At 32.5% G+C, this 72,089-nt stretch overlaps 5 non-coding genes across 5 annotated transcripts; 1 reads left to right on the plus strand and 4 right to left on the minus strand.

The window, feature by feature from the left end:
* The first annotated feature begins 39,874 nt into the window (after nt 1-39,874).
* On the plus strand, nt 39,875-39,947 carry TRNAA-AGC (transfer RNA alanine (anticodon AGC)). Its single transcript has one exon. It is a non-coding gene; the product is annotated as a tRNA-Ala (tRNA).
* A 263-nt stretch (nt 39,948-40,210) lies between these two features.
* Nucleotides 40,211-40,282, minus strand: TRNAW-CCA (transfer RNA tryptophan (anticodon CCA)). The gene has a single exon. It is a non-coding gene; the product is annotated as a tRNA-Trp (tRNA).
* A 134-nt stretch (nt 40,283-40,416) lies between these two features.
* On the minus strand, nt 40,417-40,488 carry TRNAT-CGU (transfer RNA threonine (anticodon CGU)). The gene has a single exon. It is a non-coding gene; the product is annotated as a tRNA-Thr (tRNA).
* Nucleotides 40,489-40,584: 96 nt separating this feature from the next.
* Nucleotides 40,585-40,658, minus strand: TRNAN-GUU (transfer RNA asparagine (anticodon GUU)). The gene has a single exon. It is a non-coding gene; the product is annotated as a tRNA-Asn (tRNA).
* Nucleotides 40,659-40,757: 99 nt separating this feature from the next.
* On the minus strand, nt 40,758-40,831 carry TRNAE-UUC (transfer RNA glutamic acid (anticodon UUC)). Its single transcript has one exon. It is a non-coding gene; the product is annotated as a tRNA-Glu (tRNA).
* Nucleotides 40,832-72,089: the final 31,258 nt, after the last annotated feature.

The following is a 72,089-nucleotide window of genomic DNA, read 5'->3' on the forward strand; positions in this document are numbered from 1 at the left end:
TTATAAAAAATGATCCATCTTCTGTCTTCATAAGATCTTCGTCTCTTGATGTCCTTTCATTAGACTTTCTTCTATCTACAAGTTCAGTATTTCTAGACATTCTACTATTTCTTCTATCATTATCATACTTAGGTTTCCTACAATCAATTGCATTATGACCCATACCATGACAATTATGACAGTAAAAATCCTTAACATGATTAAATGACTTATTTGTACAATCTCTTTTTATATGACCTATTTCATTACATAAAAAACACTTACCTCTAAATTCATACCTGGTTTCCTTAGGAGTATCCACATGCTTTGGTTCATCCAAGATTTTAACTTCCTTGTCTTGTTTAACTTCTTTAGGTTTCTCAGAAGATTGATTGGATTCAATCTTATCATCAGATTTGTCTTTTTCTTTTGGATCTAATATCATCTTAGCTTACTTCACATACATGTTAATTAGATAACCAAGACTAGTCTTATCATAAGTAGGTCTCTGTATTGACATTGAATCATCAAGCTTTTCTAGAATAAAGCTTCTCAAGTTGTTGTTTACACTGTGTTAATTCACCTTTCACAATAGTATTGTACTTATGGAGTTCTTCACGATCTTCTTTCAATGTTTCAAACTCAGATGTTTTCTTTGCCAAACTTGCTCTTAGATCTGCATTTTTAGTCGTCAAATCATATTCAAATTTTCTAGGATCACTTCTCAAAGTCAACTTCAAATTTATAATCTTCAATTCATGCTTCAATATCATTTACTCTATCTTCAACTTTGAATAGTCATCATCACTAGTTCCAAATTTAGTAGATTCAGGCTTGGATTTGAGATGTTCAATCTTTTCCTTCAACTAACTAATGTATACTTTGGAGTCTTCATATCTGTCCTTCAACTTATCTCTTTCTTCAGTAAGGAGATCAATTTGTTCAAGAGCTTCTTCAAGGTTCTTCATCAACTGTTCCATATCCATAGGGATCTTACTTAAGTTGTTAAGCCTCTTCAAAGTAATTGTGCTCTGATACCAATTGTTAGAAGTAGGGATTACTGGGGTAGTTTGAATTAGTAATCTACAAACTTTAGCTATCAAATGGATATTATTACTTACTTTAAACCATGCATAACAAAGCAATAAAGTAATGTTGAATAGTAACAATAACAATACACAAAGATAACTCATAACACCATATTTTGTTAACTAGGGAAAACCTAGTCAAGGGGAAACCCTAGTGGGGATGATACCCACTAAATGATATACTAATATATAAGTTCCTTGTTAGAGGATGGACCCTATTAGGAGTCAATGAGAAAATTTAGTATAAGGAGTCCCTATTAGGAGACTTTGAATCTCTGTTAGGAGATTCCAACCTTGTTAAGAGTTGTGGTATAATGTATGCAAGAAGAGCCGACTGCCCAAACATGAAATTTCAACTACAAGAAGAGATCACTGGTCAAACAAGTAATTTATTGTTATCTTCTTCCTTTATTGATCTCTAACATTTAGCTCAATCTTGGATCATAAAATAGCTCATATAAAACTTCACATACATCGCTTTTACAAAAGTTCACATATACTCACAATTTGCAATTCACTTATACTTCAATTGAAGATGGCACTCCTTATCACAAAATGTATTTTGCATAAATATTATGCCTTTACAAAAAATTTTGTTGGGTCAGCTAAGACCATAAACTATTTTCCAAGTTAGACTAAACATCTAGGATATTGGCCCTAAATGGACAAGTAATTATTTTGTAAACAAAACAATTCTTTCCTTTAATTCTGTTGTCTTGTTTCACTTCAAATATGATTATCTCTATTCCATACAGTCCATACTGACTTTTGAGGTTATACATGTCATCACCAACATGTATACTATCTCCATGTAACTTTGCTAGTCATAGTATGACATTAGCAACAAGTCATAAACAAAACAATACACCATTGTAAACCAAATTCTATAATTAGACAATTTTCTGATTACCAAACATTGAGTATCTTTATTTTTGAGGTTTCCTGTGAACATGTACATCATGTGTTGCAATAAATGACAATAATTACATATCGCTATTAGCCAATTGTCAACAAAAACAATGGTCAAGTCAAACAATTATCACAATGTTATATACAGTTAAGATGAACTCAAGGTCAAGGTTGTAAAACAACAAAAAGCTTGCATTCACAGCTTCATAGGGTCAAATGTAGAGTTAATCTTTTAGGTTGTAAAGCTGTGAAAGGAATACATGCAGTCAAATCTTAATTAGCTGCAACATTGCACAAGGTTAATGCTAATCTCTGGTCTAAGCAGTGAAGTAACGAAAGCTAAAGATTGTGTCATCACAAGCAATTAAACTTGACTTGAAGTCAAGGTACCAAAACTATGAAACAAAGAAAGGGTTAAGGTTAAATCCTATGCTCACATCGTCACATGGTATCAAGGGCAATTAAATTCTACGGTTGCAAAGATGCGAGATGAAGTAGCTGTCAGTTAGAGAAATCATTTTTCACACCATTGCACTAGTAAGCCAAGAGAAAAGATGCTAAACTTTGAAGCTACGAAATGAAATAACAATTAGTGAATCACAACATCGTATTGGGTAAAGGTATTGTATGAATGATAGTTGCGAAGAAGTGACTAAGGAAAAATAAAGAGGATTATTATGTTTTAATAATGATTATTGATTCAAAATTGATGGCAAGAATTCAAACTTGATGTGATTTTTGAAATACAAATTACATGGATTTGGTGCCAAGGTGACTATTACAGATCAGAGAAGAATATGAACCTTTTTATGGGTTTCTAACCATTTTTTCTTTCTTTCTTTGATGTATTTAATTGTAACCAATGATTGTTGGATTTCTAAGTGATTCAAGTACTCTGATTAATGTAATTGATGAATATGTAACTGACCAAAACCCTAAGAGGGGGCCTATATATGCAATTTTCCAAGTTAATGGAAATGGTCGAAAATTTTTGGTGAAAAATACTCTTTGTTGCAGAGACAAGAATAGAAGTGTTTGATACCATTGATTTACTATTCCATGCATATGTTAGTCTGTGTATTTCTTTCAAGTTAGATTAGAAATGTAAAGACAAATAGAGTTTTGTTTCTCTTTTCAACTTAATGAACTGACAAGTATTCAAAGATTTACTAAAGTTAAAAGAAATACTTCTATTGTGATGTGAAAATTATAGTCTTGCATCTTAGCTTCATATCATTTCATCCTACATTTTATTCATATTACAAGTTTTCACAATTGCATTATCAATTATGTAGATTTATAAGATGTGTGAATTTCTAGAATTGATCTCATCCCAAGACCAATCCATTGCCTGAGTTAGTTCTGCCTAGACCTAACTTGGTTTACCTCTTTTGTTCTTTGGTAAAGAACATACCATAGTAGAATTAGAAATAAATAAATTCTTTGAAAATCATAGGCAAAGGAGTTGTACGTATAATTTAGAGGGAAATTAGTTATCAAATAATATTTTCCCAACTGTTGTATTCAATTTTTCTTTATACATTTGGGAACTTTGAGAGTTATTATAAGAAAGAACAATCTATTTACCAACATATTTCTTCTAGGCTTTAATACAACTATCTTCACCACTTGTGTTATAATTAAACAATCATATTATCTTGTCAATGTCCAACTGATCAAGCGTTCAATATTAGATCTTCATTACTATCCTTAGTTTCATTTTGATTTCACCTTAGTGTCCAAGAATCTCCCTTTTTAATTTTATTTTGATTCTCATCCATGTAGTTCTAATATGCAATACATAGATTCCCTCTATCATATCATATCATGAAATCAATTAGTTCCCTCTTGTATTGTTGGCAACACCTTGCATTGATTTGCAACTTCACTTTGCTTCTCTCTTTATAATATCTCCATCTTTATGTCTTAACACATTCTCCCTTTTGGATAGTAACATCATAGATCTCCCTCTTTGCAACATTTGTTTGCTTCTTCATATCATATGGGGGCTGATTAATATCTCCCTCTTTGACAACAATACCAAAGACACTTCATCTTTTTCATACATCTTCACCATGCAAATATCTTCTTTTTCAGTACTTCTAAATCTTATTCACCATCTATCATCCATTCTTGTCATTGGAAGATGAAATATTTTATGGGAAAGTATACTTCACAAATTCTTCTTCTTCCATATCAACAAAAAAATTGATCTCTTTCTCCTTATATAGGTCTTTGCTAAGTAGCTTGGAAGAAAGGACTCTTGTTCATACTGGTGAAAGAATCTTCAACCCTCGAGGGATGGAAAAGGAGTGTTAAATTTATTTCTCCTTCTTCCTTATACAAGTCATGAGATAGAAGATAACTACTCACCACTTCTTTGTTGAAGAAAACATCTTCTATTTCCTTTCTTTCATTCTTCTTCTCCAATGGAGAAACACACTTACCTTTTTCTTGAAAACACCAACCTTATTTCTTACATCTAATTCTTCACTTTCCTACTCTATTTCTTACAGAGGATCATTTAGGATTTTCTCATCATCATTACTTTGTTCTAGGATCTCAGAGGAACTCTTTTTATTGTTTACCATTTTCTCTCCTTGAGCACTTTCCTCTTCTATTCTCTCCTTAGAGGGACAATCTTTATCTTTTACCTGAATCTCTTCATGAACATTATCTTTACGAGTATTATCTTTTTCATTTCCCCCCTTGTTTAGGGTATTCTTTGCATTCATCATTTTAGGTCCCTTGAATTTCCATACTTTTTAATCCTCTAGTTTTCTCTTTAAAACACCTTTTCCACTCTTTCTCATGTTTCTTTGGGCATCTTTTTGTCCAATGCCCCAAATTTTATAAATAAATAAAGAAAATGGAAGCTCTTCATAAAAAAATTTTGTTTCTTATTTTTGTATTTTGGACACTATATCAATCTTCTCTAGAAGGATTGAAAGCTAATGGACTTTCACACAGATCTTAGCGAAGACCAGCCTTAATTTGGAAGCACTCATTGGATACATGGAAAGAAGATCCCCAAAAGAGGATGCTAACCCTTTAAAAATATCTTCTTCCCAAAATTATAGTGGGAGGCTTGTGAAACAAATGTTAGCTAAAACAAAGTATCATAAATATCCATATTTGGTTCCTATTGTTTAAAAGCCAATGAGTTCCTTCCAAATCTTCCTTGTTGGTGAAGCCAAATGAAAGGAAATCACACAGGATGGCAACAATATCCACTTTTCCCTTGATCCTCCATTTTCCTTTCACCATAGTTTAGGCCAATTCAGTGTTTGGCCTAGGATCCAAAAACTTTCCCACAAGCATTAGTTCCATTTAGGAAATCAAGTACTCCACAAGGGCATCTGGGACATGAATATCAAACTTCTAATTTTTAGATTCCTTTCTGTAGGTAACGGAAGGAAATAATACTTACTAATGGAGTTGACCACAAAAAATGATGACCATTTTTGGGCTTCACGAGGAGCTTCCTATATAATATTTGCCTCACATGCAACTTCAATATGAGGAACCACAAGCAGCACGAGGGAATGAGGGTCACCCTATGCCCCATATGCTTCATTGTCTTCACTTATAACACATCTCAAATCTCTTGACCTACCAGAATCCTTACTACCATGCGCAGACATGTCCAATCTAATTATGTGTCACATTTTATGCCTCAGATTGTATAAATACTTACATAAGACCATTTAAAATAATTATCAATATAATAGGAGAAGTTCATATTTCTCTATATAGTTTAATTTAAAAAATTATATTATATACATAATATCTCTCCACATTTTCTATAGAAATTTCTCTAAATATAATATTATACTTAGAGGCCTAATTATAAATAAATAGAAATGTGTTTAACACATGTAAATATGATTTAAAGAATTATTATATATTTTTATATATTTTTGATATTAACTTTAAAATTTATATTATTAAACATGTGAACAAGGAAATAGAACAAGTCAACAAAACTGCTAGAGGTGAGCGTATATTGGGCCAACACATAGACAAACTTTCGAAGGTTATTGGGAATGCAGAAGAAGTCAAAAACCTCATGCATAAGAAACCACTGCTTGAGGCCAACAAAAGGTGATGGATATAGAGATTTGTGGTATGCAGGGGAAGTTGTCAAAAATAGATACTAAACTGGGAAATTTTGAAAAATTGTTCAAATAGATAGCGAACAATGTGGATAAATGAGAATGTCAAAGGGCAAGAGTCCCCTCTAGTGGCACAAACTTAGGGACCAAGCAAATGCACCTAAGCTCATTCTAAGAAGAATGAGGATGTCAGTAAGAAGGACAAGGTGAAGGCCGGTGCTAATAATATGCATATTCTGGCGGATCGGATTGTTGACCTAATAAAGACTTATTAGCTAGTTGGTTGCTATTCTTTTACTATTCTTTTGCTGTCTTTTCCAGCTCTGTCTTGGGTGACCTCATGGTTGTTCCTTTTGGAGGTCTGTTTCATGTTGTCTTTTCCTGCTTTTCTTTGATGTTTACATCTCTTGTTTATCTCTAGACTTTTGTTATTTTGTAAAGGTTTTGGGTCCTTTAAAACCTATTTTTACTTAATCAAAACATGTGAAGGATAGACAAAAGAAATACATAAAAATTTGATTTTCTTTATAGAAAAAGTAAAATGCAAAGTCTTAGCTTTCAAATCTCAAAGTCTTAGCTTCTAAATCTGAACTCTAAAAAAATAAACCACCAAGAAAAATATAAATGAGAAGAAAATGATATTATTTTTATATTTAGAATTTCTAAATTAATGTAATGACTATACATTTATCTTTTTATTTTACTTAGTTTGACATGAAAAAAATGGTTTGTATAATTGAATGATATATGTAAAAAAATTCAAAAAATTTAGAATTTGAAATGTTGCAAAGATATTGGGATGCACCGTGTCTTCCCAAAGCATGTATCTTTCTTTGGGCAGCTCTACAAAAAAGAATTCTTACAGCTGTTATGTTTACCAAGATGACTTTTTGGGGGCCTTCAAGATGTTCTTTATATGAAAACAAATTTGAGACGGTTGAACACTTGTTGTTCTAATGCCCCTTTTCTAATAACTGTTGGTGATGGTTATGTCAAAAACTTAACTGGTTATCATCTTTTCCTAAAATTTTAAGGATTTTTCTAAAGATCTGGCCCAAACATGGGAACTCTAGAGTGTATAGTAATATTTTCAAACCTAAAAGGAAAGTTTTTTTTTCTTTTGAAATAGGATAGATAGTAAAAGCAATAGGAAAAAGGTTTGATCCAATACTAGAGAAAGTAGAGAGAGAGCAATAGTACATCTTAACCCATTCACGAGTAATGAGATCTCTATCCAACTTATCTTGAATGATATTCATCCTTTCCCTTCTATTAGACGAAGTAAATTTTTGTGCCTTTAAGATCCATATCTATAATGTTTTCTTTAGACATAAAATCTAAGAGATTAAGACGACCATCTTGATAATTTGGACACACTCCAAATTTGTCCACAAGGTTAATATAATTAAATCTCCTATAAATATCCAACTTACATCCTTGAACAATGATCCATTTCCTAATATTCTATCCCAAAAATATCTCTCAAAGATTTATTTTTTGGGGCATACGTGTTAGAAATAATCTAAGTGAAGCCATCCTTCAAGTGTGACATGTTAAATTAATATTATTTACATAATAAGAAATAAGTATTCAAGAAATGATGTTTTGATTCCCACAAATAACAGTGCCTCCAAAAGATCCTTTAGCACTACCTCCTAGAACTCCTTAATTTTTATAGAGTTTAATTTTCTGCAAATGGTCTTTAGGCATTTTACACTCTTAAAGCACCACCATATCTGGCTTATGATGTCTAACAATGTTTCTCAAAAAATCCTTCTTTTGAGGGTTATCTAACCCTCAGATTCTAGGAGAGAATATCTATCTTTTACCTAGAGGAAACCTAGGCTGAAATCTCGACATTGATATCACTTTCATTCTAAAGTTTTTTTACAAACTCAAATCAACAAAATCCTTATTTTTTTGTTGAGATGCTAGCAAAAAAATTATTTTGTTTATGTTGTTCTCTCATGGTATACAAAGTGTATTCTGTGATGTTCCAATTTAGGAATAAGTTTTAGTAAATAATAAGGAATTAAATAGTCAAAGTTCTAACAATTTTACACACACACACACACACACACACACACACACACACACACACACACACACACACACACACACACACATAATTAAGCTGATAGGCTTTTTATTGTGGGACACAATGGATAGAAAAATGTTTGACATTGGAAAAGTGTCTAATGCCTAAGAAATTGGCTTAACAAACCACCACTCTTCCACTTTCAATGCCAACATGATGAGTGGTGGGTTAATTCATTTCATGAAATGCCATTAAATGCATATTTGTGTAGAAGCAACTGAATCAGCCTTATCCATTCACCATTTTTGGCCAACCACCTATACAGACTCTATAGAAATGCATGATTTCTAAGACACTATAATCATTCAATTTTATAGGAATGGATAGGACCGAAGCATGTGAAAAAGATCTCTAGTCTGGGCACATAACAATGTAAGTATCAAGAACTCTAACATGTTCTATGAAAACTATTCTACTTTTTCTTTTGCTTGGAAGATTCAAATTTTGTTTGAGAATAATTAACCATACATAAATTCTCACATATGTTTCTAATCCAAAATTATTTCTTTACATGATTCTTTGAATGACAAACCAGGAGCTATTGTTCTCTATGAGGTCACAGGTTCAATTCTTCAAAAGTTTAATCTAGAGTTGATTCTCCCCAGCAGAATTCTATTATTGTCCTTGTTAATGGATGGGCTACCATCAGAGTTGTACTTTTTATTCACATAGGTCATCCCTCACCGTGTGCATCAATATAAAAACATTCACCAAAATTCTAGTAGGCTGCCAGTGGAACATCTTTTATGTTTGTAGTTCTACGTTTATGAAGATTGAGATGTCAAAAGATAGGTCAAGAATGAGGAAGACAAAAAGAATACAGAGGATAGAAAATAAATACTTATGACAACTACAAAAAGAAATATTACAATTCAAACATGACTTTTGTATTGTCCTAGGCTTATTAATGAGTTGTTAAATTGTTGTAATAACTATTTCCACTATTAGTTCATGTTTCAAAATATTTCCTTGGCTGCTTAGATTGGTTGCCCACATAATTATTTCTTTGGTACTTAAGTTTTCTTATGCTTTACAAGTTCCAACTGATTTTGTGAAAGAGTATGAACAAAATTAATTCATTTTTTTAAAAATTACAATCTATGGAAAGATTCTTGGTACAATTAAAGAACTCTTTATGGAATATGCTATATTAGTTTAGGTTGTATCAAGGGCACTTTTCAAGAAGTGTCCCACAAAAAGAACAAAGGAATTTAAAATATATATATATTACACTTCAAGTTTTTAGTTTACACTTGAATCAAAATGGTTGTAGATTTCAATTTTCAATTCTGTTAGATTTTTAGGTCACCATATTCTCAAATTAGTAAGCATTAACAAATATTGGAGTGTTAAGGACTTTTCATGTTGTTAAGGCAAGAAAATTGAGCTCGTTTTATATGGCGGGCTGCGGATCTATCAATTAAATTGCAAGTCAATAATACTGTAATTCTTTTGTCATAATTAGATTTTGATAGAATCATGGGTTGGGTAAACAAATACACTTTTTAAACAAATAAGCTCCTAGGGCACTTTTTTAAACTGAAGGAAAAGAAAGAAACATGGACCTCCAAGAAAACAAAATTTGGTTGTCATATTAATAAATTATAAAACTTGAAACAAGAACAAAAATTGATGGATGATCTTTAATATCTAACGCAAAGCAAGCCTATTGCATTTAGTAATAGTAGTGCGAATTTCTGTAGAGGATACCCATGCCATATGTAAATTGTAGTGGTCATAATCATGAGAAAATGTATAGTTTAGTTACATCATCAAATATGTTGTGTGAATCCAATAAACTTTGGTTCTTGTCATACATAATGACGAGTTTACATGAAGAAATTTTGTATGGAAAAATGTATGTTATGCTTTTGTCATTTCTTGGATTCTTTGACAACTCTTAAAGGCCCTAATTTATCAAGTAATTTGGGGCATCTTCTATGAAATTTGTTAAAGTCATTACTCTACACTTGGAGATAATTATGACACTATGTCAGCATGCAAGGGGTGATGGTTAAATCTGATTAAAGGTGATCACAGAGCTTTTCCTTTCCCTCATGTATCTAGGAGGGATATATAGATTTGATATACATATATAACATTGAAATTTATGATTGAATGGAATATTTCATCACCAAATCTTATTAAACAATCATTAAACTATATAAAAATATTGGCTTAACTCTTGCACTCTTAAAAGGTGCAAGTGCTAGTAATAATAAAAATAAAAATATTGAATTATTATTATGATAATACAAATATTAATTATAAATAAGATAAATAATAAAAAATATATGTGATATATATACTATTTGACATATCTATAATAATATATCATTATTTATTAATATAATAATTTGATAATATAATAATCTTATGGTATGTTTAATAATGATATAGCTATAATTTATTGTAATATAAGACTACATAATATAATTATTTAAATTAATAATATATTATGCAATAATATTATAATAGTGTTATTAATATTACTAATAATTTATATAATTAATATAATTAATATAATATATAATCATTAAAAATAATATATAATTAATAAAATACATAATTACCTTATTAATATAATTAATATTAATATGAAAGGACACAATTCTATGGATACACTCACATACATACATACATAAATACTGTTGGGCGTTCGTTTTGCACGAGGTCAACAACAAGAATCCATAGTGTAATTCCTCTCTTGAAAAGCAAATCTTTTTAAGGATCCACTCCAAGGTTCAGTGTTTGTCTTGTGACGTACTAAAATCCGCTCAATAGAAGATAAATGTGAGTGTTCATGAGGAGGCCTTTGCTAGTTCAAAAAACTATTTTTATCTCGAAATTGAAGTAAATCTGTTCGCTGTCTCAAAATATCACACCAAAAGAACAATATTTTTGTATTTTCTATTTTTCAATGAATGCAACTCTAACAATGCATCTACTATGAGGTCCTATTCTAACAGGGGGTTAGCAAAGCAAATAACGAAACAGTAAGCAAATAACATGAAATCAAATGACTTGAAATTGAAATTCCTAAATAGACATAAGCTACAGAACACAACATGCTACGAGTCAAACCTTTGAAGAAATCGGTAGGAAACCAATGAAAACAGGAGCAGCACTTCCTAGAATCCACTGATGCAATCGTCGATGAGAATCTTTAACAAATCGAATGATGTTTCACTCTTCATCAAATCGCAAGGCCACGGAAAGTGTGCTCATGCGAGACAAAAAGCTATGTAGACACAATCGGGTGATCTCTTCTCAAGCTTGTTACGTTAACGAAATTCATATATCTATAGCAAACACTAGAACTAAAAGACCACGCAACTAGAAACAACACAATAAACTTTTGGCTCAATCACAATCTCATGAATAAAATTCACAAAACAACGACACATCTAGGCAAGAATAACTATACTCTGAATGCTAGCACCAAAAGCATAACTTTATTGCATAATAACGATGGCCCTTCTTACATTTTACAATGGGGTATTTATAAGAAATCATCTCCTCAATTTGTGTTGAGAGTGAGAGATATCTTAATGAAATAAAATGCTTTTAAAATATTAAAACAAATTAAATATATACAAACTAATAATCTAATTGGTGCTTAGAGGGACTCCATCCATATTTTATTCTTTAATTGGATGTATGAGCCCTTTACATGTCAAAAACAATGAAAGCATGAAAGAGAAAGTAGGAGGAAGCCATCAGTCGAAGTAGAAGTGCATGGAGACACCAAAAATAGAAGTTGGCCCTTCACTAGGCATGTGTCGGAGTTAACTTGCCATTAGAATGCACTCTCAATGCATGGAAAGTGCTATTTTTTGAACTGGCAGTTAACTGTTGATGCACCTACATGAAAATGTGGAGTTGTGGACCTTGGAAGCTCAATTTGCCAAAAAATCAAAGTTCTCAATTTTGAAAACAGTTGCTGGTTTTTTCTCAAATGAGGTTTTAGATCACTTTTTGTATATGCTTCATGCCCCTTTCTGATGATTTACACCCTCTTTATAGCTAATTACTTTCATAAACTTGCACTCCCTTCGCTTCTTCAATCAAAAATCTCAAGGCACCTGCATTGAATCTTGTCCCTAGTAGCTACATAAGATGAGGAACCTGATTTGCTTTATGTGTCCAACCTCTATATCTTTGACCTTTGTCTTCTCTCCACTTGTCCAATCCTTCCTGGCGAGAAACCAAGTGATCTAGATTATCCAAGACGATCAAATGTTTGCAACCTTTTCATATTTTTGCACAAATTTTTAAAGCATTTTTAAATGACCTTTTTGGAGGTCTTTTGCTCAAAATTTCAAGTCGGAACCTTCATCGGTCCCTAAAATTGGGCAATCGAAAGCTCACTATTTTAGGGATTGAAATTAGATTTTCAGTTCTTCTTTCCAACGGTGTAAGCGGTTCTAAATTTTGAGGCCCGAGTCAAAAGTTATGATCTCGAGAAGTTCAGGATGCCATTTTTACCTACAAAAGAAGCAAACATTAGTCCATAGAGTTAACAATGCATAGTAAAGACACACTAGCTACTCAAACAAAATTGGAGGTGAATCCTAAAATCTGGCTAAGTCTGAAATCCTGAAGCCCTAAAATTTGGCTAAGTCTGGATTCCTGAAGCCCTAAAATTTGGCTAAGTCTGGATTTCTAAAGCCCTGAAATTTCCTAGAATCTTTACCTTATCTTGTGGAGGTCTGAAACCTATCTCAAAAGATTAGTCGCATTTATTAAAATATATCTTAAGTATAAGTTGATGTATATTTAATTCCTTATTGACGTATATTTAATTCCTTCAACTTATACTTATACGTATATTTAATTCCTTATTGATGTATATTTAATTCCTTCAACTTATACTTAAATGATATATTTTAAACCCCTCTTATGGCTACTCGGACAAAATTGGAGGTGGAAGGGCGGCTTGGAAAGCACACACGGTGCCTTGGAAGCGTGGCGGCACGAACATGCACAAGCCTTTGGTGGCACGCGCGGCCTTTGGGGGCTCGCACGCTCCCCTTGGCGGCACGTGCATGTGCTTGGGGTGCGTGGCCCTTTGTGGCATGCATTTGATTTGATTTGATTTTTTTTTTTCTTTCAAATTTTTTAATTTTTTGTGTTTTTCAATTTTTTGATTTCTTTTGTGATTTTTTCGAATATTTGACTCTAAAATTCTAAGGTCTAATAAAACTCTTCTTCTCCTGGCTCCCGTACTATGAGTCCAGGAGTCGAAAAAAGTAGGGGGTCCCCATTCCTAGTGAGAAATGGGGCATGTGTTGTGGACACCACAACACATACATACATACATACATATAGATCCATATAAATATAATATCAACACATTGGAAAGGATATCATATATAAATATTATAAAATCATATGAATAAAAAGGTAAATAAATGAATGTCCAAAAAGGGGACATTACATATTCATCATTCTATTTATCCTCACTAAAATTCAAAAAGAAAAACAACTTTATGTTGTACATCTTTATATTGTTTTCTTGCAAATTCCTTTATCTAAAAAAATCATTTAGAACTCCCTACTAAAAAATCTCTTCATGTTAAAAGCTTGAGTAATATACTACATATAATTTCTCATATTTTTTTGTCATTATTGGAAATAAAGAACATAATGGCATGTCATTCAATAATGAGGAAAGAAGATTTTAAGGCAGAATTATGTTTAAATTTTGTATGCTGATGTGCATATTAAATATTTGAGTTAATTCCACGAACATTGTATTTGTTTAAACTGATTAGAACTTAGCTTATATATAAATATGAAAGAAGAGAGTCCTACATTTAATCTAATGTAAATTCTAGGGTATATTGTTATTGTATTGTATGTGGTCACATCAAGATTGTATGATTATTTATGATACATTGTTTGACTTGTATCTTTATAATCTCATTAAGTTATGTAAGATTCATTAATTAATAGAGATGAATACATGTTCACCTATACTAGAACTATCTATGATATTTAGTCACTTACACATTAAGACCTATGAACAATAAATGTACAGAGAAACTTAGAACAAATGAAAACAATCAAATTCTAAACATAAAAATATGCATTTATTTGCCATGATCATACTGTCCAAATATACCAAACCCATGTCTGATTTACGTTCAAGTGATGAAATATAAATTATACAACTATTCATATTGTAATAATATAAACCATATCAAATCACATATACCATAAAATGTAGAGCATCGTGAGATCATTAGAAGTACAACATATAGAACATATTATGTATACATATATACATGCACACACTTAGAAAGGGCTACTAAATAATCCTTCTCTTACTCTAATTCACTCATTTTTAGTAGTCAAGGTTGTATGTGTCCTTGATTTAAACCTAGATATGAACTTTTTTTTTTTGTGAAACTACACCCCAGGGTCACCTAATCCCATCATGTATGTTGATCACCTCCATCTAGATGGCGCATTTATGGCTTATTTCTCATGTAAGTGCTAAGTCATATTGGTAGCCACTATTTCACTTAAATGTGTGGGCATCACCCAGTGAGCCTCCCACTGGTCCAAACTATATCTTAGTTACCTAAATTGTTTCTTTCTTCACTCATTTGTATGGTTGAAAGCATGGTGATGGCTTGGTCCTAGTCGTGCCAAAGTCTAGCAGGTCTACTACCACTTCACTACAACTTTCATATGACTAACAATATCAAACAAACGATGTATTGTACTACGTTGCACGTCCTTGCACGTCCATGATCTCACACCATCTTTCTCAGTAACGTAATTAGTTAGGACAAGTTATATGAGATGCTCAATTGATGTAAAAGAATCCCTAATACATATGCATTGGTCTCCAAGCATGCCATTTCTACATAGGCACCCCCGATGGATGACATTCCTTGCATGAATTCATCAACAATGGATTCTTGGAAACAATATATCTTTGCTAGTATAAGATGAAATCTCGCGATCGGCCCCTAAAAGCTGAAGGGAGAAACACAAAAGAAAACATGAAATGCGACTAGGTCTGGTGTTGGCAGGATCTCTGAGCGGTGTCTGGACGCCGCATGCTGCTGAGGTGGCCACGATAGCAGGCATGCAAGATTCCACGTGCATATCTCTCCCATGCAAAAGGAAAGGAAACAGGCTGCGTCCTCCCCTCACTACTTACTACTTATACCCCTCTGCTACTCGTAAGTCAGCCAAGGGATCTTGATCCACTGCAAGTGCAAGATAGAGTCTCTATCATCTCTGTTGATGAAGATGAAGATGAAGATGAAGATGAAGATGAAGATGAAGATGAAGATGAAGATGGAGATGGAGATGGAGCAGCAATGAGTGGCGAAGGGCGTAGTGGTGGTGGTGATGGTGATGTCAGTGAGCATGGCAGAGACAGTAGAGTGCAAAGGGGATCATGAGGAGAGGATTGACCAGGGGCGGGGAGGGAGGCAGGGACAGTGCAAGGGCTGTCGGCTGAACGAGTGCAGGGAGTTCATAAGGGGAGGGAGAGGGCAAAAGTGTTAAATAGTCAAAGTTTGACTTACTTTTCCAGGCTTAATTTCTTCCTTAGTGTTTGATGTTTAAGGCTGGCCGGCTAGACAACTCCCTTCCCGCTGCAACGTCTCGCCATGCCAGTGCGACAACATTCATCAACGCTGTAATCCCCTCACTTCTCCTCCTCACTCGTTTACTTCTACTTGCTGAGCTGACGTTTTCAGTTATTTTCCTGTTTGTGTTTGGCAGGCATCTACATGCCGGGAAACATGTGGTAGAGTATGATATGGATACGGATGTTTAGCAGTACGGTACGTATGTAATCGCATAACACATAAATAAAGGTGAAGTTCGTTGTGTTTTCTCGGTGAGGTGATGAGTTGTCGTGTGCGTAGGAGCTGGCACATCATCGGCGAGGAGGAAGTTTTCCTTGTATATTCTTAACATATGTAATCCTCATCCTCATGACGACTCAATAAAAGGACATTTTTATATATTTACCTCCGACCATACTGTATGGGATTTAAACACGTCCAAAAGTAAAATATAACTTCCCAAAATAAATAGCCGCTCACTCTATTCCTCTCGATGAAGCTGTATTCCTGTCGCACCTACTTTACACTGCACATGACAATGATTCTTTTCCTCTTACCAGTGACAAAGGATATAAATTAGGTGATGCATCATATTCAGAATCGCTAATTAACATGGCCTATGCTCATAACATTCATCTGCTAGACTGCAGAATTAAAAACAAATGATTTTAGCTTTGAAATAAAATATATAAACCTTAATCATCTTCGACTTCGTAAACACTAACAAGTATAAACTTCTCAAGTCTTCACTCTTAAACATTAACAAGTATAGTCTTAACTTCTTTAAGTCTCGACTCTTAACTCATCGACTCACAACTGAATCTCTTCATTCACTTTTAATCAAGTAAACACACTACATTCGCTCTACATTCGCTCTTAATTAAGTAAAAGCAAACACATTAACAACTGAGTCTTAATTAATTAAACAAAAACACACTAACAACTGAGTCTTGACCACACTTAGAATTAAGTAAAAACACATTAACAACTGAGTCTTAATTAATTAAGTAAAAACACACTAACAACTTGAGTCTTGACCACACTTGGAATTAAGTAAAAATACACTAAATTAAGTTAAAAAAACACATCAATTGAGTCTTCTTGAATCTTGACCATACTTGGAATTAAGTAAAAACACACTAAATTAAGTAAAAAAAACACATCAACACACATCAACTGAATCTTGACCACGCTGGGAATTAAGTAAAACACACTAAATTAAGTTTTACACACTAACAACCGAGTTTTGACCACGTTTGGAATTTGATGGCTGTTTTCGCACTAAATTAAGTAAAACCACATTAACAATTGAGTCAACACACTAACAATTGAGTCTTGATGACACTTGGAATTTGATGGCTTTTCGTATATGACAGGTTTCAAATTTCATGGGCCATATAGATTGATAGGGTAATTTTTTGCAAAAGAGTAAATATAGCACTCAAACTTACTTACTAATAAACCATCATATTTTATTCATATTTTATTATAAGCAAATATAATATATCATTTAATAATATATATGTTTTATTTATAGTATTATGTTTTTTACTTTTATATATAATTTTATATTATTTATAAGTTAGGAACTTAGAAACTTGCTTAATTAATTTGATACATTATTAAAAAATATGATTTTAAATTCATAATAGCTTACTCTCTTTAAAATATTTATTATATATTGTTAAATATTTAGAATTTTTAAAAATGTATTCAAATTATTGTTAAATTTATAATATGAATTTGACAATTAATTTATTTCATAAAATATATAACGAAAGACATTAAAATGAGCAAAGTGACAAAAAATTCATGTGTGATAGGCAAGGGTGACCATCAAATTCCAAGACTAGACTTGACTCTTCATTTTTAATTAAATGGTCACACTAGCAACTACGTCTTGACTATTAAAATCTTAAATTCACTCTTTATCACTTTTAATTAAAGTACTAAATAGCTTGTCTCAACTCTTAAACTCTTAAACTATTTTTGTCACTTTTAATTAAAGTACTATATAGTTGTTGTTGACCTATTTTTCTAACTCTTAAATTACTGACACTTGTACCAAACATTGTAAGGTTTTAGCTAGTATCGATTATAAATTCCTATATTGCATCAATTGAGTAGAGATTTCAAAGGGCTACAAATATTTTATGGATCTAAAAGTGCTCACAAATGTCATTATTTCTAATTTAACATCGACTATTGGAAACTATTTCATTATAGTTTGATTTCTTTGAATATTGTTTTATTGAATTTGTTTTTGTGCTAGATTTTTTAGAATTATTCAATTATAGTTTAGTTTTTGTACAATTTTTTAGTTTGTTATCACAGTCTAACTTTTGAAAACCTCCTCTCTAGGCTTCAATTTCTTTGAAGTTTCATTTTTTGATTTATTATAATGTTGTAACTCTTAAAACAATCTAGACCATAGTTTGGTTTCTTTGGAGTTTCTTGATTCAATTTGGTATAATTTGATGTTTTTTCTCAAGTTCCCTTCACAGTTTGATCCAATTTTTTATCATGCTTCAACTTTGACAACTACTCCATCATATTTAATTTGTTATTATGCTACAACTCTAAGAACTACTCCACCATATTTCATTTCTTTGGAGTTTCTTGATTCAATTTAGTATAATTTGGTGTTTTCCTTGAGTTCTCTTCACAGTTTGATCCAATTTGTTAGCATGCTACAATTTTAAAAGGTACTTGATCATAATTTCATTTTTTTTTAATCATGCTACAACTCTAAGAACTACTCCATCGTATTTGATTTCTTTGGAGTTTCTAATTAGATTTTTAATTCTCAAGTATTTTCTTGAATGAGATTTTTGGTTATATTAATTACCATAAAAAAGAGAAATTGTTCATTCCTTTTATTTTCAAGTCTAAAATATCTACTTAATTGAATGGATTGAAATACAAGTATAGAAAAGAAAGAAGTATATTGCTTGAAGTCGCCTATCTTGTACATTGAAATCTACCATCATGTTGCAATGAAATTGTAACAAAAGGCCCTTTTGAATATATTTAGTAACCTAGAAATTAGAATAAAAAGCACTTTATCAATCTTGTGGATGCTTATAAGTTCTCCCTAAGTGGTGCTTTTGAACTAATCCATTATCATGCCCAAAAATTAAAGCAAAAACACCAACATTTCTCTTTTCTAAAAGATGTTATAACTAATTTGTCTACACTCTAACACTAAAAGAGTTGAAGATAGGTTAACAATATATTAAACTTTATATGTTTCAAGTTTTGAGATTGCATGATTATGTTACAAGAGTTTAGGGTTTCACTTTTAAGTTTACATTAATGTTCAAAAAAATGGATGGAAGATGAGGTTAAAGTACATTTAAAAGGTTCCATTCTCCTATCTAGAATTAAAAATACTATTTAATTCAATTAAACATTTCACTATGATTCATATGCCAATAAAGAAGATATTCATAATTAAATTTGGCAAACCACAATGTTGCTACAGGAACACCTAATAGTGGGTTGATAAGGTTCCATTTATTAAACTCTTTTGTTGTGAATTATTGGTACACCAAATTAAGAAATGAAGTCATTTAAAGGATTAAGTTCATGTGTGCATAACAACATATTATGAAGTCATCTTGGACTAACATTTAAAGAAATCCTAATACAAAATCAACATGTAACAATTACAGATATAAATGTTATAATGCATCTGATTCAAAATTGAATAATTAAAAGGTGTAAATAAGAACTATACATACATAATAGCCCAAAACACCTTACAAACAAAATCCCTTCAATACCCTTATCAACTAACTACACTAGTAAAATACCTATTCTAAATATACTAATACCTAAATCATAAAAATATATCCACATTCAAAATCATACATTAATCTAATAACACTTAATAAATAAAATAACTAATAAACATTCTAACTAAAGAAATCCTATTTTATTTCTAAACACTTATATCCAATAGCCTTATCTCTAACTTTCTAATACCGACTTACTTAACTACTAAATCTGAATTACCTACATACCATTAACATATAAATCACTAACTATAAAATGCTAACTAAAATCCTAATTAATAACTTGCCATATTACTAAATTACTAACTGAGCAAACAAATAAACTTAACTACCTATCAAAGTCCTAAATCCCACCCTATCCCTAGGCTGCCCTACATGCCCCACTTGTCAAGCAGGTCTTCCAACACATACAAATGATTTGCAAGGAAGGCCAACGTGTTTCCAAATTCCTACATGCCCCATCTTATCTACAACAACATACCAAGAAAGGTTTTACATATGGGAGACTTTGAGGAGTGTTCGGGTAAAAGTTGAAACAAGTTGGGTGGTCCCACAAAGTTAAAAGGGTGCCAAACTTTACCATGCATTCAATTTTTTGGTTTCAAACTTGCTAAAGGAGTAGACCTGCATAGGAGTTTAGGAAGAAGGGTGAGGTGGGGTGTGGTGCCCATGTGGGATCACATTCCCTCCCCCACACACACATCCCACTTACCTTTCTCTTTGTTATTTAAATAGTTTTGTGTGTTAAGCACTTTAAGAGGGATCATATAGATTATTACTATTATATGTTGTACTCACAAACGTCAATCCCTATCATCAAAAGAAAACAAGTTAGTAAACATCATTAATAAATCAAAGATTGTTGAATATGGAGGGTAGTTGATTAGCATAGATTTATTAAAGTATTGCTCATGTGCAATAGTTGTGAAAGCAGGGTTTCCATGTTGGCCAGAAACTTTGAAGCAAATCTCCATTACCAGTGCTAGCTTCCTTCCTTTGCCAATTTGGGGATTTTTTAAATGGAGTATGGGGAGATGCCTCAACAAAATGATAGTTTCTTGACTTGTCTCATCTACAAGGGACATGGTTAGTAGATTTAGTTGGATGGATTTGTGCCATAAATGTAGAATTATATAATTCACAAGTAAAAAATGCTAACCCACATGAGTGCCTGCATTACAATAATCTACAAGACTAAGTTGTCAACTACCTCCTAGAGCTATCCTTGACAATGTTTGGGCCTTTCTTAAATAGACAATTTTATGCCACACAGGAAGGTTCTAGACATTGAAACTTAATACCTAAGGCCAATGGACCCTATCAATACACATGGAGTCAGCCAAATACATCTTTGAGAATTATTTTAGATATTTTAGGTAGCTCAACTTTGAAAGACCATTACTCACGAACCATTGCTCTGACTGGCTATTTCAACCACTTTTTGGAAACACTAGTTGTTATTCTACAACTTCGATATGACACAAGCACCCTATCATCAAGTTTTTGGACCTCATCTGGGCACTCTAAGGCCTCCAATAGTGAGCCTGAATATTTTTTTGCAAATATTTCCACGAAAAATATGCAATAACTTCTTTGATACTTAAGTTGGATAAATGAGATTTTTATGGTAGGCTTATAACTCTAAAATGAACCTTCATGTAGAAAATGATCTAACATTCAAAGCTCATATGAAAAACTTACTAAAAATAGCAATTTCCCATAAATAGTAACCACCTTGTCTACAAGTCCTTATTAAAATAGAAAAGACTAAAAAGAAAATATTTTTGGGTGATGCAGGATTGCTCTTACACCCAGGATGCTCTCTCTCTCTCTCTAGATATATATATATATATATATATATATATATATATATATATATATATATATATATATATATATATATATATATATATATATATATATATATATATATATTCATGAATCTTTCTTGATCTTCATCTCTGTATTTCTCTAGCTAAATCTCTCTCCCACTCCTCTATTTTACTACATATTTCTCACACACATCTCTCTCTCTCTCTCTCTCCCCCCCCCCCCATCACACCCTCTCCCATCCCCTACTCTCCCTCTCTCTCCCTCTCTCTCACTCTCTCCCTCTCCCATACCCTACTCTCTCTCTCTCTCTCTCTCTCTCTCTATTTATCCTCCCCTCTCTCCCTATCCCACCCTCTAGCATCTCCTATTCATTCCCCATCCTCTACTCTCTCTCATTATCTACCCTTTCTCCCTCTCTCCTTCCCTCTCTATTGAAATTTAGACTTATAGAGTGTGTGCGCACTATAGTGCATATGCATTATGCAAGCTTGAAGTTAAAAATGCTTTAAATAGTGCGTGCACACTATAACATGCACACCTTATTTAAAGCTTTGGATTCTACCAAGCCTAAGGCTTGGTTTTACCTTGGGGATCCAACCCAAAGGTTTAGAGTCTCTAAACTAGTCTCAGACATATTTTATAGCAAACATACCAAAAATGATTGTTTTTTTTTTTGTGTGCTCTCCTTCAAGTTTTCTCGTAGTTGAGCATTGATAAAATCATGTTACAGTACATTGTAGATCTCTATGTTAGCTATATAACCATATAATTTATTTTGAATTTGAACTATTTCAAGCCTTTCAACTATAATTTCTTTTGAATGTGTGTACTAATTGGGGTGTAAATTTTAGCTCGTTCATCAAATTTCACAACTTAATTTTTAGAAACTAGACTCCATTCTACACACTTTGAAAAGAAAAAAGTTTCGATTTTAGATTAGTTTTCAATCATTTCTAGGGAGAGCACATAGATATTTCACATTTTTGGGATGTGCCCAATTAAAAAATTCATTAAAAAAATACACATTATAAAATTACACGAAAAAATGGGATAAACTACATGGTATTAAGTAACTTTTGACTAGAGTGATTAAAGAATTTCAAAAAAAAGTTGAAATTTTAGGGGGAGCACACTTTGCACTATGTTATGTTTTTTTTCTGAAAAAACTGTACCACTTTCTATGGCCCTCTTTTTTGAGGACCAAAAACTAAACCATTTTGAAAAAAATATTAATAGTGTACAAACTAGAATCAAAGGACTACTACTTTTTTTAATTATCATATCTAAAAATTTTGAGCATAAATATCTTCAAATTCTTATCAAAATTCAAAAATTGTTGATTTCAAAAAAAAAGAAAAAAGTGGCCACTTATACCCCCCCCCCTTTGGCACCATAACTTGGTGCACTTACCCTATAACTCAACCTTTCTCTAGGTTCTCTTGTTATCCTTTCTTTTCAAATCATCTTCATCAATATGTCAAATGATAGCATTTAGACCAAATTAGCAATTTTGTCACAAGCAAGTAGTAGGTTTGACATTAGTGACAAAATAATGATTGTTCCCTAATAGTTTACATCAATCTCCTCATTTCTATACTTCAACATATCATAGAGAAGAAATTATTAGATGCATGCCCATTTGGATTATTATATAATGTATGCAAGTTTTTATTCTGAATATGTATAGGAAGAAAGGTGTCAGACAAAAAATTCAAGCATGTTTGTAGACGTGTGAAAAACTAGAAGCAAAAGACAGGGCACATGGATCGTATGTGCAACATAAGTAAAAATAATCATTTCATCTAAAATTTTGACCCAACATCATCAATTAATGTCTATTCGTCCACTTTTAAGGTTTCAAAAATCATTATGAAAACATATGGATGCCGTCAAATTTTTAGATGATTTTCTTTTAGAGAAGCAAGATATTACAATTCAAGCTTTATAAGGTTATTTTTTTCTAAACACATGCTATTTTTTCCATGCAACCACAAGTGACCAACTACATCCATTCTTTGTCATTTCTTTAGCTTCTATTGGTATTTTTGAAAGGAAATACATGGTCAATTTTGTCATCTTTTTATTATAAAGAGAAATGGGGGTAGTGTCTTTTCTTTTAAAACAAACATTGCCCTAGTTCATTCAAGGTTAATATAAATATCCAAGAGTGGTTGTCATCTGGGTAATGTTGTGGGTGTTAAGCAGAAGCAACTACAAAAAAAAAAAAGTATATTATATGAGAAACATAAAACTTCTCTTTTTAGGATTTATAACTAGGAGGATTATGAAATATTATGTCTTGCATAAGATGTAAGGATGATAAATAGAAGACCATGAGCCCAAAGCTAAATAGCCTACAATATATTTATTAATACGAAACTTCTAATGCTCAAAATTCAAATCATTTTAAATCACACATGGATAGAATTAGAAAGATTTTCAAACTACAATGAATTTAAAGCTATATGTATAATACCCCACTCAGAGATCCTTGGAACATGAGGATAAACACATGCACTAAATAATTGTTTTCTAAAGATAAGTTACTTAACAACAACATAAAGTAACCAAGTGCAAGATTGGAACATCTAATCAAAATAATAAAATAGGGAACATGGCTAAACTCACGTGTTCACTTACACAAGTAGAAGTCTTACAAACACTTCCAAAGATCCCCAAGCACTAAACCATAACTTACATACCAAAGGTCACACAAACCAAGAGAATACCCAAAGGAGATGTTGTTTTTAAGCCCAAAGTAAAAGTTCCTAGCATGGTTAAACATACAAGTCCATTTCCAACTAACCATAACATAATTAAGAATTATAATTAGAGACACTCAAGTAGTCACACACAAGACAAGGCTTAAGGTTACATTCACCCATCTACTAGACACCATGTTGAAAGACAAATGTTGAACCCTGAAATTGGTTAAGTCTGAAATCATGAAACCTTGAAATTGATTATGTCTAAAATCTTGTATCCCTGAAATTTTCTAGAATTTGTATCTTAACTCCTAGAGGGTTGGAACCTATCTCAAATGAATTATCATATATATATAATATATCTTAACTAAAAGAAAGAAGAGTATGCCAACTTATACTTAAATGACAACGATACATTTTATACACCCTATAATTGATTTGTTTCAGTCCAAGAAGATGCAAGACCAAAGGGTATCCAAAGGTATAAGTTACATCTTCTTGAAGTGTGTGGAAACACTCACTATTTCACATGCAACAAAACAAGCTCAATTTGATTATAACATATATATGTATAAATTTGTGGGTTTTCAAATTCTAAGTGTTTTGGGGACAAAGATGTTGATGAGAAGGATGATTATGGTGGATTTGGGAAGGTGTCTACAAATTGGGTGTTCTATTCTATCTCTTCATTGCTGCATTTTCTAGTTTCTATTAGGTTTTGTAAAGATGAGGTCCTTTTGGTCTCTATTGATTCCTACAGGTGGCTTTGGGTTCTTTCTTCCTCATCTAGATGCTTGATCTCCTGACTTGGTGGATTTCTATGGTTGTGTGCCCTTTTTTATGGGTTCCAAGATGACTTTAAATTTTCAAGTAGCTCTGTTACTTTGATATCAGTTTTGATATTTGTATAGGCTATTATTATATGGTCAAATAACAAAGATTTATTATATTTCTAAAATATTTAGCTTTTTTTAATGGGTAAAAGGTCAAAGCCATATATTATATTGATAGAATACAGTTTACAATTCTCCATTCAAATGGGCACTAGTAGGAAAGAACATAGAAGAAAACCTCCAATTTAAGTTGATGAGGACTTAAGATTAAATTGAGCTATAGAATTTACGAGTTAATAATACATTTGGTGTCATTTTAGTTGAAAATTACATATACAATATAAAATAAAGACACACTATGTCAAGGTGACTAGAAAAATATTTTAAAATTCAAAACCTAAATAAAGAAAAAGTTAGTCAAAAAGTCTACTTTTAAACAAAAAAAGTAAATATCATTTACAAAATAAACTAAAAACATTAAAAGTCTATTTTTAAAATTATTTTTTGATTAAATTTATTAGTCCTTGAGAGAGGGAACTAATGTTTTCATTAGCCCTCCTTTTCTCAAAAAAAAAATTAATACAAGCTAAAGTTAAAAATAAAATAAAACAAAACAAATCATTTTTTTGAATTTTAAAAATCGATTTTAGAGACTACTAATGCTAGCGTCAATAAATGTAAATTCAATCCACTTATTACTACATGGGATGGACATATCATCCATGAATGGAAATTATTATTTATTCTATTAGGAGTCAGATTCAAGAGAAACCAAGAAAAAATTGATAGGTCATCAATACAATGGCAGCTTCCATAAGCATGATTTCTAAAGCTTAATTTTGATGGGGCTTCCAAAGGAAACCTAGGAAAGTCTGGAATAGGTGCATTTATAAGAGATTGTAGGGGTTATGTGTGTGCAATTTCAATGGCCCCCCTTTCTTTAGGAACCAACAATATAGCAGAGGCTGAAGCTTTATTCTCAGGATTACTTCTTGCTAAGAAAGGGGATTTTCAATAGGTTCAAATTGAAGGTGATTCTCAAGTAATAGTCAATGCATGTGTTAAGAGGCAAACATCGTCATGGAAGCTTCATTATGTCCTACAACAAATTTGGAATTTAATTGACAAAATTACTAAAGTGACAATTTCGAACACATTCAGAGAAGGGAATAAAGTTTTGGATTGCCTCTCTAACCTAGGTTGTGATGGGATTGCCAATTTTACATTACATCCTACCACATTCATAGAGCAATATATAGACCTGCAAAAGTTGATTATGTTAGAATTCTTCAGAATAACTGAGGGAGGGGGGGGGGGGGGGGGGGGGTGTGAATCAGTTATCCAATGTCCAAAGGCCCTTATAACACTTTTTCACTACTTTTAATGAATCCATACACTTTTCATTCATCCAAACTTAAATCAACCATATTAGCAAGTTACAATAAATCAACATGTAGAGATAAGACATGCAAGATCAACACATGACACAATGATTTATGTGGGAACCCAATTTGGGAAAAACCACCAGTAACATGCTACTTGATTTTCACTCTTCTAAAGTGATGCCTTCTTAAAAGCCTGCCCTGTTAAAGGCTTACAACACACTGTTAAATGTGACCTTGTTAGAGGATTTCACCAAACTGTTAGGAATGGGCTTGGTCAAAGGACTTTAGAACATTCACTTGGAATATCACCCTGTTAAAGGATTTATTTCATGGCTATTAAACCAACCTAAGTCCATAAGATTTAAACTAACTGTTACAATTGCTAGAGAGTAACGATAATAGCTTTTTGATCTGATACAACTTACAACATACTTTGCAGATTTCAGATCACACTTTTAGTTCAATCTTTTGCTTGGCTTCAATCACTTCAGCTCTAACTGCTTGTCTTTCTCTCAAGCTTCGTCTCCTTAAGTCTTCTTACTCATCATACCAATGCATCCATATCTAAGGTCTTCTTATTGAAACAGAGTAACTATGCTCTCTTTCTTCCTTAGCATCTCCTTCAACATTTTATGCTTTCATGCTTGACCGCCTCTCTCTGTCTTTTATGAACTTATGACTCCTTAAATAGAAATTTGATTTGCCTTTGCCGCTTGATTCTCCCTCTCCAATTTTAGGGTTTCTAATGGATTGGGTAGGATACAATGTATCTACCCCATATCTTGCTCTTATCTAGAAACTTCGTCAGTTGTATCTTTTAAATTTACATTCTATATGGTGTTCTGTGCCACTAGCTCATCATTCTTATCTTCCATTTAATTCATAAACTTTTAGATAACAACCTTGTTGGCTTAGATCTAGCGAATCTTCGATTTTCAAAATCATGCAGCAACTCGACATTATTGATTTACTGGTGCTCAGCACGTCTATGTTACTCGGCACTATTAGTTTTACTGGTGCTCAACACCTTTGTGTTACTCGACACTTATATCTGCTCGACACTTGTATTTGCTCGACACTTGATATCACTCGGCACTTGTATTTGCTTGGCACTTGATATCACTCGACACTTGTATTTTGCTTGGCACTTGATATCACTCGGCATCTAAAGTTTAACTTGCTCGGCTTCAACTAGGAATTTGTTCGGCACCTACTAGCTTTGTTCGGCTCCTTCTCTCTAATGATCTTAGTTGGGCTTTACAAAAGACTTAGCTAAAACCTTACATCTTTGATATGTTTTAGTGTGCCCATTCTCTGTGTCTTATAGTATGTCATCAACACACTTATTTCATCAATGGCTTGACTGATCCTTGTACTTCATTACAACATCATAACTTCAACCTTTCTCTTGGTGTTCTAGTTACATCTTATTGATTTCCTCCTTCTTGTCAATCAACTAATTAATAGTATTTGGATCACTAAAGCAATTGTCATTCCTGCAAGTAGCAAGTTTGACATCAATGACAAAACAATGATTGAGAACATTCTTTACCAGTTCCATATGATCATTCCAACAACTTTCCTCATGATCTTTTCAATCATTTCCAACAATCTCCCTCTTTGGCATTGATGGCAAACCAAAATGATCAATTAATCAACTTAATTACCACCAAGATTGTATACGTTGTTTGCTACTTTTCTTGGCTGCTGCATCTTTACTACTGATCTCATATATCTCCCTCTTGCTTTGTATTGATCAGGTTTCTGCATATTTCTCCCTCTTTGACATAAATGCCAAAGATGTAGCATCTTTATCATGCAAAATATAAGCTTTGGCTTCTTGATTTTTTCTCCCTCTGTCACCATGCTTGTGACTGATTTGGAGTTTCTACTCCTGCTATCATCCTCTGCATCAATCTATTGATATTTCAATGATTTATTGCTGGTGATGTAGGGCAACTTCCTTGTTGCTTTAAACTGCTTGAGTTAGGGGTATTACCCCCAACTTTCCTCTAAGATATTCATAAGCATCCTTGGGCAATGGTTTGGTGAAGATATATGCAGTTTGTTCCTTTGTGTGAATGTATTCCAACTTCACTTGTTTGTCTTCTACCAATTCTCTGACATAATGATACTTGATTGCGATGTGCTTGGTTTTTGCATGCATTACTAGATTTTTGGATATGTTTATAGCACTTGTGTTATCACAACACAATATCACAGGTTTTGTTACCTCTTCTTTCATTCCTTTCAATAGATGTGTGAGCCACACAATGTTTGTGCAATTGACTGCTGCTGCCACATATTCTGATTATGCAGTGGACTGAGATGTGCATGTTTGTTTCTTGCTAGTCCAGGTAACTAGCCTTTTACCTAGAAATAATGCACCTCCACTTGTGCTTTTTTTGTCATCAATGTTGCCTCCCCAATCTGCATCTGTATATGCATTGAGCTCAAATTTTCCATTCTTTTTGTAGTATAGACCAAAGTTATCAATTCTTTTAAGATATCTCATTATTCTTTTTATTGCTATGAGATGATTTTCTTTAGGATTAGCAGAGAATCTAGCCACTATTCCAACTACTAATGCTATGTTTGGTCTACTATGTACAACATATTGTAGTTTTCCAATCATAGATCTGTACATTGTTTGATTAACTTCAGCTGATTCATCATTTTTGGATAGCTTATTTCCTGTTGCCATTGGTGTGCTGACTGGTTTGGACTCCTCCAATCCAAATGTTTTAAGAATATCTATGATGTACTTTGATTGTGTCACAAATATACCATGTTTGAGTTGATGTACTTGCAATCCAACAAAAAATTTAATTTCTCCAAACATAGACATCTCAAATTCATGTTTCATTTTGTTAGCGAAGCCTTTGCAAAGCACTTCCTTTCCACCAAACACTATGTCATCCACAAAAATTTTAGATACAATAATATCCTTTCCTTCTTCTACTTTGATGTACATGTTGCTGTTATCATCAGTTCTTTCAAATCCTATTTGCACTAGATACTTGTGAAGTCTCTCATACCATGCTCTAGGTGCTTGTTTCAAACCATATAGTGCTTTATGTAGCTTACAAACCATATCCCTATTGTTCTCATCAAAAAATCCTTCTAGTTGTTCAATATAGACTTCTTCTTCTAGTATACCATTCAAAAAAGCAGACTTTACATCTATCTGATAGACTTTAAAATCTTTATATGCAGCATATGCAAGTAAAATCCTTACTCCTTCCATTCTAGCAACAAGGGCGAATGTTTCCCCATAGTCTAGTCCTTCTTTTTGAGCATAACCCTTGCATACTAGTCTAGCTTTGTTTTTGGTAATCTCACCATTCTCATCTAGCTTGTTTCCGAATACCCACTTAGTGCCAATCACATTCTTGTTAACTAGTCTGGGAACCAAACTCCAAGTTTTGTTCTTCTTTATTTGATCAATCTCTTCTTCCATAGCTTTATACCAGTCATCATCTTGTAATGCACCATATACTGTCTTAGGTTTAGATTTGCTAATCAGACATGATTCATGTCTTAGTTTATTCCTTGTCATTGGTCTTGTATCTTTGTCACCAATTATCTGTTCAGCAGGGTGATGGCTTTTTACATATTTGGATAATCTTGGTTCTGTCCTTGTTTCCATGTTTGATCTTTCAAATTTAGGATCACTATGTACTTCATTGTCAGGATGTTCTTCATTTATTTCATGTGTACTATCTTTAGAATCAGATTGTGCATTTTCTTCATTCTGCAACTCGACTTCTGAATGCAACTTGGCATTTACTGGTTGGGACTCGACTGAAACTAAATTTTTTTGTTGAGTTTCAATTTGATTGACATCATCCTCATCAACAGTCATTCCTTCATAAGAATACACAAAGGTTCTGTATTCTTCCATTTTCTTTGGTTCTTGAACTTGGACTTCTGTGTGCTCATCAAAGTTTAAATTTGCACTTTCCACAATTTTGTTAGTGTTAGTATTCAAACACTTGTATGCCTTAATTCTAGTGGAATAACCAAGGAATATGCCTTCATCACTTTTTGCATCAAATTTTCCATTTCTAGCATCTTTAAGGATAAAACATTTGCAGCCAAATACTTTGAAATGTTTTAGATTAGGTGAGTGATCATACCATAATTCAAAAGGTGTTGTATTTGTACCTTTCTTGACTTGTACTCGGTTCAGTGTATGAACAGCTACACTTACAGCTTCTCTCCAGTATTTTAGAGCAATAGCCTTTTCCATCATTAATGTTCTGGCACAGTCAATCATAGATCTATTTCTTCTTTCAACAATTCCATTCTGTGGGAGAGTTCTAGGAGCTGATGTTTGTCTTTTGATTCCTTTATCATTACAAAATATCTCGAATTCATTTGATGTGAATTCACCACCTTTGTCTGATCTTAGGCATTTCAAGCTCTTTCCTATTTCCTTTTCAACTCTAGCCACATACCACTTAAACATTTGAAAAGCATCAGATTTTTTCTTTAAGAACATAACAATCATCATCTTGGAATAGTCATCAACAAACAACATTATGTACTTATCTTCTCTATAGCTTTGTACTTCCATTGGACAACATAAGTCAGTATGAACTAACTCAAGTACTTCTCTAGATATATAGTTTTTGCTTTTGAAACTTGACTTTGTCATCTTTCCTAACTAACACTGTTTGCACATGAAATTATTAGGCTTCTTCAATTTTGGTAAATCTCTAACTTTCTTCATTTTACTGATATTGACTAGATTATCAAAGTTGACATGACATAGCCTTCTATGCCATAACCATTCATCATCAAATTTTGCAATGAGACAAGAAACATCATCCATATCAAGGTAAAAAAAATTACTCCTTGTTTGATCTCCTTTTCCTATCAATTTACCATTAGTATCATAGATTTTTGCAATTTTATTTCCAAATTCTACTTTGCATCCTATATTGCCTAACTGTGAGACACTCATCAAATTGTAGTTTAATCCTTCAACATAGTATGCATTATCACATGAAATTTTCTCTGTGAGCTAAATGGAACCTTTTCCTTTGATTTGATATGGAGCATCATTACCAAATCTAACACTATTTCCATCATACTGAGTAAAGTTAACAAACTTACTTTTGTCTCCTGTCATGTGATGTGAGCATCCACTGTCTATGATCCACCTGTCATTCTTGTTCATACATATTACCAGTGTTGTGGGCTCTTCTTCATCAGATTGGTCCTTCATGGCTACATAAACAACTTCATCATCATTATCATCAAAATTTTCTTCAACAATATAACACTTTTTGCCTTTTTCTTTGTAATCTCTCTTGTCATCATCTCTTCTGAATTTGTTTTTGTTGCCTTCCTTGTAATCCTTTTTCTGTGTACACCTGGCAGCAATATGACCTACTTCATTACAATTGAAACAAATGATAGGCATCTTACCTTTGAATTTTCCTTTGCCTCTGTGAAATCTTCTAGCAAGCAATGCTTCCAATTGTTCCACATCTTCCTCATTAGTGCTACTGTCACCGGATACATATTTCATTTTTCTTCCTTTCTTTGATTTCACCTGTTCAAGATCTTTCAGTGATAGCTTGGCCTTTAAAGCAGATTCAATGTTCTCAGGTCTGTAGTTGTCAAAATTAGATAACTCAAATGCAGTGTGTCTACCTATTATACCTTCAAAACTTAGATTATTTCCTGGCACACATCTTAGTTCTAGTATTGTTGATACTCTAATAGCATAGATAGGGAGCAAGGTTCTTAAGAACTTACTATTAACAATATCTTCATCCAATTGACCACTCAAGCATCTTATTGCACTTACCACTTCCTTTATTCTTGCACCATACTGAGCATCATTCTCATTTTCTTCCATTTTCATATCATCAAACTTTCCTCTGAGACTTTCTCTTTTTGCTCTCTGTACATTCTGATCTCCTCCATAGATGTTTGATAGGGCTTTCCACATTTTGAATGTAGTGTCATAACCTTTGATATCATCAAATTCAGCATAGTTGAGTGCAGAAGCAATCTCCAACATTGTCTGATTGTGTTCCTGTTTGTTTTTCATGTCTTCTATAGTAAGAGTACCAGTTGGATCTACATGTTCAATGAAAATTGAATTTTGGGCATAATCTCTTATGGATCCAAGATGCAGCTTCATCAAGCTTTTCCATGCAACAAAGTTGTCTTTGTTGAGCTTGGGAACTTCTCTCTTAGGCATTTTGATCTTTTCTGCTTATAGTCCCTTTAAACTGAATCAACAGTTTAGCTCTGATACCAATTGTTAGAATTCTTTAGAATAATTGAGGGGGGGGGGGGGGGGGGAATTAGTTATCCAAGGTCCAAATGCCCTTATAACACTTTTTCACTACTTTTAATGAATCCATACACTTTTCATTCATCCAAACTTAAATCAACCATATTAGCAAGCTACAGTAAATCAACATGCAGAGATAAGACATGCACGATCAACACATGACACAATGATTTACGTGAAACCCAATTTGGGAAAAACCACTAGTAACATGCTACTTGATTTTTACTCTTCTAAAGTGATGCCCTGTTAAAAGCTTGCCTTGTTAAAGACTTACAACACACTATTAAATGTGACCTTGTTAGAGGATTTCACCAAACTGTTAGGAATGGGCCTGGTTAAAGGACTTTAGAACATTCACTTGGAATATCACCCTGTTAAAGGATTTATTTCATGGCTATTAAACCAACCTATGTCCATAGGATTTAAACTAACTGTTACAATTGCTAGAGAGTAACGATAATGGCTTTTTGATCTGATACAACTTATAACATACTTTGCAGATTTCAGATCACACTTTTAGTTCAATCTTTTGCTTGGCTTCAATCACTTCAGCTCTGACTGCTTGTCTTTCTCTCATATCTGAGGTCTTCTTATTGAAATAGAGTAACTATGCTCTCTTTCTTCCTTATCATCTCCTTCAGCATTTTATGCTTTCATGCTTGACCGCCTCTCTCTTTCTTTTATGAACTTATGACTCCTTAAATAGAAATCTGATTTGCCTTTGCCGCTTGATTCTCCCTCTCCAATTTTAGGGTTTCTAATGGATTAGGTAGGATACAATGTATCTACCCCATATCTTGCTCTTATCTAGAAACTTCGTTAGTTGTATCTTTTAAAAATGTTCTATATGGTGTTCTGTGCCACCACCTCATCATTCTTATCTTCCATTTAATTCACAAACTTTTAGATAACAACCTTGTCGGCTCAGATCTGGTGAATCTTTGATTTTCAAAATAATGCAGCAACTTGGAATTATTGATTTACTGGTGCTTGGCATCTCTGTGTTACTCAACACTATTGGTTTTACTGGTGCTTGGCACCTCTGTGTTACTCGGCACTTGTATTTACTTGGCACTTGATATCACTCGACACTTGTATTTGCTCAACACTTGATATCACTCGACACTTGTATTTTTCTCGACACTTGATATCACTTGGCACTTGTATTTTTCTCGGCACTTGATATCACTCGGCATCTGAAGTTTAACTTGCTCGGCTTCAACTAGGAATCTGTTCAGCACCTACTCGCTTTGCTCGGCTCCCTCTCTCTAATGATCTTAGTTGGGCTTTACAAAAGACTTAGCTAAAATGTTACATCTTTGATATGTTTCAGTGTGCCCATTCTCTGTGTCTTAGAGTATGTCATCAACACACTTATTTCATTAATGGCTTGACTGATCCTTGTACTTCATTACAACATCATAACTTCAACCTTTCTCTTGGTGTTCTAGTTACATCTTATTGATTGCCTCCTTCTTGTCAATCAACTAATTGATAGTATTTGGATCACTAAAGCAATTGTCATTCCTGCAAGTAGCAAGTTTGACATCAATGACAAAACAATGATTGAGAACATTCTTTACCAGTTCCATATGATCATTCCAACAACTTTCTTCATGATCTTTTCAATCATTTCCAATAGATTACCAATGAGTTAGTGAATTATTAGTGGTAATTATACATTATTACCCCTATCTAAATTTGTCAGCAAAGCATAGTGAGAGATGTGAATGAATCTCACATCATTTCATTCATTGCTGCCAAGTTAATATATGGTGGAGGTGACTTGCATACGATTATTTCCCAAATTGGCCACGTGGTGTACCTTGCCTAATTTTTTGGCATTCTTTCTCTCATATTCCAAGAGATTGTTTAGTTCTTGGTGTCCCTCTCCCAAAATATGTCAATGCCAGTGGAGTCTTCCATCAAATGTGAGTCTTGTAATCAATATCATAGTTCTCTATTACCTAAGAATTACAAAATTTGGATACCTCTAAATGTGGATGAAGTTGTTCTGCCTCTGCAAATTGACGAAAGCGTAATGGCTTTGATGTTTTATATTAACTCTCCTACGATTTTTCAGTGTATTTGATAGTTGGTTCCCCTACTATAAGTTTTGGCAAGAAAGGTTATTATTCCACAGTTTTGGAATGACAACAAGTTGAGAATGGATTTGCACAAGTATGATTTATGGTTTGGCCACACTTTAGTTGGTGGGTTGTTTCAAAGGTCTCAACTACTATGGAAACATGAGTTTATGGTCATGTATGAAGCTCTTCAAATGTCATTGGCTATGCAAAACCCTTGCATAATGAAGTCATCTCTTCAAACCACGAGTACAGTTATGGGCTACCAGCTTCAAGAGAGGGTGAAGCATATGGGATATGCTATATTTGGACATGCTGAGTCTATCCAACACCGATTATGAAGTTAAATGTGGTGAGGTCGTGGTTGCAGGGGTCTCTCCTTGGATGCATATAGATACTTAGGGTTTTGTACAAGGATTACAAGATGATTATGGTGTTAACGATCATGAGGCTTCAACATCGATTGGTAAGGTGGTTGCGAGAAGAGATATGAAATTGCTACATTTGGGTTTGAATAATTGACATTAGATGCTTGAGGTCTCTGTAGATTTGCTATGCAGGTCTGGGGAGGAAATAACTTCACAATCTCCAGTGTGTAGGTTGAGTTTAGAAAAAGATCGAGGGACTTCACATGGGGAGGATTACATAGTTTTTAAGGAGTAAATGAATTCGTTATAATTTTTTGAAGTTTTGAAATATGTTTAAAAAGTTGTTGAAATCTTATGAAGGTATCTATAATTGTTCACATTTTGAAACTTTGGGAGGATAGAAATTCTTGAAATTATAAGATTGAACAGTTAATTATCAGTATAAAAGGTTGCAAATGTTGATAATCTTTATTATGAGCGATGATGCTAGGTTTTCTTATTGATTCTTTCCTGGTTGAGCTCTCTTGAATTAGATTTTATATAAAATTAATATATTTAGTGGTTTGTCCACTTTTGCCGAAAAACTAAAAATAAAAAAAATAACAAAACAAAGAAAGAGTAATTGATAAGTATGCATTTAATACTTGTTAAAATCTTTTGGCAAATATTAAATTTGGTGAAGTGGCATGCCATTAAAAGTCAATATTTTGGTGACATTAAAAGAATAGTGGATCTAGACATACAATATTAGTCCTGTCATAAATTAAAAGAATAATCAGTCCTATCATAAATTAAATATCAAAGTGAGCTAATTGAATTGATTGAATGGAGTATCCTACAGTATCTGTCCTATCATAAATTAAATATTAGAGTGAGTTGATTCAATTGATTGAATGGAGAATCCTACTAGATAATTTAAGAAATTTAACTTTTATACTACATGTTGAGTCTATCCAACACTGATTATGAAGTTAAATGTGGTGAGGTTGTGGTTGTAGGGGTCTCTCCTCGGATGCATACAGATACTCAAGGTTTTGTACAAGGATTACAAGATGATTATGGTGTTAATGATTATGAGGCTTCAACATCGATTGGTATGGTGGTTGCGAGAAGAGATAGGAAATTGCTACATTTGGGTGTGAATAATTGACATTGGATGCTTGAGGTCTCTGCAGATTTGGTATGCAGGTCTGGGGAGGAAATAACTTCACAATCTCCAGTGTGTATTTTGAGTTTGGAAAAAGATTGGGGGACTTCACATGGGGAGGATTGCACAATTTTTAAGGAGTAAATGAATTCGTTATAATTTTTTGAAGTTTTGAAATATGTTTAAAAAGTTGTTGAAATTTGATGAAGGTATCTATAATTGTTCATATTTTGAAACTTTGGGAGGATATAAATTTTTGAAATTATAAGATTGAATAGTTAATTGTCGATATAAAAGGTTGCAAATGTTGATAATCTTTATTATGAGCGATGATGCTAGGTTTTCTTATTGATTCTTTCCTAGTTGAGCTCTCTTGAATTAGATTTTATATAAAATTAATATATTTAGTGGTTCGTCCACTTTTGCCAAAAAGTTTTTTTTTTTTTTTAAATAACAAAACAAAGAAAGAGTAATTGATAAGTATGCATTTAATACTTGTTAGAATCTTTTGGAAAATATTGAATTTGGTGAAGTGGCATGCCATTAAAAGTCAATATTTTGGTGGCATTAAAAGAATAGTGGATCTGGACATACAATATCAGTCCTGTCATAAATTAAAAGAATAATCAGTCCTATCATAAATTAAATATCAGAGTGAGCTAATTGAATTGATTGAATGGAGTATCCTATAATATCCGTCCTATCATAAATTAAATATTAGAGTGGGTTGATTCAATTGATTGAATGGAGAATCCTACTAGATAATTTAAGAAATTTAACTTTTATATAAAAATGAGGCTTATTTAGCTATTTCAAAAGTAAGGTTTTAAAATATTTTTTTAATAAAAATTAAATATCTTATATTTGATATTTTAATATGAAATTTTATACACACACACACTTTATTTTTTAGTCAGTATTATTTATTAAAATCATCAAATAATATGATAATAGAAACATATTATTCCTCTTAATAAAATATGCATTCTATTAATTAGCTATTGTGTAACTAAATTTAGAAATAAAAATTAAAGAGTTTAAACTAAAAGATTTAAAATTTGTAATTTTGTTCTACTAATAAATTTTGAGTTTATATTTTTTAAATATTAAATATTATAATGTGTTTTAATATTTACTTCTCACTATTCAACATGTTTTTAAGGTTATAAACTTTGTTTATATTATAATATGCTTTCATATAATATATTTTTTACTTCATCATGTTTCTCCCTATTTGATATTTACAAATCTCTTATTATTTTCACCCCTTATCAAGCTCTTGGTCACTTTTAAAAAAAATTGATCACAATATTAGCCATCACAAATTTCTAACTAAAACCATTGCCTTTCACCCTTTCCCATACAATGCAAATATGCTCCATTAATACTTTATATTGTTGGGTTGTCAATTACTCTTGTAGAGGCCAACCTAAATATGTATTGGGTTTTGATCTTTTTTCTAGTACCACAAATGCATACCATATAAGATAGATATTAGGTATTCGTAGATTCTTAATCAATTACAAAAATTTATATAGATGTCAATCTATTTCGAAGTCTGATTTAGACAAGTGCATATCATTATTGCATTCCCATTTATATGGAAAATATAATATTGGGAAAATTTATAGCCACTTTCATATAATTAATATTGAACAATCAAATTATTTAAATAATTTGCATTACACATGACTCTTTCAAACCACTTTGATTAGTAAAAAAAAGTCTTTGACAAACGAAATTAGTCCCAAGTCTTGCACAACTCGCTGGGGGTCATTAGTTATATAATTGAAAAGAAAATAACACATGAACACAAATGTCTGTATTTGAATGCAGCCTAAATTAAAATGGAATGACTAAAAAATGGTTAAGATAGAAGACAGATTCATTCAAGATAATGAGGGAAATTGATGTCTAGTGGAGTGCAAATCGTGAAAGTGACAAATAAATAATAATATTTAAACGTAGTTAAAAAATAAATGGCCTTCAAAAATCTTGGACTTGGTCATTCACCAGAGTTCTATTATTATGATTCACCTAGTGTGTGGGAATCAATTCATAAATTGCTCATTTTGTCAGAAATAAAGTTGGCCCTATTGTCACATGCAGGTTCATTTTTCTTGCTTATGCTTGTAGCCATGATGATACGATGGGAATCAACAAATTTCATAGTCATCCTTGGGTCTGTTGTATCTCATAAAATTTATAACATGGTAGACGAGCAACAATATTTATACATGTTGAAGTGTTTCTGTTTTTCAACTCCCACTTGTTTGCATTCAGATCCACAACTTCACCCAACCACTACAAGAAAATCTTAAGGAAAAAATGGCCATTCAAATAGAAATTGATGATACAATAGAAAGAAATTTAATTTATCCTGACAAAACCACTCAACAATTCCAATTTAGGTGTCAAGAAAGAGGACTACCTCCTCCTTAAACAATTATCTTTATTTGTAGCTCAACATTTTTAGTGCAGATGGGGGAGGGAGCTGTAGGGTTGTGTAGCATGAAAAATTTCAAAATGGAGTTGGAAGTGGTGGCAGAGAAATATAAAGAAAAGGTAGCACTGACAAAGAAATAGGGAGGAAGCTTCCAAAAATGTTTGGAAGGAATGTCACTATCTTTTTAAGGGAGAATTGCTTATATATTTGAATAAGAGGTAAAGAAAAGTAATTAATTGATTTTAATTCCAAATTTTGAGATGTAGAGTTTATGGTGGATTTAGAATGTCTAAGGCTATCTAGAGGGGAGTGCTCCACTAAAGCAATAGATCCACCATGATTAGTTATGCATGTTTCCTTTGGTCTATGCATAGGTTCAACATGTTGGGACTCTCCGCTTGTTTGTGATAGGCTCAATATGTTAGGACTCTCCACTTGTTTGAGATGATTTGGTCTATCAAGTGGTAGTCTCAAAAGATCAATACGTAGATTATTCTTATTCTCAACTCAGTTAGTTTACCTGTCGGGTTTCTTTGGGCTAACACATGTTTGGGTTTTTAAGTTTGTTGATCTTTAAGGGTTTAACATTGGTGAATTACATCAAGGAATAATGGGTAAAATCAAAGAGAATGCACCCAACTTCACTTAGGTTACGGGTTTTGTAACACTATTTGTGTGTGGTGTCATTTGTAGCTTCCTCTTACCCATCATTCTCGAACGGCTTCAATAAGAGTTAGCAGGTTTTACACAACAAAGAGGCTCTCAAGATAAACCTTCATCATTTTCCTCTTGCATTATGCACATGCTCTACAAATGACAAAAATTTCGAATCACAATTGTAGTGGGCACCCTAAAAATGCCCAAGAACTAAACCAATTGTTGAAAGAGATTGTAATGTCTCTGCATAGATTTCCATGGTGGCCAGAAACTTTGAAGCAAATCTCCATTACTAGTGCTAACTTCCTTCCTTTGTGTGCCGAATTGGGGATTTTTGAATGGAGTATGGGGAGATGCCTCAACAAAATAATGGTTTCTTGACCTGTCGCATCTGCAAGGGACATGGTCAGTAGATTTAGTTGCAAGGATTTTCGGCAGAGGGATGGTGATTAATAACATAAATCCGCAGATGTTAAATCATTGGTAAGCAGAAAAGGAAATGAGTTTAAAGGCGTAGGGGATGTAGCTCAGATGGTAGAGCGCTCGCTTAGCATGCGAGAGGTACGGGGATCGATACCCCGCATCTCCAGCTTTTCAAATGCCTACTTTACTTAGAGGGGCATTTGTGACAAAACTAAATTGAATTCAGTTTTCTAGGCAATTCGACGATCAAGCAGCGTGCTCATGTTGGACGATGTGTGGAAAAGAAAACATGTTTCCGTTTTGTGAAATTTCTCTTTCTGAGCATAAATGAAAAGGATACAAGTGTGTTTAAGAGATGAAGCATTTGCCGGATGAAGAAGGTTGTTGATATCAGCAACTCAACAAAGCTCTGCAAAAGCCATGAGGGATTGAACCCGACGTGAATCGAACACGCAACCTTCTGATCTGGAGTCAGACGCGCTACCATTGCGCCACGGATCCTTGTTATTAAAATCACCTACAAGATTAATTTTAGACATAGAAACTTGCAAGTGATAAAAGCGTTTTTTGGGGAGCAGAGTCGATTTCTGTTGGGAATACTGCCATCATGTGCTGGGGAAGAGGTGGTTAACGTGAGCCCCCAGCGAGGATCGAACTCGCGACCTTTCGCTTACGAAGCGAACGCACTACCACTATGCTATGGAGGCAATACAGCTTTTGTTAGTTCTGTCAACCCAAAAAATAATGATTGATCACGCTTCCCAAAATTTAATTTGGAATGCAAAAGCTCTAAAGATTAGGTGCGCTAGAAGGAGGGCTTGAACCTCCGACCTTGTGGTTAACAGCCACACGCTCTAACCAACTGAGCTATTCCAGCTGTTGTACTTTCTCTGATCGAAACATAAACCTGAAATTTGTGTTTCCTACTTTGGAGATGTTCAGAGAAAATTCTCAATCCTGCTAAAGTTAAAAGTTGTTCCGTTGCCGGGATTTGAACCCGGGTCGTCTGGGTGAAAGCCAGATATCCTAACCGGACTAGACGACAACGGATGTTTGAAATTCTTCTACATTTCTCCAGTGCTACCTGTCCAAGTGAATTTTTATCTTTTACTTCACTCTCATCATACAAGTTTTGCCTCTATCCTCTTCACCTTTTCAAGATGCAAAATGTCTTCACTAATCTCTATACTTCCCTCTACCCTACCTTACGGACTATGCAAATGTGGTGCAAACTGTAATTGTTAAACAATTTGAATATTTCTTGTGCGATATCAAATAGGATAGAATTTTAATTCTAATTAAGAATTTCGCAAATAAACAAAGATTTTAAAAAAAATCCTCCTTAAATCAAAAATATTAAATAATTTTATATTTGTATATCAAGTTCTTGTTTGATTCTAAATTAGTAAATTATGGATATGTTATTTAACATGGCGACTTTGGGCTGATAGATGTTTGGATAAATGTTAGGCATAACACTATCTTTCATGGTAACGACAATTTTGAACTGTTTTCCTCATCATTATGGTAGGTGTAGCTCTATAAATATCCTTTTATCTTGGTATGCCTCTTTCTTGTATGCATTTCCTCTCATTCTCATGTCCGAGATCACCTTCTCTGTATTTGGGTGAGCTCAATCCCTCTTTTTTGTTGTTTGATCTTCGCTCCCCTGTTCTGGCTCCCTTGTTGTACCCTTTCCTCCTTTGTGATGGACTCCTTTGGTTGTCTTGTTTCTTAGCTACTTCTCTACTCTCTCTCTCTCTCTCTCTCTCTCTCTCTCTCTCTCTCTCGCCTCTTTCCCTCTTGCTCTGCCAGGGGTGGTTTCTCCTTTCATTTGACTAGTATTCTTCACATTTGTTCCAATCCTTTATTAAAAAAATTCTCTAAATTGATCCACATTCTGATGATTCATTAATCATCACACATTTTAGCTAAGAAGTTCTTATTAGGCATACAAGTTTTTTCCTTATCAAGCAGTTGGAACCTAGACAAGACTCTTTAATTATAACTAACCTATATAATATGATTTAATAGAAAAGTAGTTCCTTCTCAAAGTCATCACAAATGTGGGGCAAAATGTTGGTATTTCTAATGTAACAAATGACTCAATGCAAAGGAAGATATGCAATCTCAAAACCCTCTAGTGAAATTTAGAGGCGAAAATATAAGTTATAATACAATGAATTTTATATATGTAAGGGAAGGAATGTGTTCTCAAAGCCCTCTTCAATTATTAGGAGGCAATTATATTCATAAGTAGAGTAGATGATTACCTTTTTGGATAGATTGAGCATTTTCTTCATTGTTCTTTTCCCCAGTGCTTGCACTTTAAACAGGGAATAACAAGATTGCAATTTTTTTTTAATTATAATAAAATAATGCCAATAGCCTATTTTTTATATTAACAAAAATTCAATCTCAGAGAGCTATGATCATATCAACATGTTTATTATTTAAATTTAAAAATAAAATAAAAAATCTAAAACTAATTTTTACTTGTAGATTTTAATGGCAATTGAATAAGATGCTAATAATGCAGGTTGATATATGTGTATCTTATTAAGTATGTAGGCATTAGTAAAAATCATTTGACTTTAAATTAATAGAATATATTGTAATTGTAAAGTAGAAAACAACAACAATAACATTTCCAATTTTTCTTTCTTTTTACATGCAAGTCATTTGAAATTTCAAAGCTAAAACAATATCTATTTTCAACTTTTTGAAATGAATTGACTCTAAATTTAAAGCTAAAATCTAGATATAAATGCAATATTTGTTAACAACATTTCTCTTCTATCTTGTCTCTTTGCATGTGTGTCATTTCTATTCTTATAATTGTCAAATTGAAGAAAATAGGACTTAATCTAGACATGAACAACATTTATAATTTGTTTTTTCTTTTTTGCATGTCAATTGTTCCAAATTCTAGAATTAAACTAAGTTATAGTACAATAAATTAAAAAATAAAATCTAGATATGTAAGCAACATTTATGTTTGATTTTGTCATTTTTCATGCATATAATCTCAAATCACAAAATTTAACTAAAGATATTTTATTTTATTTTTTAAATGAAATAATAATTGGTTTAATAATAAATCTAAAACATAAATAGGTTATTAATCTATTTTCCCCCTTTTTAGCATACAAATCATTCTATGATTTTATAAAGAAAATAATCATAAATAATCAAATGAATGAAATTCTCAAAAAATTATTTTCAAATATGTTATCACATGGTTGAGTATATTTGAATGATGAGATAAATTGGTGCATCATCAGTATTAGGTTTCAACAATTGAACATGATGTTTTAACTTCCTTCACTTCTATTTGTACTAGTCACCATCATAAACATGGTTCTCTCCTTGCATGTTTCTTTGTACTAGTCATTCTTAATGATCTAAGTTCTAGTATGAACTCCAGATTCCATCTTCTTCTTTCATGCATAATAAATTGTTCCTATGTATAGCGGTGCTTGTATATTTCTTTAAAGAGTTGAGATACTAGATTCATCAATTCAAAGATGCCAACCAATGATCTTTTTTGTAGTGCCTACCCCTAGTTTGCATTTTTGTTATCATTGCAGAGGTCTTTTAGGCCAGTTTTATGCTTGATTACTAGTAGTATTGTTTTGAGATTATCAAATATTGTTTTAGATTTAGTTGATTTATGATGAGATTACTTGGTACTTTATATTTCATGTATGCATGATGATTATCACAGTGTTTGCAATTATTGATGATGATTAGTTAGATGATTTATTATCATATGTATTTTCTTATGGATACTTACCCGATACTACATGTGCATGGTGTGCGTGTTTGTTTTCTTTATGTATGGCGTTTCTGATGTGGTTAAGGAAGGGAGTCGTACTCACCTGCTAGTCATGATCTACACTATGCACCACTTTCGACCATTGCCTGTTTAGCTTAAAATATTGTGTTTGTACATGTGTGAATTTTATGTAGGTTATGAGTATTGGGTATCGACTTCTCTGAATTGCTAGGATGAGCATACGTTGTCGCATTATCTTAATGGTAAGAGAGGGGAGATAAATTCTTAAGTCCAAATCCTAAACCTTTAAGCCATTTGTCCTAATTGAAAATTAGGACAAGTATCTGAGTTGTGTTAGGAACCTGTGTGTTCCTTCTGTTTATTTTGTTAGAGTAGTGTTGTTGGACGCATATGCTTTGTAAGTCGTCCCGTGAGTATATTTTATTATCCCACATGCATAGGTAGTATTACTTTTCTAGATCGTACTCAGTATATAAGAATAGGTTGAGGCCCTTGATGGGCACGGACGAATTTATTGTATTGAGCTTGCTCAAAGGAGGTTACCCCCTCGAAGTGGCCTGCGATCAGTAGATTCATTCTGAGTTCTGCTATCACTTTGTATTCTGTTATTTCGAGCATTCTCACGATATTGCTATAAGGAGGTTCATCTCATCTGGTATCAGAGCACTCTCTTGGGCTCGCTGGGTGGAAATTACATCAAATTTTTTTTCTGTCGTGGCCTTCAGGTTCCTCTCACTTCTAATATCTCTTGTTATTGCAATAACTCTTTTCAGTTGTTCTGTCTGTGAGTGAATTTTTTCTAAGTCGACTGTTCAAAAAAAAAAAAAAAAAAACAAAAAAAAAAACCTTGCTTTATGGTTGTTACGCGTACAGTTGCAAAAATCATGGAAGAAGAAATGGCATCCCTCAAAACCAAACTTCAAGATCTGGATGACAAAATTCTGGGTCTTAACTTTCAGCAGTCAGCCATGAGCCGAAACCATTCAGGAGATACTGGGTCCTCTTCTGGCAATTTCCGTGGACCAAAGCTTGATTTTCCACGCTTCGATGGTTCTGATCCGACTGGATGGATCTATAGGGCAGAGCAGTATTTCAGCTTGCATAATACTTTGGATAACCACAAAGTCCCCCTTGCATCTTTTCATTTGGAACATGAAGCTCTTCAATGGTTCCGTTGGTACATCAAGGCTAATGTAGGCCCAACATGGAGAGAATTGTGCACCCTCATTTTGGCGCGCTTTGGCCCTAGTTCCTTTGATTATTTCACAGGAGCACTCACTAAACTGCGTCAAACAGGCACTGTAAGAGAATACCAGACAGAGTTTGAAAAATTAGCTAATCACACAGAGGGCTTGTCTGATGAATTCTTCCGTAGTTGTTTTGTCAGTGGTCTGACGGATGCACTTCGCTCAGAAGTCAAAATGTTTCGACCTACTACAATGATGGAAGCCCTTGGGTTGGCTAAGTTAGCGGAAGACAAGATTAGTGCTCTACAACGCTCCAAATCTAATTTTGTTCCATTCAGAAATACAGGTTCTCACAACCCTCCAGTCATACCAGCTCCCAGAACTACTCCGATCAAGCACTTGTCTGAAACAGAGATGCGAGTCAGGCGAGACAAAGGGCTTTGTTATAATTGTGATGAGAAATGGTCTCGGGGCCATAGATGTGTTCAGCAAAAGCTCTATCTCTTGGATGTGGATTCTCCACCGGAACTGGAAGAATATGTAGATGCTCAGGAAACAGTGGATGATGAGGTTGAGCCTCACCAGCCTGAACCTCCTTCACCAGAAGCTCCACCAGAGATATCTGTCCATGCTTTGGCAGGAGTCACTACTCCACAAACCATGTGGGTCCAGGGTTTCTTCAAGAAGATCCCTCTTACTATACTCATTGATTCTGGTAGCACTCATAACTTCATTGATCCACGAATAGCCAAACAGTCTGATTGCTTTATCCATCCCTGCTCTAGCTTTGAAGTCATGATTGCCAATGGGGGCACTTTACCTTGTAAAGGGAAATGTCGCAATGTGCGTCTCTCTATTGGCGATTATAACATGCGCTCTGACATGTTTGCCTTACCTTTAGGTGGCTGTGATGTGGTTTTGGGTGCCCAATGGTTACGCACTCTTGGACCCATTCTCTGGGATTTTGCTGAACTTTGGATGCAGTTTTCAGCCGAGGGGCACCAACACACTTTGAAAGGCTTACAACCAGGGTCTCTCAGCATCATCAGTTCACACCGTATGGAAAAACTTCTTAAGAAGAATTCACATGGTGTCATCGCTCAGCTCCATTCCATTCAGATGCAGCCATCAGCAGTCTCTAGCACTCCTGCCGATCTCCAACACATTTTGGACAAGTATTCTGGTGTATTTGCTGAACCTGTGGGATTACCTCCTTCTCGTCCAGAGGACCACCGTATTCAGCTCCTTCCTGGCAGTGTTCCGCCCAACATCAGGCCCTACCGCTACCCATTTCATCAGAAGACCGAAATTGAGATACTTGTCCGTGACTTACTGAAGCAAGGTATTATTCGCCCTAGTACCAGTTCCTTTTCTTCTCCAGTTCTGCTTGTTCGCAAAAAAGATGGGTCATGGCGACTCTGCATTGATTTCCGAGCACTTAATCATCTCACTATAAAGGACAAGTTTCCCATTCCAGTTGTTGATGAACTTCTTGATGAACTTCATGGGGCTCATTTTTTCTCCAAGTTAGATCTTCGTTCTGGGTATCATCAAATTCGGGTTAATGAGGAGGATATACCTAAAACTGCCTTTCGCACACATGATGGTCACTATGAATTTTTAGTCATGCCCTTTGGCCTCACGAATGCTCCTTCAACATTTCAGGCAGTGATGAATAACATATTTCGACCATACCTCCGGAAATTCATTCTGGTCTTCTTTGATGATATCCTCATATATAGCAAAACTTGGGCTGAGCATCTCCATCATCTGGAGCTTGTCTTGCAACTTCTCTCTGATCATCAACTCTGTGCAAAACTATCTAAATGTGTGTTTGGCCAGGAGGAAGTGGAGTATCTCGGGCATATTGTTGCACACCATGGAGTGCGGGTGGATCCTACAAAAATAGATGCCATGAAAACTTGGCCGCATCCTAAAACTCTCAAGAGCCTTCGGGGTTTTTTGGGGTTGACTGGCTACTACCGCAAGTTTGTCAAAGATTACGGGAAAATTGCAGCACCATTGACAGCTCTGTTAAAAAAGGATGCCTTCTCCTGGACCCCTGTTGCTGAGACTGCATTTGAACAACTGAAACAGGCTATGTGCAGTACACCTGTTCTCGCAATGCCAGATTTTTCCAAACCCTTCACTATTGAGAGTGATGCTTGCGGCAATGGATTGGGTGCTGTTCTCTTGCAAGATGACCATCCTATTGCGTTCACTAGCAAAGCCCTCTCTGGTAAGAATCTAGCCCTCTCTACTTATGAAAAAGAAATGATGGCTATTTTGCATGCTGTACAGAAGTGGCGGCCATACCTCTTAGGGAGTCATTTTTGCATCAGAACCGATCACCAAAGTCTGAAATACTTCCTGGAACAACGGGTATCCTCTCCTACATAACAGAAATGGGTCAGCAAACTCATGGGGTATGATTATGAGATCACCTACAAGAAGGGTAAGGAGAATATTGTGGCAGATGCTCTTTCTCGCACATTTGATAATCAAGCTTCCCTTTCCGCTATTTCTATGCCCATTCCCAATTGGTTAGCGTCTGTTCAGCAGGGCTATGACAGTGACTCTTCTTTATCTCAAATCATTCACCAGCTAGCCAATAATCCTTCTGCTATACCACATTACTCTTGGGATGGTGCTTCTCTTCGATACAAGGGTCGGCTAGTGCTTCCTCAGAACCCAGCTCTACATCAGGCTATTTTTTATGAACTCCATGCTTCTCCTTCAGCAGGGCACTCAGGCTTCCTCAAAACTTATGAGCGAGCAAGGAGAAACTTCTTTTGGAAAGGGATGAAATAGACGATTCAACAGATGGTGGCTGAATGTGATACTTGCCAACGCCACAAGGGTGAAACGACCCTCCTTCCTGGCTTGCTCGAACCATTGCCCATCCCTACACGGATTTGGACTGATATTTCTATGGATTTCATTGAAGGGCTTCCTAAATCCGGTGGCAAGACAGTGATCTTGGTTGTGGTTGATCGTCTCTCGAAATATAGTCATTTTTGTGCCCTCAGCCACCCCTATACTGCCTCCTCTGTTGCACAAATCTTCATGGACCAGATATTTCGTCTTCATGGACTCCCTTCTTCCATTGTCTCTGATCGTGATGCAACTTTTACCAGTCATTTTTGGACTGAACTGTTTCAGAAAACTGGCACCAAACTGAAGATGAGTTCGGGCTATCACCCACAAACTGATGGTCAAACTGAAATTGTCAATAAATGCTTGGAAACTTATCTTCGTTGCTTCACTTCCGAACAACAACATCAGTGGGCCAAGTGGCTCCCTTTAGCTGAATGGTGGTACAATACCTCTTACCACACTGCCTCTAAAATGACTCCATATGAAGCAGTCTATGGTCAGGCACCTCCAGTGCTCCTTCCCTACACTCCCAACAGCTCACTAGTCCAGGCAGTTGACATAGTTCTCCGCAGCAGGGATCAGATTCTTCGTACCTTACAGGATAATCTTCACATGGCCTGTAATCGGATGAAACAACAAGCAGATCAACACCGTTCTGAGCGCTCATTTCAAGTTGGGGATATGGTTTTTCTTCGTCTACAGCCATACAAACAATCCTCCCTAAAGCTGAAAGGGCGTCATAAGCTGGCCCCAAAATTTTATGGGCCTTATAAGGTTCTGTAGAAGATTGGTTCAGTTGCTTATAAACTGGAACTTCCTCCTTCTTCCCGCATTCATCCGGTCTTTCATGTTTCTTGTCTAAAGAAAGTTCTGGGTACCACTGTCAGAGCACAAACTACTCTCCCTGAACTGGATACGGAAGGATCCATTATCCTAGAGCCGGTGGCAATCATTGACCAGCGCACTCGCCAGCTTCGCTCTCGCTCCATCTCTGAGGTCTTGATTCAGTGGCATGGCATGCAACCAGAGGATGCTACCTGGGAACCCCTTCTTTAGATTCAACAACAATTTCCACACCTTAAGCTTTGAGGACAAAGCTTTTTTCTAAGGGAGAGGGGATGTTAGGAACCTGTGTGTTCCTTCTGTTTATTTTGTTAGAGTAGTGTTGTTGGACGCATATGCTTTGTAAGTCGTCCCGTGAGTATATTTTATTATCCCAAATGCATAGGTAGTATTACTTTTCTAGATCGTACTCAGTATATAAGAATAGGTTGAGGCCCTTGATGGGCACGGACGAATTTATTGTATTGAGCTTGCTCAAAGGAGGTTACCCCCTCGAAGTGGCCTGCGATCAGTAGATTCATTCTGAGTTCTGCTATCACTTTGTATTCTGTTATTTCGAGCATTCTCACGATATTGCTATAAGGAGGTTCATCTCAAGTTGAGTACCCTCCGAATGTGTCAAATGACGTTAATTCATGATTATAACCCTTTAATTTGATTTTGAATGTGTTTTACTATGATGGGTTTTCGTATTGTGCTTTATGAGTCTTTGGTGAATTTTCTATTAATTAAGTCTAATTAAAATATTAAATTAATGATTTAATTTAATGGAAAATTATTATGATATTTTAATATTTAATTATATTTAATTAATTAAAAAAATTAATTAAATAAAAAGAATTAAATTCAAAGATAAAAGTTATAAGTATAATTTTAGAATGTGATAATATTTATTTAGTTTAATAATAATATATTTAGAGTTCATTTTTAAATAAATACTAAATAATATTATAAATATTTTATCGATTAAGTTTCGAAAATAAATTTAGAAGTGGAAAAATAAATTAATTTATTAGAAGTTTTAAGTTCACATGATGCGTGCATGAGATTAAAATATAAGAAATTAATTAAAAGATAAAACAAGTGAATTTAATAAATATATTTTAATTGCATAAAGTGCACATGCGACTGAAAATTAATAAATTAATTAAAAGAGAAGTCAAGTGAAAAATAAATAAAGTTATTTAATAATTTAATTTAACATGCATGGAAAAGACAAAGAAAAGATTAAAAAAATAGGAGTGAAAGTCTGGTGAGCACAGAGTTCTCCCAAGTGAATGCACAATTAGTGCCCTGATTTAAGGAGAGAACTCTTTATCACAATTGGAGGGTTCATTTTTTTTGGGGGCACAAATCTTGACCGTGAATTTTGGGAGAAGGAAGAAATTTTCAGAAAGGAGAAGGTTATGAGAGGAGCGGATTTCTTTATAGTTTTCTAGGACCTAGCAATTAGCATTAGTGTCCAGGTAGACGCTTGTGATTTTTGCATATTTTATTACTCTCTCTCTCTCTCTCTCTCTCTCTCTCTCTCTCTCTTTCCTGTCTTCATCGTGTCTGTTAATGCTTGTCTAAATAATTCTTTGTGACGAATCTTTCAATCTTGTAATTTGGAATTCAGGCATGCATGTTGTTTTTGTCTGATTTTGGGAGATTAAAATATCATTGCAATCCTCCTTCAGTAGAATCATAATTTTGGAAATTAAATCAGAATTTGGGTTTGAATTAAAATGGAACTAAGAAATTAAATTTGGGTAGGGTTTGAAAGAGAAGAAAATTCTAAAAAGGGAAATTCGAATGGTTGATAGTAATTCTTCTATCAAATTATATGTGCAAATGATATATATATATATATATATATATATATATATATATATATATATATATATATATATATATATAAAATTAAAACTTAATAATAAAGGAGGGGTTTGTTTTAAATAAACAAAATTATATTCAAAAATTATTGTTGGATGAGTTTTATTTGATTTAAATATTTTTTTTAAGAAAAAATTTTGGGGAGGGGTGGGTTTTACCCACCCCCTACCACCTTACCTTTTTCTTACCCCACCGCCGTGCCAGTACTCATAGTAGACACTGCTACTGTGGTAGTAGGTACTGTTGTTGACGTGACATTACTCTATTGCAGTAGCAACAGAGCTACTGCGATGCCGTGTGAGTAGACATGCCAGCAAGCCTTTATAAATGCTTTATAATGTATGTGTTCTTAAAAAAACACTTAATTTATTTTAAATTTTAAATTTTATTAAATTTTTATATTATGTGATGTTTTTAAATTGTAAATTAAATAAAATTCATTCATTAATAATTTAAAAGTAAAATAGTTTTATAAGTTAATAAATGTTTTTAATTATTAATAATTAATTAAAATAAAGTTTATATATATATATATATATATATATATATATATATATATATATATATATATATATATATATATATATATATATATATATATATATATATATATATATATATATATATATATATATATATATATATATATATATATATATAATATTAATTTAACATAATATAATTTTATTTAATGTAATTTAATGACTTTAATAGTGATTATTAGTTGATAAGGTTGAAAACTTATTTAATTTTGATTTTAATGAAATTGTAAATTGAAAATCCATTGGGATTATTTTAGTAATTGTAAGATAAATACATAAATTATCCTTAGAGTATATTAGGGAAATTGACTTAATATAAATGGGGGTAATTTTATATTTTATCCAAATTAATGAATGGGTTGACTTGTAGAATAAACTGAGAATTCTTCTACTTGAAAACGTACATTGAAATGCAAAGATTGAAAACCTCGTGTTTAACTCATCAACATGCTTTCAAATCAAATCCAAATTATGAAACTGTATTGTTTTGTTGTTGTCTATTTTATGGGGTTTTAGGGTTGACCTAGTTTTGGCCAATCTTAGGTTGTTACCAAAGGCTTGGGAGTTTCGCATTTGTGATATTATGATGTTTGATCTCGATTGTTTTTAACCCAACCATGGTAATGTATTTAGTATGCTCTATGATATGTTTGTATTTACTATTCGTTATTGCTTTCCAGTGATCTTGCATGACACTGAGGGGAATGTATGACTTACTTGACTTAACCATTTACGAGTCCTTGATCAGTTATATTTGAATTGCTTTCCAGTCACTTTGATAGGATTGAGATGTTTGGTTTCTTTGTTCTTCATGATGTCATGTTATGACATGATTGACATGACCATTTTGGAGTCTTTGATCAATATTATTGGGATACTTTTTGGTTGCTCATTGAGAATTGATGGATATTGTGATTTATCTTTGATGCTTTCTAGTTGCTTGCAAAGAACTAATGTGATTATTATGATTTAACTTTTGATGCTTTCTAGTCACTTTTGTATGACTGAGGTGATTTTTATATGATTATTGATTTGTACTTTATGAGCCTAGGGTAGGTAATCTATATGTAGTGTCGAGAAGTGGCTTGCAATGGGGGCCAGGGCCCTAAGTGGCTACCAAGGTAACCCATTGTAAGTTGTTTAATAAGTGAAAACATTCCATTGAATGAGGATTACAATAAACCTAATAAGAGTCTTTGTATGTTCTCGCCCATGCTTCAAGTGCTAGTACAGACTAGGATGGGAGTAGAGAGAATGTGTCATGCCCAAACTACGAGGGCAAGAACACAATTTTTTTTTGAATTAATAATTAAAATGCTCAAGTTTGATAAGGTTGAATCACATTTCTAGAAAAGATTCTCTTCATTACATCTTAAGTTACATATCTTGTGAAGGCATACATCGTTAGAATGAAGCTCTCGTTATTAAAATAATATCAACGTTTATTTCATTTCATATTAATCTTAAAACAATAGATTTAAATTTCCTCTATAACAATATATGAAAAATATTTAAATAACATTTTAAATGTATTCGAGTTTAGATTAATTGAAATTATCTAATCAACATCAACTATAAATCTCTTAGACAATTATCGATTGACAATCTTAATCGATATTGGAAAGTCACTTTAAGAAAACAATTAACTAAAATTAAAACTGAATATATATATATCTAAAAATTTATTAACTTTAAACATTCTGACTATTTTAACATATTAATTAACTATCATAAACTTACTAATTTTAAATTTAATCCATTAACAACTAAATAAATTCTAACTAATTATGAAATTAAAGCTTCCTAAAATAATTAAACAACTAAATAAATCTAAAAACCTAAACTATCTAAATCTAATATTAGACTAGCCACCATTCTAAACTTAAATATAAATAAATCAAATATCTATACTTAAATAAATTAAAACTGACTTCACTTAAATTAATTTACATGACATGAATTAAAATAAGTAAACTAAAACAAACTAACTAACTTAACTTAATCTAAACTAACATCTAACACTAATTTATTTTAAACATACTAACTACAATTTAAAAACTTAAATATTAACTAACCTATATACTAACCTAACCTACCTACTAACTATCCTAACACCTAACCAACTAACCTACCCCTCTCCCCCCCTACACCCCCTACACCCCCCTACCATCCTATCTCAAGGGTAGCGCTTCCCAAGGAGTGCTTCCCAAGTGTTGTCCTTGGGATAGCGCTTTGCCCCATGCGGATCCAAGTGCAGGGCAAGGACTCCAAAACATGCGTAGGCCAATGTCTACCAAGGAGTGGTGACCAAAAAGCAAGGGTTTTCAAACAAGTTTTAAACCTTTTCATGGTCAGTAACCATAAATGGGGGGAACAAAAGGTGACATCATCCCATGTGATGACCAAGACTTTAGCAAGATAAACTTTGTAAAATAAAAAAAAAAACTATTTAAAGAGCATCATAGGATCTGACGCCCAAGGAGGGATGGTAAGCATTTAACATATAAAGTTTTATAGGTGAAAGGGAGATATTTAGGATAAGATGTTATATAGATATTTTATATTGATTTTATTATTGTTTTCTTTATTCATTTTAAATATTCAATAAGGTAAAAAGAATAATTAGGGAATCTTTTTGATTCTCTATTACTAAAGACCTTTAATTGCTTCTCCCATACAAAAGGCAGAGAGTTTTTACTCTCTTGAAACACATTTTTGTTTTGTCTTAAAATTTCTAAGTATAGATTTTTTAAGTTGATATATTTACCAAGAGGGGGTAAATTTTTTTTTAAAGCAAATCTAAAAGGATTGATGCAACTTAATATACCAAGGATTTGAATTATCCGTTTTATTCAATAATGTAAGAATTATTTGATTCAGATAATCATGAAAGCTGAATCTACATCCATAATATGATTTTTTTTTTGGATAGATTTAAAACATAGATTTAATCATTTTGACACATTAATACAAGATTAATTGATATCTCAAACATCTTGAATTGAACCATCAACCATAACCATTTTTCTTTTCTCAACATAGTTTTCATATTTAACATATAAGGAAACTTAAAATTTTTTCTTAATTAAACTATCATTATTCATCCTATTTTTGATGTGCATCCATCTAAATTAAAATTATGATTAAATCACATGATAAATAATTATACTGAAACACCAATTTTATTGGCAAACCTGATTCAAAGGCTCAGCTGAGAAAGAACCAAGAAGAAAACTCAGCTTCGTTGCCATTACAACAAGGTTTGAAATAAAAATTACATAGGATATCAATCCCAAATTACAACAATTTAATTGAATTTTCTTCATGACCCTCATCAAGGGATTCATAAAAATTTTTGCAACACATTTCTAGAACCATGGAGGGAACAGAATCTGATCAGGTGACCACATGCATGACCAAGAACAACTCAAACATGCATATTCATACAAGGTTATCACAATAGGATTCACAATGAATCAAAACTAGGGAAAGGTGGATTTTTCCAACAGGAGAAGTCAAGCACAACACCAAAATATATGCCCAATCGGGGCTATAAACCAAGAACTTTCGTTCTTCCATTTTAACATACCAAACTCATATGAGGTTTGTGCTGATAGGTAGGGGCCCATAACACCCTACCCTCTCTCCCTCTTCTCATCCTGAGAAGAGACTTTACACTGATTGGAGTCCAACTAAAAAGACCTTTCCCAAAATTGGTCACTTCTGTCCTATCCAAGGGTGAGTAATACCAAAACACCCATACAAGAAAGCTTCAAAATTGCAAACATAAACATGAAAGGAAAACGTTCAAAAAAAATGGTTTTCAAATCTTCCCAACATACCCACAATCATACAAGCATTCAACCAACAACAAGGTAGCATAAGCATGAAACAAACATGAAAATCTATACAAGGGAGATGAAATTTTCTACCTTCACAAAGAGGTAATGGAAATGAACAAGTTTGAGTAGAGCTTTTCCCTTCCTTGCTTCAATCTTCCAAGACTCCTCTCTAAATGTAGAGATTGGGTAACCACCTAAACTACTCCAAGAAGGGCCTCTAAATAAGCCTCAAACTCAACCACCAAAGGGATCAATAACTTCACCCACCCACCTAAAAATCTAGAAGCTCCTAACTCAACCCACACTATGGTTAATCACTAAAAGGAGGTGAGGTGATGCAACTCATGGTAGCCATAGTCAATTTTCGCACAAGGGCAAAAAGAGACTTTTTGAGTGACCTCAAAAGTCAATAAAAGGGGCTTAGGGGTTGGAAAAGACCCCCAAACCATACCCATACCCCTTGGGTATAAATATTTCATGTTTTAAAGCCTTAGGAATAGGTTTAGAACCGAACAAAAGTTAGGAAAATAATTAGGACCAACTAACAACTCTAAAATACAGATTAAGCACTAATTCGGATTAGGGTAACTAAACTCAATTAAGAACCAAATTAGCAAAAAGACACTAAATTAATCTGACTTAGGTCCAAAGATTACACAACTAACCCTAATCAGCACGCTGAAGAGCATACACAATTCACAAGTGTCAAGTGACACTATAAGAACACAGTTTACGAACATTAACATTTACTGATCATAGAAAGATACATACATACATCTCACAATTAAAATACTTGAATTACGAACAACAAGGTTTTCAAAATTAGTACATAAAGATCAATTCTGTTCCTCCATCGATTTTCTCGACTAAAATATCTGCACACTCATTGCACACATCAGTAGTCCCATAAAATCACATGTACATATATATGTATATGTGTATGTATATGTATATGTATATCTATATCTATATACACATATATACATATATACATATATACATATACATATATACATATATACATATACATATACATATACATATACATATACATACACATACACATATACATATACATGTATATATATATATATATATATATATATACGTATCAAAAATTCACATAAATTGAAACATACATCAATCAGGGTTTCTTTCATCCTACTTATATCCTTAATCATAAAGATTTTGAAATAAATGTGTTAATCCTACATTTTACTTAATTCATCAACATACTTATACCTAAAACCTTAAATGACGAACATCAAATATTGGGAAGTAACATCACACAACATGAAATAATATAATATGTTCTAAGCATCAGATAATGTCTCGACATCTCGAGTCGTGAGTATCAAAATAATAGTGTAACAACTAAGGCTACGAAGGGTCAGGGCGAGGCCTCACAGAATGCTTGGTTGTGACCTTGTATTCTGTAGTATGCCTTATTAGTATGAGAGGATACTAGTGGCTGCATAGAGATCACTAGGGACCCTAGGGTCCTGAGAGACTGTCAAGGTAACTCCAACATGATTCATGCGATGACACTTGCCCACTTACATAGTAGGTTTCCTATGTGTCTTGTGTGCCTCTAGGAATTAGATGTCGACCTATCTTAGAACCTTTGAGTTAGATTGCTTTTAGGATTTTCTGGACTTAGAGTGTACTTTTGATATGTGGTTTGATATTTTGTTTGGGACTTGAGACTATCTCCTTAGCACGATGGGAGTGGGCCATTTAGGTTCCATGCAATTGGGTGGTAGTGCTTTTTCACTCTTACCATTGAGATCCGTCCATAGTCAGCATGGTTGGAGCTTCCTTGTCTGCATTTATTTTCATTCTTTCTATGTATCATTATGATGGATGTATATATCTTTTATGATGGATGTATGTATCATGTATGGTAGATGGTTTCATTTATTTTATTGTACTTTGTATCATGGATCCAAGGAGGATGATGTATTTCTATTTCTACATATGTATATTCTTTTAGCCTTTCATACCCTGTGACATGTACAGTGGATGATTGAGCATTCCAAATTTTATTGCCAAGTGGCGTTCAGAAAAAATGTATATTATTTAAATGGAAATTAGACTTTTAATTATTCTTTCATATGGATGTGGTAGTTGCTAGAGTTAGTATTAGTTAAATTTAAATGTGATTCAATGTTATGGGATCCTTAAGGAATGTAACCTGTTATGTATGCTTCTAGTTGATTGTATGTTATTTCTTCTACTACTATGTGTTCGATGTGTATGGATTAATCTTTCTTGTTTCAAAAAAAAAAAAGTTTGGCAAACTTAGTAAAACTTTAGGTTATTTCTTTTGGATCCCTTGGTAGGGCATTACATTTCTCTAAATTTTATGCTAGTATGCTTTGTGTTTGAGCTTTGCTCCCAAAACTGACTTTATGCTTTTGAAAAGTCATCAACCCTCTTCTTGAATTATTTTCCTTTTTAACTATGGAAAATAATTCAATAATTTTTGGGGGGTTCATTCAAAGCCAAACATTTTTAGCATTTCTATCAATAAGATGAGTTCTACTAGTTTTTGTTTGTTCGGAGAATTTTATAAAACCCTTGGAGATCTATATTTTTTGATAGGTAAAGGGCCAAAGCCTAGATTTGTTTTTATTTATTTATTTATTTATTATCATTATGTGTTAAGCTCTAGTAGACTCAAACCCAAGACCTCCCATATGAGAGGCTCACAAGTCACCATAGTGTTGTAGGCTCTTGCCTAAAACCCTTACAAATTTAGTTATTTGGTTTATTGTGGTTTTTATTTGACCACTATTTTTTGATAGAATTTATATTGTACATTTTCTAATTGTGTAGATATGAGTGGATTTATCTTTTAGATTAAGAATATAGGGATGCGGTTTGAGTATTTTTTCATTTAAAGATTTTTTTAATATAATTTATAAATGTGAAGATAAACTTACTTTGCTAATGTTCATGTTGAATTGATATATGCCTAAGAGATTCATATCTTTTCTCTTATTATTTAAGTGGTCCTAAAAGGTTCATGTTGTTAATATTCTTTTTATTTTATCTTTTTTCATTGCTCACATCTAAATTCACTAAGGATTCTCATTAGAGGTATCTACTAAACAAAAATTGGATCCACTTTAAACCATTAAATTCAATTCCAAAGCACTCAATCTAATCTTACTAATGAATACAAATGCATGATCATAAAATAAAATAGCTTTCTTGGAGTAATTAACTCAAAGGAGATGTTCAACGCTGATGCAATGTTTAAGCTTCTTTTTCCTAATCACCTTAGTCTCTATTGCGAAATTGGCCAACAAAGGTTAGTAAACAAAAAACCTAATCTCTTCCCTATCATAAAATTATCACTTCATTCATTTCCCATAGTTTTCTCATAGAATACTATGAGATCACACCTACAAATGAAAAAAAGGGTGAAAGTGATGAACCCAATAAGTGTGAAATCTAAAAGGATGACTACATTATAATACCAAGTTAGATTTAGGGGAATTTTAACCCAAGATTCTATTGGAGCTCACTATATTGCAAACATGTCAACCATCTTTACTACAATACTTGAACCAAATATGTGACCTAGAGGTGGTTGTAGCAATGCTAGAGAGTGATATCAAGGGAAGACCTCTAAATGTAGTGAAGAAGATATTGCACCACTAGAAAAAAACAATAAATTCTATTTTTGAATACGGATCCCACATTGAATATATATTAAATTAGAATGCATCTTCCATGTGCATTTGGAATTAAAGACTCTTGCATTTTTATATGTTTGATATTCTCCACATTTTACATGCATTTGTAATGATTCATATTCTACTGGCAGGAATGGATATGATACACTTCTTTTTCTAATAATATGTAACAAGAAATGCAATTACTTATCAATATAATAAAAACCTACAAAAATACTTTTGTTTCCATGAGAGGATTAACTAGCATGCCTATATTTTAATAACTCAATGTTAAGAAAGGTAGGAGGTGTTAATTTTGAAAAAATAAATTAAAGAAAAACCATTTGGAATTTAATTCCAATAAGAAAGCCAGTAAAATCTCTATCCTCTTAAACTTTATAGGTTCACTTTTTCTCATTTTGACGATGAATATTTTCCGTATCTTAATCACCGTTATATTAAAAAATTACTAAAAAGGTCTAATGGTAAACTACATATTATGGTTTTTGGAATTATTATTCATCACCAAATGTGATAAAAACATCTTAACTTAGATAAAAAAAAATTGCATGGAATAAATTGCATAAGTATATATATATATATATATATATATATATATTCTTAGACTTTAACTTTGTTCAAATTTGTTTGTATTTTAAAACTTTGAAAAATATTGAAAGCAATTAAAATCATTAAGCCTTCATAGGAGACAATCCTATGGGGTTGACCATGATATTAACTAGAACGTCATTGATAGTTTGAGCAATGCGGGAGTCATCATGTACAATGGAAAGGTGGACATAATGGTGGAATTGATTGCTAAGGTGATCATCATAATGGTGTATGATGTTGCCTAAAACCCTTACAAATTTAGTTATTTGGTTTATTGTGGTTTTTGTTTGACTGTTATTTTTTGATAGAACTTATATCGTACATTTTCCAGATTGTGTGGATATGAGTGGATTTATATTTTAGGCTAAGAATATAGGGATGTGGTTTGAGTATTTTTTCATTTTAAGATTATTTTAATGTAATTTATAAATGTGAAGATAAACTTACTTTGCTAATGTTCATGTTGAATTATTATATGCCTAAGAGATTTATATCTTCGTTCTTATTATTTAAGTAGTCCTAAAAGGTTCATGTTGTTAATATTCTTTTTATTTTATCCTTTTCATTGCTCACATCTAAATCTACTTAGGAATCTCATCAAATGTATCTACTAAAAAAATTGAATCCACTTTAGGCCATTAAATTTGTTTCCAAAGCACTCAATCCAATCTTACTAATGAATACAAATGCATGACAATAAAATAATAATAATTTTCTTGGAGTAATCACCTCAAAGGAGAGGGTCAACATTGATGCTATTTTTAAGCTTCTTTTTCCTAATCACCTTAGTCTCTATTGCAAAATTGGCCAACAAAGGCCAGGAATCCAAAAACCCAATCTCTTTCCTATCATAAAATTATTATGTCATTCATTTCCCATGGTTTTCTCATAGAAGACTAAGAGATCACACCTACAAATGAAAAATGGGTGAAAGTGATCAACCTAATAAGTGTGAAATCTAAAAGGATGACTAAATTATATTACCAAGTTAGAAAGGGGAATTCTAAACCAAGATTCTATTAGATCTTGCTATATTGGAAATGTGTCAGCCATCTTAACCACAATATTTAAACCTAATATGTGACCTAGAGGTGGTCGTAGAAATGTTAGAGAGTGAGATCAAAGGAAGACCTCTAAATGTAGTGAAGAAGAGATTGCATCGCTAGAAAAAATAAGAAATTCTATGTTTTAATATGGATCCCACATTGAATATAAATTAAATTAGAATGCATCTTCCACATGCATTTATAATTAAAGACTCTTGCATTTTTATATGTTTTATATTCTCCACATTTTACATGTATTTGTAATGATTCACATTCTACGAGTAGGATTGGATATGATCCACTTCTTTTTCTAATAATATGTAACAAGACATGTAATTTCTTATCAATTTAATTAAAAACTATGAAATTGCATTTGTTGTTGTGAGAGGATTAACTAGCATGCCTATATCTTAATAACTAAATGTTAAGAAAGGTGGGAGGTTTCAATTTAAAAAAAATAAATTAAAGAAAAACCATTTGGAATTTAATTCCAATAAGAAAGTCAGTAAAATATCCATCCTCTTGAACTTTATAGATTCAATTTTAGTAATTTTGACAATGAATTTCCCTATCTTAATCACCATTCTATTAAAGAATTACCAAAAAAAAGCTAATGGTAAATTACATATTATGATTTTTGGAATTATTTTTTGTCACCAAATGTGATAAAAAATATTAATGATAAATTTATTTTTCATGAAATAAATTGCAGAAGTGGATATATATATATATATATATATATATATATATATATTCTTAAACTTTAACTTTGTTCAAAATGTTTTGTATCTTAAAACTTTGAAAAATATTGAAAGTAATTAAAATAATTAAACTTTCATGGGAAATAATCTTGTGGAGTTGATAGTGATATTACCAAGAACTTCATCGATAGTTGGAGCAATGGGAGAGTCATCCTGCACAACATAAATGCAGACATAATGGTGGACCTGATTGCTAAGGTGATTGAGATCAAGAACATGAGTAAGCAATTATTTAAAGACATCAAGCAATCTAAGGAGTTTGTTTAAATATTTCCAAAAAGTAAGAGTGAAAAAGAAAATTTGGTAAAGAAGAATACAATTTTTTTCGAAATGGGTCAAATTAAGAAAAAATGGAGAAGAGTGTTGAGATGTATTATGGAATATTTAAGTCTTGATGTTAGATTCAGTAGGGTTAGGAATTATCACTTTGTTCATCTCAATCACTTTAGGCATGAAAAGAGAATATTAATCCCTTTTTATTTATACAACTCTCTAGTTTATAGCCTCAACAAACATTGTAATGATTTGGCTAACCCTATTCTCCATGAGGGTCTAATGAAACTCATATCCAATAATTATGGGAAGCATAAGGTAGGGAAAATCATGGACCCCAAAGATCAAGAGAAAGAAAAAGAAGAAGCCTAGAAGAAAAGAAAATGTGAAAAAATTGAGCTAAATTAAACTAAAAAGAAAGTTAGAGATGAAGAAGAAATAGAGGATTCCTTTGATTATTCTTCATCAGATTTAGAGATAGAGAGTACACAATTTAAGAAAAAAGACTCCAAAAGGATGAAGAGTTCTCATTCCAAAGAAAACATAGAAAGTGACAAAGCAAATATCTCAATAGAGGACACAGATATGGGGGAAGGTCAGGAAGATCAAGGGGAAACAAAGGAAAGTAAAGAAGGGGAAGTTGAGAAACATGAGCAAGTGAAGGATGAGAAGGAAGGTAGAAAAGGGGAAAAAGATAATGATGAAAATGACATTACTACCCAAGAAAACTGTCCTTTTCTATTCTATATGAGACTAGTAAAAATACAGCTCTTGAATTCAATGAGGAAACATAGGTTCTTGAACTAGAGAGAAATGATCCTAATGACACCTATGAGAAAGAATCTAACCCTACAAATATCCCTCTCTCTAGTTTCATGGAGGAAAACACCTTTCTTGAGCCTAAAGAAAAAGGTAAAATGGATAATTTTCAAAACTAGAATATTATCAAGGATAAAGTTGACTAGGATAATTCTATGGACACTATTCAATATGTTAAAGCTAGGTACATGTATTCCTACAAATTTGACAAATAGATGGTGGAAGAAATTAAGAAGCTTAATAATATAATGTAGGATCTTCGCAAAGTAATGGATGAGGAAGGGAAGAGGCTAACCAAAAAAGAGAATCAAATAAAGGAAAATAATGAATATAAGGTGGTTATGGAGGTACAACTTAAATATATCAATGAGAGAATTAATAAAAATGAAGCATTTTGTAGAAGCATTCTCCTCCATAACCATGAAGGTCTTAGGGCTTTGATGATCAACCTCAAAGGCATGAATCTTTCTTGAAAATTTTGTAGGTCAAAAGGATCATTAATATGGAAAATGATGAAGGGACTTTAACTAGGGTTAAAGAAGGACATGGAAAAAGAACACAAACAAGCACAAGAAAAAACATGGAGAGTGAGAGAAAGGAAACAACTAAAGAGAAGATTGATAAACCTGAGTCCCTACGAAAACTAGAGAAATTGGAAAAGGAGACAAAGACTCTCCTTATGCAAATGATGTAGTTGGGTAGTCTTGGCCCTTGTTGTTGTTTTGGTCCCATGCTGGTCTCTTTTGGTTTTTGACTATTTTTTGTGTTGGGTTTGTAGCACTATTCTATCCATTAGCTGTTGATGGTAGTTGTTATTTTCGTCTGATGTTTCCATGTTATCTTTTTGTCAGTTACTATTTTTAAAAATGTTCTCATTGAATATCTATCTTTAAGAGATTATAAAGGGTTTTGGGGTCCCTTCAAAACATGTATTTATCATTACTAAAAAATTATCAATGTGGAAAGAGTTATTTCACTTCTAGAGGGATCCATCAAGCTACTAGAAGGATCCATTTCAATGAAATAGATAATGGTGGGATAAAACATTATCTTGAATTCAAAACTAAAAATTATTTTATAGTCAGAAAAAAAGGTGATGGACAAAGTGCTTGTTAGAAATCCCCAAAATAATTTCATGGGAAAATATTTGTAACGCCTCACCAAGGGATCCAAAAGAATTAACCTAATTTTTTAACTAAGTCTACCAAAAAAATTTTCTTTTAAACAAGAAAGAATAGCATACACATCAAACACAAAGTAGTAGAAGCAGCAACGTACAATCATCTATAAGCATACATAACAGGTTACATTCCTTAAGGATCCCAAGACATTGAATCACATTTAAATATAATTAATACTAAGTCTAATAAATACCATATCCACATGAAAGAATAATTAAAAGTCCAAAGTCCATTTAAATAATATACATTTGTTCCAAATGCTACTTGGCAATAAAATTTGGAATGCTCAATCATCCACTTTACATGTCACAGGGTATGAAAGGCTAGAAGAATATACATTTATGAAAATAGAATTATATCATCCTCCTTGGATCCATGATACAAAGTACCATACCATTAATGAAACCATCCATCATAAAAGATATAACCATCCATCATAATGATACAAAGATAGAATGAAATGAAATGTAGACAAGGAAACTCCAGCCATGGTAGCAATGAACAAATCTCAATGGTAAGAGTAAAAAACACTACCACCCAACCACGTGGTAACCCAAAAAGGCCCACTCCCACCGCACTAAGGAGATAGTCTCAAGTCCCAAATAGGATATCAATCCAAATATCAAAAGTACTATCTAAGTCCAGGAAATCCTAAAAGTAATCTAACTCAAAGGTTCCAAGATAAATCAACATCTAGATCTAGAGGCACACAAAGACACGTAGGAAACTTACTATGTAAACAAGCAAGTGTCATCACACGAATCATGCTAGAGTTACCCTGATAGTCTCTCAGGACCTTGGCCCCCTAGTGATCCCTATGCGGCACTAGTATCCTCTCATACTGACAAGGCATAATAACAATGCAAGGTCACAACCAAGCGTTCTCTCTTCTCCCATCCTAGTCTATACTAGCACTTGAGGCATGGGAAAGAACATAAAAAGACTCTTATTAGGTTCATTTTACTCTCATTTAGTGTAGTGTTTTCACTTATTAAATAACTTACAATGGGTTACCCTGGCAGCCACTTAGGGCCTTAACCTCCATTGCAAGCCACTTCTCGACATTACATATAGATAACCTACCCTAGGCTCATGAGATCACAAATCAAAGAATCAAATAAAATCACCTTAATCCTATACAAGTGACTAAAAAGCATCAAAAGATAATTCACAATAACACATCAGTTCTCTATGAGCAACTTGAAAGCATCCCAAAAATAGCTGATCGAAGACTCAAAATGGTTAAGTCAAATATGTCATAACATGACATCACCAAGAACAAAGAAAACACCTAAGTCTTATCAAAGTGACTAGAAAACAACCCAAATATAACTGATCAAGGACTCAAAAAAGTTAAGTCAAGAATGTCATACATTTCACCTCAGTTTCTCAAGAGAACACTGGAAAGCAATAACAATCAATGCATCAAAATATCTCATATAGCATACTAGACACATTACCATGGTTGAGTATAAAAGATCAAGATCAAATATCATAATATCATAAATGCAAAACTCCCAAGCCTCTGGTAACATCCTAAGACTAGTCAAAACTAGGTTAAACCTCGAAACCCCAAAGCATAGACAACAAATAGAAGATCAAATAGTCTCACAATTTGGTTTGATTTGAGAACACGTAGTTGAGTTAAATGTAAGGTTTTAGTTTTTGTTTCAATGTAAGTTTCAAGTAAATAAGTCTCATAGTTCACCCTTACAGTTAACCCATTCTTAGTTTAAAATAATTTGTGCAATTACCCCTATTCGGTTGAAGTAAATTTTACAAAAATCAATGGTAATTATTTATTTAAATTATTATAATTAACACTTGTTGATTTTCAAATAAAATAATCTACAATTTTATCAAAATATGTATTATAATAATTAAATAAATTTAAAGCTCAATTGAGCGCCTTCCATTATTAATTAATCTTAATTAAATTAAATTAAATTAATTAATAATTATATAAACTAATCACATTAATCCTTCATTAATTATTAATTAATCAATACACAAAAATTATACTAATATTAATATATATATTTTTGATTAAAAACTTATTAATAAAATTCTTTAATTATTTATATTCATTAATTATTAATTAATTTAATAATATTAATAAAATACTATTAATAAATAATATTGAAAATTATTAATAAATAATAATTTAAATTTAAATTAAATTAAATTAAATTTTTAAAAAAGCTTTAATTAAACTAAAACCACAAAAGTAATTACATAGGCATTTATATTAAAAAGGCTCGTCGGCCTTTAACACCTATGACCGCAGGTGTTATTGCTACAATACCACCTACGTATGCAGGTTTTACTAGTCAGTGGCCAACTTTTAGGAGGTGGGGTAAAATCCCCTCCTATATATATTAATTTTTTTTTTATATGTATTTTTTACAAATTGTATTTTATAAAATTTTATAATATTCATCTAAAATTTAAAGAAGACAATAACCTCCATTAAGATTATTTAAAATATATATATTTTTTAATACAAAATTCTAGCCTTAATTTGATAGGGGAAATATGACCAACCAGTCAAATTCTTTATTTAAATTTTTAATTTCAACACAAAACCCATCCTTGTTTAATTTTCACTTTGGAATCTACCAAAGAAGGATAATATTAATCTTTTGATTTTCCCGTATATAGAGGATTTAACATATTTACTAGAAATACACAATACTAAAACATTCATTACAATAATTCTTTAGATAACCATTCAATAGTCACAATGAAAATAGGAAAAGAAAGAGCGTAATAAACTAAGTGAATAATCACAAGCATCTACCTTGACTTTGATGCTAATCGCTATGCCCAAAAAGATGGTAAGAGAAACTCCTCCTCTCAAAACCTTCTCTCTTCCAAAATTCTTTTCCCTTCCCAAAATCTACGGTCCCTCAAAAATGAATCCTCAATTGGCGATAAGGAGTTCTCTCCTAAAATTGGGGCACTAATTGTGCATTCACTCGAGAGGACTCCTTGCTTACTAGACATTAACTCTTTATTATCTTTTCTTTATCTTTTTCATGCACGTTTAATGAATTATAATTTAACTTTATTTAATTTCACTTGACTTATCTTTTTAATTAATTTATTAAATTTTAATCTCATGCACACTTCATGCAATTTTAAAACTTTTAATAAATTAATATCTTTTTCACTTTTTAATTTATTTTCGAAACGTTAATTGATAAAATATTTATTAACTTAAATAATAATACTATTTAGAATTTATTTAAAAATAAACTCTAAATATATTATTATTAAATAAAATAAATATTATTGTGTTCTAAAATTAAACTTATAACTTTTATCTTTAATTTTAATTCTTTTTATTTAATTAATTTCCTAATCAATTAAATATAATTAAATATAAAAATACTATAATAAATTTCTATTAAATTAATTCATTAATTTAATAATTTAATTTGACTTAATTGATAGAAAATCACCAAAGACTTATAAAATAAAATACGAAGACCCATCATAGAAAAACACATACAAGATCAAACTAAAGGGTTATAATCACGAATTGATGTCATTTGATGCATTCAGAAGGTAATCACCTCAGATACTTGTCCTAATTTTCTAGGACAAATGAGTTAAAGCTTTAGGACTTGGACTTAAGAATTTATCTCCCCTCTCTTACCATTGAGATAATGCAATAGGGTACACTCATCTTGGCAATTCAGGGAAGTTGATATCCAGTACCTGCAATATGTATAAAATCCATGCATGAACAAATACACTAATCTAAACTAAACAAACAATGGCAGGAGGTGGTGCATTGTGTAGATCTTGACTAGCAGGTGACTACGACTCCCTTCCTTAACCACATCAGAAATGCCATACATAAAGAAAACATACACGCACACCATACACATGTAGTATGAGGTAAGTATCCATATAAAACACATATGATAAACCATCTAACTAATCATCATCAATAGATAAAAACATTGTAATAATCATCATGCATACATGAAGTATAGAGTACCAAGTAATCTCATTATAAAATTAACTAAATATGAAACAATATCTAATAATCTCAAAAATAATGCTACTAATCATCAAGCATAAAACTAGCATAAAAGAGTTTGGCAATAATAACAAAATGCAAACTAGGGGTAGGCATTACAATATTCCTAAACTGCATGTTTGACAACAACATTGTAAGATCAAGATAGAGGGAAATAAACTCATTTTAATCCTATATATATATATATATATATATATATATATATATATATATATATATATATATATATATATATATATATATATATATATATATATATAAAGTAGTATAGAATTCAGGGATAAGATCTCTATATAGAGATGAAAGGAAGAGATTAGGGTGTGGCTAGTGGACATACCAAACTATTGAATGGTTTCCTAGAAGGATTATAAACTTTGAAAGAAGTGAATTTGGACAATGGATGGGGAGGAAATACCCATTATCGAATAATGTGAAAAGATATTAAATAATAAACATGAAAGGAATAATAGATTGAGGAAAGGATATAGTGATAGCTTTGTTAGCCCCAATAGATATTGTAATTCATGATGCTTTGAATGTCTATAAAAGAGTTATATCAATTTTTATATTGTCAATGATGTCAAAGTTAATTGGATAGACTGTAACACCCCACCAAGGAACCCAAAAGAAATTAACGTAAAGTTTCACTAAGTTTGCCAAACATTTTTAAAGATAATAAACATCAATAGATAATATAGTGGAAGCTAAAACTCACATACATGAAAACAATCCATAAATAGATTACATCTCCTAAGGTTTCTGTGAGATTGAATCACATATATATGTTTTATTAATATTAAATTTGATACATAACAAATTCTTATCATAGATAGAACATAAGTACAAATCCAATAATATACAATTATACAAGATGCCACTTGGCAAAGTTAGTCTACATAATCATCCATTGTACAAGTCATAGGGTATGAAAAGCTCAAAGAATAAACATCATGAATAAAATACACCATCTCATAAGATATCTAAAAATCAAATACAATACAATATAATATAACCATCCATTAGAAAACACAAGATCAGAATGAAAGGAATTATTGCACAAGGCCATCCAACAATGACATCAAACTGTTAGATCTCAATAGTATAAGAAAAAATATTAGCACCTAATAGCAATAACCATCATCTAGGTTAAGGAAATCCTGATAGCAATCTATCTCAAAGGGTACCAAGACACAAGTGACATCTAAACCCAAAGGCAAAAAAGACACATAGGAAATCTACTATGCAAGTGGGCAAGTGTCATTGCATGAGCCAACTCTAAGGTTGCCCTAGCAACCTCTCTGGACTCCAACCCCCTAATGTCTCTATGTGGCATCAATATCCTTTCATACAAAGAAGGGACACTAACAAAGCAAGGTCACAACCAAACATCTTCTCTACTCCCATCCTAGCTTGTACTAGCACTCAAGGCATGGGCAAGGAAAACACTGACTCTTATTACTTCATTTTACTCTCATTTAATAAAATGTTATCACTTATTAAAAAAACTTACAGTGGGTTACCAAGGCAGCCTCTTTAGGGATCTAGCCTCCATTGCAAGCCACTTTCCAATGTACACATAGATTACCTACCATAAGCTAATGAAAAGCACAACTCATAAATTAAAATTTTCACCTCAGTCCTTTACAAGTAACTGAAAAGCACCTATAGATAAAACCCAATATTCACCCTAGTCCTAAACAAGCAACTAGAAAGCACCAATAGATAACTCACCATAATCACCTACCTCAGTCCTATATAAGAAACTAGAAAGCATCAAAAGATAACTAATCAAAAATTCAAACATTACACCTTGAAAATCACACCATTCAACTTAGTCCTAAACAAGCAACTAGAAAGCACTAACAAAAAATATGATCAAAACTCATCAAAGAAATATGTGAATACATCATCATGGTTAGGTATAAAATATCACAACCAAATAATAACCATAACATTATCATAGAACAAAACTTCTCAAGCTTCTGGTAAAAATCATAATTGGTTAACATACTAAGTCAAACCTAAAACCAACAGCAAGAAAAACACACAACACATAAAGTATATAAAAAATGTAGCTTTTTATAAATCATTAGGTTTTGAAAAACATAAAAGTTCAATTTTTCACTATTGGGTTTCAAGTTCTCATTTTTCAAAAGTAATCAAAATTGATAAAGGTTTCATATGTTGCATTGATTAATTACAAGTCTCAAGTTCATACCCAAAATTAACTATACTTTTTAGATAGATACATATTTAAATTTAGTCAAATGATAACCTTTAAGGGACAAATATTTTCATTTAAAAGTATACGCCTAAAAGTCCATTTACTGATATTTTACAATTTTTCCCTCTATAGATAAATCACCTCTTATTAATTCAATAATAGATTTCAAAAGAAATAAACAAGTCAAAAATAACATTATTGTTTTGAAACTATAACTAAATTTCCAAAAATATTTCAATTTTAATAAAACTATTCTAAACTTTAATTTTAACCATTTTAATTATATATAAATATAACCAAGCTGAACTAATATGTGTGTGTGTGTGTGCGCGCGCGTGCATATATATAAATTTAATTATATATAAATAATAATAATTTTTTTTAAAGAATTATTTAAAAAAAATAAATTATAAAATAATTTTTTATCAACCCTAATTAAGGGCTGGTTGGCCGTGGTAGCCAAGAGCTAATCTGCAACAGCCTTTGAGCCTACCTAGACAACTCATAGTGTTGTCCATGACAACTCTTGGGCTACTCGTGACAACCTATGTGTTGATCGTAGCAACTCAAGCTACTAGTAATAAAAAGGAAGGAAGGGGGGAACGAGGGAGGTGATTGCCTTAGTTTCCCAAGTAAATTTTTTTAATATTACAATTTTTTAAACAAAAACACAAGCCACAAACCCCCTATAAAAAAAATGAGCTCTTTCAAAAAATAATTTTCAATTACCACAGTAATTCTCTTTCAAAAATAATTTGCACTTACTACAATAATTATAAGATTAATATGGTAAATATGCATATATATTTATAATGAAATTCCATTCTAGATCTAATAGGGCAACAATATTAAAATAGTTAAATTTAGTAATTAAAATTGGTTTTCTTTTCAAAACCCCTAACCCAAATTTAATCAATGAAATTATGAATCTCTAAAATTTACCAAACAAGGGTTTCCAATCTTCAATTCATTTACAAATGTTTTTGAAATGAAGAATAATAAATTCACATACAAGGGTTTCAACCCAATTAAATTTTGAATACAAATCCACAACAAACATGGAGAAGACAAAAAGATTTCAAAGAGGAATTTACAACATAAAACTCTACAAGATCCTACCTTCATCTGATGCTAATCGATCAGATGCTTAGAGCTTGCAAGAAAGTCGCCCTCCCTTCAAAAGCCCTCTTCCTCATAAATTGGCTCCTCTAAACCATCCACACACACTTCAACATGATCATTACATGTCAAAAACATCTCAAAATGAACATGGGATTTTCCATTCAATATGTCTTCACAAGGTGATCTGTTGCCTTCCAACTAGATGGGGTTTTACTATTCACCCTCAGGATTGAGAGATTAGTAACCAAACTAAACCAGTATGAAGAATTTGAAGGAATATAAATGCAATCTAATCTATGTTTTTTGAATGCAAAGATATTAGATTAAGCTAAATGAAATTAAAATTAATCTATGAACAATGGAAAGTAACAACTAAATGAATGCATTTTAGGCTAAATGATGAGCATATGAAAGCAAGGGAAATTAGAATGCAAGGACTTGAGTAATCAAATTAGCATTAATTCAATACGTTTCATGTGCATCCTCTGAAATGAGAGATTGAAGGTTTCTTTTATAAAGCCTTGGACTCGATCAACAGTCAAGATCAAACCACATGGACTATCTTAATTGAAGGTGAGATTGAGTTCTCCACTTTTAATGGGGTTGAATGAGATGAAATAGGAGATAACATTGATTCATTCAAATATTTTCTCATAATTATTTATCTAATTAAGTAAATAATTAGTTTCAACAATCATGAGGGGCATATTTGAATTAATCAATATTATTAATTCCTTTTTCATGTGAGATGAAATAGGAAAAGATATTGATCCATTCAAACATGTCATCATAATTAGATATCTTAATTAAATAAATAATTAGTTTCAACACTTATGATATATATTTAATTAAATCAATGTATTTTAATTCCTTCTTTATGTGTATTAGCTAAAGGGGTAGATTTAAGTTAATTTAAATACTAAGGACTTATAATTACATTAATAGATTAATTTAGTTAATTCATTTAATAATTAGGAATTAAATATAGTAAGTAATTAATACAGATTAATGATTTTCTACATTTGACACTTAGGTCAAGTAGAGATGATCAAAATAAAAAATGCCTAGTACAATAGATCTTAAGTAGGATTAGTAAATAAAAATTGGTTTAGAATACCAATGTGCCAATTTAAGGGTATTACATTTGTCCCTCTTTGAATAAATGTAGGAGAAACATGTTGATTCAAAGAAATTAGAAGTCTAAAAATATAGACCAAGAGCCAAGATTGGTTCTGAGATTGATGATAGAGAGACCGAATGATGAGATTTTTAAGGTTATCTCTAGAACAAATCTTAGCCTTAGGGAACCTAGATAGAACACCTAGATACTAATATGAAAGAACAATTGCCAAAATTCACAGAATTATCCTCAGAATGAGATTCAATTCTCAAGAGATAAAGTTAGAATGCCCCAATACCTATCCATTAGAAGATGACAAGATTAATCAGGATTGATAGGATTATCCCCAAAATGAGGCTTAATCCTTAGGAATTAAGGTTAGATTTCCCCGATACCTATCCAAAAAATAGTGATTGAAAGAAAGAGTTTAGAATTATCTCCAGAATGGAGC

The sequence above is a fragment of the Cupressus sempervirens genome, chromosome 6, assembly GCF_028749045.1.
Source record: "Cupressus sempervirens isolate cs-2001-9-10 chromosome 6, ASM2874904v1, whole genome shotgun sequence".
Taxonomy (NCBI): domain Eukaryota; kingdom Viridiplantae; phylum Streptophyta; class Pinopsida; order Cupressales; family Cupressaceae; genus Cupressus; species Cupressus sempervirens.